Genomic DNA, 72,089 nt, shown 5'->3' with positions numbered 1-72,089 from the left:
ATTATTGCATGTATGTAGAGAATGCTCTTTATCATGTTTTTAGTTTCATAATGTATTTTGAATTCACATAACCATTAGGAGTATCTTGTGTGGTCATCAGTAACCGTAAGTAGATTTATGAACAGCTCAAATGCAAGTCAATGCCAAGGTGTATGTCTGATGCACAAACATCTGTCTTTAGCATCTGTAATCGATTCTAATTCAGCATGACCACAGGCTCGAAATCTCCCCCGCTAAAGACATGAAACTGTCATGAGGGCACCTGACTCCAAAATTATGTATAAACCCCACAAGCAGGTGGAATGCAGTAAATCGGACATTATAGCGGCTATAGGTGTGATTGATGAATTGGCTACATTCCCTGATGCAGGATGGTGCAGCTAGCAAATAATTGTTTGAGTAGGCATGGCTCAGCTTTTTTGCAAGTCGCAATGTTTGCCAACTGCTGTCAGTTATGACTTATCATCTGGTTTGTGGGAAAAGGAATTTTTATGTGTTTACATGTTTTATAGAGTGTTAAAATGACGGGCTCACAAAGCACAGCAGGTGTAAGCAGATGTTTTTACCACAGTTAAGTGGTGGTGTTTGTCATGGGTTAACCCCCATTTAGGGTGCACTTTTTTACTCATGTATACATTTTTACTCCTTAATAAATCAATTACAATTTTAAAATACATGTACAGTATTTAATCATGAAGACTCACATATGAAGACATACTGTATATCAGTAACCTTATAAAATATGTTTTATTCTGCTGTACATGGAGAGGGTGAATACTACTAATATTAGTAACTGCCCTGTTATTGAACACTTTAACAAATGGTTTAAATTATTCATGGCTGACTGTGTGTGTAGTGATTTTCTACAGTGGCATTGGTAACTGAAAACTGCTTTGTTATAATGAATTCATTCAGGCCCCTAGGTGTCAGTTTAATTCCAAGACAACTGGATCAAAAACTTACTAAGTGCACCTTTAAATTCATTGTAATGCATAGTATGTTGCAAATGGTATTAAATGGCATATTGCTTTTATAAAATAATGGAAACAGTAATGTGATGAAAGACACCAAAGTGGAATAAATAATTATGTTGGCTTGACAAATCCAACATACTGTAATCCCACAGACTTTGTTTATGGGTTTTCTAAAATCCTAAACCAAGATCAAAAAGATGAATTGTAGCTTTTCCAAGATCTTTCACGCTACATCCACCAAACTTAGAATGTACTGACTTGCGTTGCTATATAAGTATTCAGAATTATGGTTATCACACAGTGGGTGATCAAAAATCAGAAAAAAATCCATAGACTTTAATTGAAAGAATGTTTAAATGGACCATTCATCCATTCATCCATCCATCTACAGTATGATGATAAAAAAAATCATGTCCTTACTGAAAACATTTGTGGCTTATGCCCCAGTAGAAATGAGAATACTGTAGAGATTTGGGTTAGGCTCATTTAACTTTGACTAGGAATTAACCATCTAGCAACAACCACACCATATCAACAACCACTTAGCAACACCCTAGAAATCATCCAGAACAACCTACAGTAGCAACACACTTGCAGCTTTTGAAGTTGTACTGACATATATGTGTTCCATGTCTGTTTTATGTCTTGTGTCTGGATTCAGCCACTTTTGGTTTGGTTTATTTATTCTGTGGAGTCCAGACACTTGTGTATTGTCTCGTGTTATGTGAATGCACTTGGATTTGTATTTTCTAATTTCCTTGTGCATTTGTGTCTGTCTTGTCTTCATTGAGCACAAGGCATTTTCCCAGTGGGCCGCTGTGCTATTTGTGCTGGCCCGGTGCTGCACAAGTACCAGCCCGTCATACAGGCGATATAGGCAGCTGGGCTCCAACATGCCTGCGTAGACCTTATAACGAAGCAAAAATTGTATAAACTCTGCAAAACAAGCCAATTCAGTTGCTTTTATTTAGAAATAATGTAATGGATTGCTATTATTTTGAAATCAATTACACATCTGAGCGCATGTCTGTAAGAACACATCAAATTTGTACCTCATGTGGACCTTATTATTTGACATACAAATCACAATAATGGTGAGACCAAAAAACAACTGTGGCCGCCGGGGGCGTGGTCAAGTGTCCGTCCGGAGAGAGAGAGAGCGGTAAGGGCGCTTGCACTTGAGCTAAATTATGCCTGATACCTGTTTCAGATTACAGTGAACATGGGGAGAGCGGCATAAAAGAGCCACATAGCCAACAGACAAGGGAGAGAGAGAGTCTGGATCAGAAAGTTTCGTGAACCTGTTCAGTGTGTTGAGACTATTGAATATTGTGAAGCTGAAACCTTTGTGCAAAACTAAAATTCATTTTCCCACTGTGAAGCTGGCGTGCTGTGGTGCCTTGTGAAAGCTAAATAAAAGTACTCATTTGAGTTGAAGGAAGCTGTTGACTGGTGTCGTCCCTGGGAACAGGCAGATTTATCAAAGGTGATGGAAGGAAGTCGCTCTGTAGAGTCCTCCCAGTTGGCAGAGATCCTCCAGTCCCTCGCTGGTTTGCATCAGAACCACCATCAGACACTGCTTGAGATCCTCCCGGTTTTTTGAGATCCTACGAGCTCAAGCAGAGGACCGGCATGCGATCCGGAGCCTCCTCAGCCAGGAGGCCGTCCTGGCACCATACACCAGCCCCCCCTTTGCCCCTACCCGTGTTACAGAAGATGGGGGTGGCGGATGATCCAGAAGCATTCCTAGACTTGTTTTAGCGCACCACCAAGAATGGGCGGCTCGTCTCATCCCGCTGTTGTCCGTGGAAGCCCAGCTCGTGGATCAACAACTGCCGGCAACGAGCCTCCTGGCTTATGCAGGCTTGAAGAAGGCCATCCTCCAACGGGTTGGCCAACTCTTCCGGAGCCTGAAGTTGAGAAAACTGACCGCCCGTTCGCCTTCGCCCAACAGATCCGAGATGCTTGCTGGAGAGGCTGCTAGAGGGGAACCGCGACGTTGAGGGACTGGTCAATCAGGTGGTACTGGAACAGTTCATACAACGTCTGCCAAAAAGAACTGCAGAGTGGGTCCAGTGCCACCGCCCGGCGTTGCTGGAGGAAGCCGTCTGGCTTGTGGAGGACCATATGGTGGCGATCCTGAATGCAGAGGAGCCCTCCTACTCGCTCTATCTCCTCCCCCTGTGTTTTCCCCCTTCCCTCTACCCTCTCACTCTACTCTCTCTCCAGGGCCAGTTTCTGCCCCACACAGGCGAGGAGGATTTCTGAGACCAGTTCCCCAACCATGGGAGGCGACACACTTCTGGGATCAGTGCCCTCTGATGGAGCTGGGGCGGTGGTTCGGGTCTCCGATATCCCACAGGCTGACCCCGATCGGGCCGGAGCGTACTGGATACTGGTATGTGTCGAGGGGGGTACTCACCAAGCATTGGTGGATACAGGTTGTAATCAAACCACCATCCACCAATGCTTGGTTCAACCCGAGGCTTTGGGCACAGTTAAACTGATGAGGGTGAAGTGTGTGCACAGGGATATTCACAAGTATCCTGTGGTGACCCTTGTGATCAAATTCCTGGGGAAAAAACATAGAGTGGAGGCTGCGGTTAGTTCCCACCTCACCCAGCCGCTGATTTTGGGGACTGATTGGCCTGATTTTAGAAATGTATTAAAGGGGAATTGCGCAGATGGGTCCTGCACTAAAATAGGGAGATGTGAGGTGTGCGATGCTCTGGCAGGGGAGGCGGAGCCCGGGCCGTCCTTGACAGCTCCACGTCAGAATAACGAGGGAAGGGGAGAGGTTACAGCCCCTCCCCTTCTCAGGGAACTCCCCGAGGGGGATTTCCCTTTGGAGCAGTAGTGGGATGAGACCCTCAAGCAAGCCTGTGTTCCAGACGCCTCATTATAATCCCATGTCGGGTCACTTAGGAGAAAGGAATACACTATACTGTCTAATGGCCCGTTTTTATTGGTTTTATTTGCCAAAAATTTGATGTCATCAACATCTCAGCACGTAGTGTTGTGGAGGCACTCTTCGAAATAATCTCTAGGGTATGGATTCCAAAAGAAATTCTCACCGATCAGGGCACAACTTTTATGTCACATACACTACGCAAGCTTTATGAACTATTGGGCATTAAGTCAATTTGCACTAGCGTGTACCATCCGCAGACAGATGGCCTAGTGGAGCGAGTTAATAAAACCCTCAAAAATGTAATTCGTAAGTTCGTGCACAAGGGTACTAGAAATTGGGATAAATGGCTCGACCCCCTGTTATTCGCAGTATGAGAGGTCCAGCAACCCTCCACTGGCTTCTCCCCATTTGCTGCTGTATGGGCGGCGCCCACGCAGTGTGCTTGATGTCTTGCGCGAAGCCTGGGAGGAGGGGCCTTCAAATATTAAGAATGAAATTCAATACGTCCTTGATCTCAGAGCAAAACTCCACACATTGGGGAAACTAACAAAGGAGAAAAGGAGAAAGATTGTCAGCGCCGACTGTATGACAGGGGTACTCAGCTAAGGGAATTTGCACCGGGAGATAAAGTACTCATATTACGTCCCACATCGAGTTCCAAATTACTCACCAAGTGGCAAGAACCCTTTCAGGTCACACGACGAGTAGGGGATCTCGATTATGAGGTCAAACCTTTACAACAACATATTAAGTATAAGATGAGCTCTAAATAATCACTAAATGACAAATAACTGCAAGTTACAACAAACACAATAACAGCAGTATAAAATCTGCAAACAGTAAAGCTATGAGCAGTCATTTGCATAATTTATTCATAACGCAAAGCATTTCGGGGAGCTGAAGCGAGGCTTGCTGAACAATGCTCACCCGTACAAACATGCAGAAAATAAGCCATGAAAAATATTACTTTGTGGCTATTTGAGTCTTTGAGGCTTACTTTGTTTAAAGTATAGCAGAAACAGTGCTTGTCAAAGCTTTTCACTTTTCTCAAGAATAATTTGGGAAGGAATTAAAACACGGCAGATATAAAGATGCAACAAACTCAAATAGAGGGAAAATATGAGCAATTAATCAGATACATTTCTGAAAAGCTCTACACTTTAATATGTATATTTGTTTATTTTTTTTTTTACATATATTTATATATGGACATATTCTGGCTAAATTTGTTTTCACTGATATTTTAAAATAAACATTTACACATAGTTATGTAATTAACAATGTCCTGCTGTGTGATACTTTATTCATATAACACATTTTATGATCTTGTATAGCTATAAATACATATATAATATATCATTATTATACTTGTTGTTTCCACAACCTCATATTAACACAGACAATAGACAATATAAGACAATTGTTTATATGCACTTCTCGAAAATAGTTGAAAGGTGATTAAGAAAGGTATTTGAAAAAATACTGACTTGTCACATCAACTAAAATTCACACTATCCTTTGTACGTTCATGTACATTTGAACCTAAAATCTGTATGTTGGAGAAACAAAAACGGACATGTTATTTGTCTGATCTATTAAGTACTTATTATGTTAAAAAGTCCACTCATCACATTTACAGTTGTTTTATATGTTTAAAAAAAATATTACCATTTTTGCACTGGTGCGGCCCATTGTCATGACTAGCAGGCAAAATAAATGTCTTTTTTTTTATTGTTATGGTGTGGTGTGTTGCAGACTAGGTTTGGTGGGTCGCTATGGGCCAGAAAGTCCAGGGCCACTTTATAGTGCCAATCCTCCACAGTTGATAATCCCGCCCTCTCGTTTGCCTTGTAACCTGTTTGATTATTAGTTTATTAAGTTCACCTGAATTCCTTCTTTCCCTCCTTTTTTCTCTCCCTTTTATAATGTCCATTTGTGCTCTGTTTGGTGCTAGTTTGTTGTGAGATGCTGTTTGTGTTTATATCTCCTGTTAGGTCTCTGTCAGTCATGTTCTTGTCCAGTTGGATTTCTGTTGGTTCCCCGTTCTAGCCCAGCCCATCATTGTGTTGTCGCCCTGGACTGTGTTTGTTTTTCTTATTCGGGGTAGTTTTTGTTTGTTTTTGTTAAATAAATGCCCTAATCATTACTCTGCATTTGAATCCTGCCATTTTATTTTAATTATTTATTTTTCCTTCACCTGTACTTGTCTTTATGACTCAGTGATTGTGTATAAATTGTTTGATTTTACTGAACATTTATATAGAATAAATCAACAGTTTTTCACCATTTGTGGATTTTTCAGATGGTCCCTTGCCACACCCTTCACAGTATTAGCATGTTTTAGCACAATGTGTGGACTTTTCAGACATTCCCTTACCCACCGTAGGCAAATTTTCCAAATTATATTTGTTAAATTAACAATCTGGAATGATTTCACCATGATGCCTGACATCTGATGCCAGCTTAAATACAGACACATCATTTTATCTTTAAATGCAGGACAGTCCCATATTTTACGGGATGGGGTCAACCCTAAATACACCGAACACCTTGATAGCAATGATAAGACAGCCACTGATGCAACTTTTGCGTGGGCAAGAATGACTTACAGTACATGTAGCTTACTTCAAGAAATGTAAAAATCTAGTAACCAACAATATTCACAATTTGCAATTCTTCAACCAAGTACTAAAGCTCAATAACCCTAGGCTGTTTACGGTTGTCTGTCAACTATAATCCAAGTGATATGTGATCACAGGTGTGTGTGTATTTACATATATATATGTATATTTACAGGTGTGTAATTTTAAACCACCTTCAAACATGGCTCATCCAATCAAATTTAAATTATATCCCTTTAATATTGTCTAAAGTCATCAGTAAATGCCCAATCAAATGCATTGAATCTGAAACACTTCATTCTTTGTGATATTTTAGATATTTGGAATACAGTATGTGAAGATGTTTTGAGGCTCAGTTAATATCAACTGATATTTTTCTACTAGCCAGGATTACCCAGTCATGAAAACATAAAATGTGTTTGTCTAAGAGGAGAGTGTGAGAGGAATTTAATGGACATGTAAGATGGCGGCAGCGGTAGCTGTCGCAGGTGGCTGTGAACTACTATGCCAAACAAACAACAAATATGCGACAACTCAGGCGTCTGCTGGTCTGATATTTGTCAAATATGCTGCGATATTGACATTCTACTGGCTCCGTTTATGCTACATGGCTGCCCGCCAGAACAGATTTACATGGACAATAAACAAACAAAGGACTAGTCCTGGACTTCAAAAATCTTCATGCACGCCAGTGCAAACTCCAACAAAGTCTGGGTTCTTGTCCTCCAACTTGAGTCCTGTTGGTGTGATTTTTCTCCTCATGATGGACCTGCATACTGTTGGAACTCCTGCTACTGCTTGCGGTCGTCTCCCATGCTACCTGCCTGGCTGCCTGGGAGGGGAGGAGCCGGGTGGCCTGGGCCGGCTGGATGGATGGCTCACGGCGCTGCCGGTTGTACTGGACGGGGTTCTCCGGGAGCCGGGCTGCTGCCCAGCGGGAAGCCATGCCTGGAGGTCCAGCTACGCTGGAGTCAGGATGGACTGCGCTGTGTTGAGACCTGCCTCGGGGTGTGGCGGGGCACCCGGGATGGTCAGTCTTTGCCCCCCCGGGGCGGCTGCTCTGTACGGGTGTGCCCGACCACGTATCCGATCGTCAGCGGAGTTTCCTGTACTAACAGAGTTTTCTACACCACGAACCAGTCCCCCGGTTGTCAATCTACATTATCCTGTCCTGATGTCTGTGATCAAAAACTCTGGTCAACCAGTTTTTCATCAGCCGTTGTTCTTCTTCAGCCGAACTATTATCTTTCACCGGTGGGTAACTGATTTTAAACCAAATGTCTCTGATGAAAACGAAAGTAAGTGTAAATATATTTTAAGTACATCAAGACTTTTAATAACTATTCTTCTGTTCATCTGAAATGTTGAGCTCAATCCCGGGCCTGACTCAAATATTTTCTTGACAACTTTAGGTATATTGCATCTGTGGGGACTATATGCATATGCAAACTATAGCAGATTTTTTACTTCTGTACCGCAACCACAGAATATGTTTTTACCTATAACTCACGATGTTTTCCATACTCCAGTCCTTCAGCTCTGATTACCTTTACTCCCTCATCTTTTTCCATTTTACCTTCTGAAATTTCCTCTTCTAGTCTTTCAGTCAAAACAGTTAAATTACAAAGAAGAATACCTCATCCAAGAAAAAGTCCAACAAATTTAATACAACTCGGCAGTACTAGAGGCTTTAAAATTTGCCATCTAAACACCCGAAGCCTCGCTCCCAAACTAGACGAATTTAAAATCTTGCTTGCGCAGTCAAAAGCACATGTAATGGCAATTTCTGAATCATGGTTAACTCATGGTTATATTCCTGATTCTTTTCTTTCAATCGAGAATTATGAGTTGTATCATAAAGGCCGCATTAGTAAGGCCGGCAGCGGAGTGGCTTTCTATGTTAGTCAGAAATATGCACACTCAATATCAAAAGTTGAAACTGAAACTGAAACATTGAAACTGATCGTACATTTTACACCGCAACATGCAATTACTATAATCGTCACTTACAAGCCTCCTAATGTCAGTGAAAGTTTTTATTTATCTCAGCTTGCTGACATAATTCAATCTGTTACATCGAAGGAGCTCGTAATTTTGGGTGATATCAATCTAGACTGGAATGAAAGCTCGTCAAAATCATTAAAAGCTACTGCAATGAAACTTGGTTTGTATCAGTTAATTAAGGATCCAACAAGAATCAGCAAAACGCGCAGCTCTATTCTGGATCTTTTCTTCACAAATCAGCCTGGTGTACACAATGTCTGGTGTCATGGATGTAGCTATCTCAGATCATTCGCTCATCTATGCAGTTAGAACAATCTTAAAATCCAAAAAAACACACGCTCCCCACTCTGTACCAAAAATAACAATTTCAAAATTGCTACAGTTCAATGCTGATTTTGGTACTATTGATTGGAGTGATGAGCTGTCACCAGAAGATCCAGAACAAATTTTAATGCAATTTCATACTAAACTACATAAAATACAGAATAAATATATCACTGTCAACAAAATTCGACCAAGAAATATTAAATTACCGTGGATAAACTCTGAAATACTACAACTTCTAAAATTGAAAGCCTCTCTTTTTAATTTGTACAGGTTAAATCGAACATTTGAGAGTAAAAATAATTTTAAACAAATTAGAAATAAATGTAATATGGAACTGCGTAAGGCTAAGGGAATATATTTTCAACAGCAAATTATCCAATCCGCTAACAACCCAAAGACACTATGGCAGACCCTTAAGGTCATCACCGGTGATAATAAAAATGAGAAGAAAAATAATGTTAATATTCAAATTTCCATACGGGGTACTCTTATCTCTGATTCAGAAAAAATTGCAAGTGCTTTTAATGATTTTTTTCTTTCATCTGTTAAAGACTTGGCTAAGCATCTTGCTACTCCCTCCTTGTCCTCACCTGATCTCCCCCCAACATCTGATCAGTTCTCATTTACTGAGATTTCACAGAATGAGGTGATACAAACATTACATGTTAAAAAATTCTCATGCTCATGATGCTTATGGTTTAAGTACCTTACTTTTAAAGACCCATGCTGATAGCCTCATACCTCTCTTTCTGCATTTAACTAATCTCTGTATCAGGTTTTCTATTTTTCCTACTGACTGGAAAACAGCACAGATTACTCCGATTTTTAAATCTGATGATTGCACTCTACTTTCAAATTACAGACCTATCTCAATACTCCCAGCAATGTCTAAATTACTGGAAAAAGTCCTGCATAATCAACTAAGCTCTTATCTCGAAACAAATAACTGGCTCAGTGATTATCAACACGGTTTTCGTGCTAAGAGATCAACAATGCCGGCACTACTACTCTTCACTGAGCAAATACGTAACTCTCTTAACATAGGTCACATCACTGGAGCTATTTTTATTGATTTCCGTAAAGCTTTCGATACAGTGAACCACCAGATCTTACTAAATAAACTTCATTCATTTAAACTGTCTCCTTCCGTGATAGAAATGCTTTCTTCTTATTTGACAAACAGGTATCAGACGGTAAAAATTAATCATGTCATATCGCAACCCTTAGTTTGTGACATGGGCGTTCCGCAAGGCAGCATTCTTGGACCCTTACGTTTTCTTTTATACATTAATGATTTCCCTCGAGTGTGTAAACACTCAAAATGTTTACTGTACGCTGATGACACTGTGATTTTTCTCTCTGATTCAAATCCTAATGTCATAAATTCCAAACTACAAACTGATCTTCACCTGATACATGACTGGCTGAAAAAGAACCATCTGACCATCAATGTAAAGAAAACGGAATGCATGTATTTTCATTCATCCAGAAATAGTTTTTCTTTTACTGATTCTATTACTTTTGCAAACCAAGATCTTGTTGTCACTAAGACCTACAATTACCTGGGTGTACTACTTGATTTACATCTTACATACCGGGAACACATCTCGAAATTAACAAAAAAGCTGAATCAGAAACTCTATGTATATAACAAGATTAGACCACATCTTTCTTTCTCAGTTTCTGAAACGTATTTACATGCTATTGTGTTCTCAACATTGTCCTACTGTCTTCCAATCTGGTTTCTTACCACTAAGGACATTACGGAACCTATAGCACGACTGTATTACAGAGCACTTAAGATCCACAGTAATCTCCCAAAATGGTCTCATCATTGCAGTGCGCTCACACGGACAAATGCTTTGACTTACCAGAACTTTGTAAACAGCCATGCTCTTGCTTTTTATTTTCGTATTCAAAATAGCTCTTCACCTGCACTTACAGGTCTTCTCCCGACACAAACTTCGAGACCACTACGCCATACTCGGTCAGTCTCGCAGGCACTCATTCCAGTTCCACAGTACAAAAATAACTATGGTCAGAAATCGTTTTTCTATACTTACACTAAAATTTGGAATGACATTCCTTATCATATTCGAACATTATCGTCCTTCACATATTTCAAAAAGTCATATAAACAGTTTCTTCTTACTAGTCAAACTTGTACACATTGATTGCTCATGTACTGTTTTTAGTCTTGTTTTTCCGTATTTTATGTTTTGTTTATATCTATCTAGTCAATAACAATGTCTTGTATAAATGTGCTGCAATTCTGTTTATTGTTTTATGTTGCTGCAGAACAGGAACCTGCTGTAAACCAGTTTTTAAACTGAGACAGGCCCGTTTTACTGTAACTACACTGTTGCTGTTGAATTTTCCTGTATAATAAATGAAATGAATGAATGAAAAACTCCCGTTCCACCTCAGCACCTCTCTAATGTCACATACTGCACTCATTTTCTTTTGTTTGGCCAAAAGTATATTTAGATAGCAAAGGTAGCTATTTGCATGCAGTATCCTGCAGAGGTGGGGAAGACACACTCTGTCTCAGGCATGTCTATATGCTATATGGGGGAGACAGCGGGCTTCTCTAATTGGGCCGCTGTCATTCAGCTAAAAGCAGCACATGTGGGTGTAATCCTGCGCCTCTGCAAGAGAGCTTTCTGCTCTGGCTTAGAGAAATAGAGGGAGGAGTAGAGAGAGAGTGTGAGAGAGAGAGAGAGAGAGAGGGGTTGAATAAATCTTTAATGTAACTTTAAAATATAAGATACCATTTACAAATCAATTTAAAAAAGCAACAATATTTCTCAAGACCTGTAACAATATACACTATCAAATTTTTAAGAGGTAAGAACCAACTGATCATCATAAATAAAACATAAAACTCCATTAATACACCACATGTCTGTAAACATTGTAAATTATTCACAAGTTTGAAATATGAAAATTCAACTTTTATCCTTCCAGCCACCAAATTCTTTAACATTTGTTCAGCATTGCAAGCTGCGACCCCTTATTCTTCCTTGTTTTCCAGATGGCTAATTTTTCCAATCAAATAGTTTAGCAAGCACACTTTCTGTCTATCGGAGAATCTGTATTTGAGTCCCCCAATAAATACTTAATGAGAAAACTGCTCCTCAAAGCCCTGAAACCAAGTGTTTAGAAGTATAAAACGACCATCACATGTTAAAAACAAATGTTCTAAAATCTCTTCTTGATAACCAAACCTACACTACCCACCCACTGCTGGATTCAGGTGTGCCACATGTCTGTCTGTGGCTATTGCCCTGTGAATAATCCTTAATTTGTAGATCAGCTGTTCGCACCTCTATGAGAGGCTTATACTGGGTCCTCCACCTGTTCCGCACAAGGAAGTCTTCTTACAATAGCTCAGTTCAAATTGAGGCTTTCTGCCTGCTAAGTGAGTTCATATAAATTACTTTCACTGCAATGTAGAACAACGCCTTCTTTGACGTTGACTTAAAATCTTCCAGTTGAGAAGTCTTGAAGAATAAGATCCAACAAAGAGCAAACAAATTAATCTTCAATTTCTATGCCTCTGGCAGGAGTAATACTTCGTTTAGGGAATTCCTGCTCATCCCTCTTATCTTGTGCATGTCCTACTGCAACACAATTTAAGTAACTGCTCGGTAGAACAGCAAAATATCACTAGTAATTTAGTCTTTCTGACCGCAAACCATACACCTCTTTGAGGATTTCCAAAGATCTCCATCTACCCTCGTTTAAAAGATGCCCAAATTTAGTAACACTATGCCTCAAAAGAGAAGTATTGATGCTCACTGAGGACAGAAGTCTAGTCTGAATCAATGGATTGATGTTCCGCTCTCAAAACACTCCTCCAGTTCTGCAATGTTGACTTATAAAAAGGGGTGAGAGCAGACAGATTGACCTCTTCCAGTCTTAGTAAAACAAAGTTGCTTGTCTAGTTCAAGACTGCCTGCCCTCTGCAAAATCACACATGCAGGCTGTGTCCATACCAAATTATGATGATAAAGCGGTCTCTGCGCTGCATGCAGTCTAAAAGCACAGATACGACTCCGGACGTCCACCAGACCTTGGCCTCCTACATGCACTGGTAGATGTAGCCCTGCATTCCAGGTCAAATGCTACCCACTCCAGAAAAAAAATCCACAAATAGCTTTTGTATATTACAAATCAGTTCACTGGGTTGTTCCATGACAATGATTTCATGCTTTATGACCAGAACTCTCCATCTGTAGGACAAATGTGGTAACAGCCATTTCCATTTAGACAATCAGGCTGATAACTTCTCCAGCATTCCCTCCCAATTGTTCTTTTAAAACTGTTCAGTTCTCAAGAAAACACCTAGCACTTTTTTGCCCTCCTTTGCCCATTTCAACCATCTTGGATCTTTTGAAGGTCCAGTGTTTTCTCACTCCCCAATAATAAGTCCTTCACTTTTTTTCCAATTCACTTTGGCTGTGGAAGCTCTCTCATATAACTCTATGCTTGCATTAAGATTTGCAATGTCCTTCTGCCCAGAAATTAAAACAGTTATGTCATCAGCACAAGATGATAGATATACTTTCAAATGTTTCCCTTCATTTGGAATAAAAAATCATAATAAATAACAATACTATATAATTGTACAGAAATAGGACAACCCTGTCTAATGCTTCTTGGAATAGGTACCGAAACACTTAATCCCCCACCAACCATAATCATAACAGATACATCATGGTACAACAATCTAATATAAGAAATAAATTGGTGCCCAATTGCAAAACTCTTTAAGACATTCAAAATACATATTCATGGTCTACTCTATCAGATGCTTTTTTATTTATAGACAGCTAAATTAGATTCAGTTAGACAACTAAAATCAATCACATCCCTTAATAAAAATTAATTATACATGATTGATCGATCAAAAACACAATATGTATGATCCTTCTGGAGCTATTAAGCCTGTTTACCAAACATTTTGAAAATATCTTGTAGTCCACACAAAGTAAATAAATTGGTCTCCAGGTTTTTAAGAACTCAGACATTAGTCTATTGCTGGAGAACGTCTAGTCGACAACTGGAGGACTTCATCTGTTAACTCTTGGAAAGTAAATTCTTTGTCCAGGGCTTTTTGCTGCACAGACCACAAATTTGGTAAATCATTGGTAAAACGGTCTGCATATCAGAGGACCAGATGAGTTTGATCTCATAATGTTAAACTGCTCACCTGTTTTATTCTCCCTCTCTCTCCTCAACAGTTTCCTTTAACATTTAACTGTCTTGTCTAATGATAAAAAGGCAAATATCAATAAAACTAATATCATATACTATCTGCACATATGCATATCTCATTTAAACAGATGTGATAAACCAACCTCACACAACTTTAGCAGATCCAGCATTCCTGTGGAGTGCTCATAAATCTTCCTCTGAAGCACATATTCTATCTGCATCTCCTCAGCCATTCCCTGAAACGTTTCTAATGATAAAGGGCTAATATCAATAAAACTTATTTTATATAACATCTGCAAATATGCAGATATCTAATTTAAAAAGATGAAATTCACGAATCTTGAAACCTCACTAAAATCAATCGTTGTCTTCCTGTCGAGCGCTCGTCTAATATTTTCCTCTGAAGCACGTATTCCATCAGCATGAATACAAAATGTCAGGATCAGGATCAAAAGTTCCTCTGATTCACAAATCATGGTCAGTCTATGACAATCCAAACAGGCAATCCAGGCAATCCAGTGTGTACTGTTATTGTTTTTAGATTATTTTTTACAACGTTAAAGTTTAGTGAGAAATTTAGTAAATATAGTGCTAAATAAGAGTTTATAAATTATTTAACAATTGTATGTTTATGTTATTTACTATATTAAATTGTGAAATATATTGGCATTGTATCTGACTATCGGCCACCCTGCTCTCTGGATATTGGCATCGACCATATAAATTTAACAATTGTAACAATTTTCAATTAAAATGGCAATAATAATTAGGTCCTATTATCAAACGCTCCATAAAGACATTTTAACACAAAGTGAAATTTAACCATATTACTTTTCATGAGAAACTTACATTTTATCCTTACATAATTTCGTTAACATTTTCTTTAACCAAAACCATTTCTGTTTCGCCAAAGCCTCATAAATTGCTGTGAAAAAACATTACAGAATTTATGAACTTTTCCCACATCTGGGAAAAACTCACTTCAACTGTTTTACATAAAATTGTGTCAAGAAATCCTTAATCTCATGTAAGGTGTAAAAATCATCTATAGCCTGTGATCTAATTTCAGAAATATATGATCATCCATCCTTTCCTCATTATTACACCGCTTAGAACATCTTGATTGTGTTAATACCACATTTAACATTTCACCACTTTTATTTACATTTGTTTGATCCATATTCTCACCATCTTTCCTAATTTCTGTTACAACATTTTCAGCAGATTGCACATCTTCAAGAGTAGCGTCAGTAGTGTATTCTCCTCTGCAGTATTACCTGATTCAGCCCCATTCCCCTCCCTCTCGTCTACCTCATGTGAACGCGTCTCCTCTGTGCTTGGCTCATTGTTGACCTCAGACTCGGCACTAGAGTTCATCCTAACATTACCTCCACTTGTACCAGCCTTATCTGGACATGTAAGCTGCTTATGACAGATATATCCACACTCAAAACAGTTCATATTACCTGTACTTTCATAAATCATATGTCTTCCCTTCATGCAAAACTCTTGCTGAACACTTTGGTAGTTGGAGTAACCAACAGTAACCAACCAAAAGTGACAGGGGAACAGCCTCTGTGGCCATGGGCACTGGCAGTGACAGGAGAACAACCTCTGTGGTCGTGAGCACAGGCAGTGACAGGGGAACGGGAGCCTTTCTTCTCCTCCTCTTCCAGACGGCTAGAGACACTGCTGTGGGAACGGCCTCAGTGGCCGAGGACCATGGCACTGGGAAGGACGAGGCTTCAGGCACTGACTCTGGGACGGATTAGGCTTCAGGCACTGGCTCTGGGACGTACAAGGCTTCAGGCACTGGCTCTGGGATTGAGTGTAGTATGCCTAAAACCCCAGTAGTGTTCTGTTTGTGAAAGAATTTGTGTTTTGAATGAATCTTTAAAGTTAACAAAATGTTCTTGTTTACTTCAATTGTTCTGGGCTGTGTTTCCCAAAATCATTGTTAGTATCGTAGAAACCATTGGCACAAATGGTTTTTACTATCTACTTAGGCTTACAATGCTTTTGGGAAATGAACTGGTCATGAACGATTCAATGTTTTAAAAAAAATCAGTTGAATAATTGATCCTGTGATTCACTGAAAATACATAAAAGACAATCATTTGTCACTACCTGCTGTGTAAATATGTAACCTGCAGAAATGGAGACTGAACAAATAATTTTGCTGAACTTATTCAGAAAGAATCAACTCACAAAACCGCTTTATTGCAATTTTATAGTTAATATGGGGTGGGTTTTAAACAGTTAACTTTATTCAGATCGCCTTAAGAAGATGATGCCATTTTTTCATGCCCCTGTGAGCAATGCATTCAATTCTAAAATAACTAGTAATTTATTGCAGGTGGGTCATAGCAAGATTCAAAGCATTTGTGCATCAATAGCAACCAAATAAACAAACACATTAACCAAATCTGGTGCCACATGAACTGTCAAAAGGGAGGTGAAGTGTCAGAAATGTTGCTTATATTCCAAAAGAAAATGTTCAAATAGAAAATGGTTGATGGATAGATGATAATTAAGTTTAAAAATAATGCAGTCATCAATAAGATGGAAGAGCCATATTTATTTGTTGACACTGCAGCTAAGAACGTGTCTGTTGTTATCTTCTATGTCAGTTGAAGGTAATATTTCATGTGATAAATATAGCAAAATAAATAAATAAAAAGCCAATGCATTTTATGCATTTTGACGTAGGACTGTGCATTTTATGATCATGCAAGGGTCACTACCTGACCAGCAATAGGACAAATAATCTGTCACTTCTTTCCTTTGGCAAACAGTAATTACACACTTTTGCTGAGTGCAGTTTTGAGAGCAGATATTGCTGTTGGGGATCTAGAAAGCCATAAATTCTGTGCCTGGTGACATTTTCAATGAATACATATCGGTGCTTTCTGGAAACAAACATCAGTCCACCTTCACCTGTTGTCAAGTGGCCCACTTCTCACCCACATTCACTATTTACACCCTTGGAACAATGCTGTGACAGTTAATTCATGTGCCCTCAAGGAAACAAACAAGCATCCATCTCCCATCATACCTTAAAGAAAGTTATGTATATAGTGCCATCCAAAAGTCTATAGGATGACTATTAACAATAGAACTGTAACTATGACTATTATAAACTGCTTCATTATAATTTATATCATCAGCAGGTTGAACTGAGGGTATTTGGTCCTTATTTGATTGCCAATTGCATTTTCTAACTTTATCAGAATGGTCGAGGCAATTTTTATTTATTTATTTTTATTTTGTTTTGCTGGTGAACAAATCAGGAATGTTAATATGGATGCCTCTTGTAATATACCACTCGATTTACATGACTTTCTATTTAATATGCATTTTTATCATGTTTTGAACAGACTGTGCTCAAGCAGAGACCTTGAGCCTCCAATAAATGTATCCTTTTAAAAATAATTTAAGTTCATTTTATTTGTGTTAGCAATAGCATTGAACACATAAGCACAGACGCTCTTCTGTACTCAAGGTTTGTGTATGCTTATATGTCCAGACACTCATATTTATTTAATACATTCACATATTTGTGTTTTTAAAAGATAAAAACAAAAGTTGCACTAAATAAGGGCCAGTCTGTACAAATAACAACACATATTTGGCAGACTGATCTCATAGTGAAATAAGAAACATTAGCTAAAATAGGTCATTGCTGTGTATTATATATATATATATATATATATATATATATATATATATATATATATATATATATATATATAACAAATACAATTCTTTATACTTTACAATAAAGTGCCATTTGTTTACATTATTTAATAACATTAGTTAACATGAACTAACATTTTTACAAAATTAATTTATGTTATTATGTTAATTTTAGGGCTCTACGTTTGGGAGCAGATTTGATTATTAGCAATAATTATATTAGATAATTATCAATATTAAAATAATATTCAAAATACAAATATTACACTGATGAGAATCAATGTTAGCTTTTTAATTCTTTAAATCAACAATCATCAAAGACAACTATCAATTATCAAATTCAATAGAATATAAATTATTATCAAAGATAATCATTAATTATTCAAATTAATGGACCATTGATTAGAATTAACACTAGCTTATTTATCCTTCAAATTCAACAATCATCAAACATAATTGGCAATTATCAAAATCAATATAATATTAATAAGGATTAATATCGCTGGGTCACAACCCTGGAATCAGGGACTAATAGCCAGACAGTATAACAGTCTCAATATTAGATTGTTCTCTTAGGAAAATCGATGTCCGGACAGCATCAATATTCAAAAGGAAACAATGAAGGTTTGAATCCAAGCACTGGCATCCCCTGCCAGCCTTTGACACATGTGTATGCAAAACAAACCAAAACACTTCTCTTTGAAATATAACAAAGTTTATTGATGCAGTAATATCAATTAATAATCTATACAATGCAGTCAATAAACTTCCGACTTACAACTACAAACTAAAGAGTTACATGATTAGATATGCTAACCAAAATAAGCCTATAACACATGAAGAACATATGTGTGTGTGGGGGGGTTTGGTGTAAGGAGTGACGTGCACAAAATTGCGGGCGTGACTCGTCACGTGAGATTTCTGGCCAGAGAATATGGCTGTGAATGTGGGCGTAGAGAAGCCTGTTAATGCCCATTTACCGCATGTCTCCGCTTGTACGATAACTTGGGACAAAGCTGAGCTTTATCACAAAGTTATCTACTAGCAATATGTTTGTGAGGGGTCACGTGTATATGCAGTTAGTACGACAGGGAGAGACAATTAAGTGGCGGTGCCGAAGCCAGTTTCGCGATCTTGGGAGAGAAGACAGCTGTTAGTTTATTAGAGACATGGTGAATGGTTCGTAATCCATCCGTCCTTTGTTCTTTAATGGATAAACAAAGTGTGCCGGTCTCATCCGCAATGGAATAAATACACAAAAGTCCAACGTGGTTGAATTACAACACAGCAAATCTCATTTGTGGTAACAGTATGTTACAGTAGTACCTTGAGTATTATTTAGCAGCAATTAGTGGACTTGGCAGTCCGTAAACTGTACAAGCAATAACCTTGATACACAAGAATAACACACTAAAGTATTCTATCTCTGCCCAGACTTTCACCTCTTACTTGGATCGTGTGAAGACGCATGTAGAATGTGTGTTCATCCGTCCTCTAACTTCCTTTAACGTCCTTTGATGACGGGAGGCCATTTCCTCGCTCTGTTGGCAGGCGGTAAGGCTGCTGATTCTCGGCGGGCTGGCGGAGAAATCAGCGCTGTGGACTTGGTTGAAAAGGGAAGATAAATCTTCTTTCTTCACTTCTGCAGGCATACGGATGAAGATGCGGGTTGCTCAGCCGACTCCTTCGGATACGTTAAAGTGTTTATTGGAACTCATCCAGCGATGGCCACAGTTTCAAGTTGTTCGTTATTTCCTTGTGCAACGAGGCTATGCCTGAGAGCAGTGATGAGCTGCGTCTATCCACGGCACGGCAAAGTTGCTGGATGCCCAGAAGGGTCTCTGAGGTATTTCTACTCCTGATGACATCATGGTTGAGGGGCATTCTGTTGAGCGCCTCATACAATAGGAGATGAGAGTTCGATCCTTTGGAATTTCACACATAGTTGTAAAGTGAGCAAGTCTTCTTGGGATTTGTAATCTGTTTTGTACTCCCTTTGTTTGATTTTGGCGTGTTTTTATGAGTAAGATTTACTGTATGACTGTTTGTAAGCCTAAGTCAGGCTTTACGAATGTGTTAGGCCTGCCTTTGTCTTGTATCTGAATACATGAGGCCCAACACAATTACGACATTATATAATACATTTTCAAAATCTATAGTATTTGTTAACATAATTTATGAACTAACATTAACTAACAATGAACAGTTGTAATTTATTTGCCAACAGTAATAAACATAATAAATTCTGTAATAAATATATTATTCATTCTTAGTTAATGATACCTAATGCATTAACTAATGTTAACAAATGGCAATTTATTGTAACCTAATGCATTAACTAATGTTAACAAATGGCAATTTATTGTAAAGTGTTAACAATTTCTATTTATTGAATATTGATAGAGCAATGCAATTTGCATGAAGAGAAATAACAGAAGGTTGTTTTGATTAAAATTCATTAAAACAAAAAAGTTTTTACCCCACACTAAGTATGAGCAGCACAATAGAATAATTTGCTTTGCCACATTTTTGGCTATATTTATACTTATATTCATATTTATATGTTTTATTACAGTAGCCTATCTGACCTAGCCATTTGGTGCATTCACTCAAATACTGAACATTGATCAGTAAAATTTTCTGTTGAACTATATTTAGCCAACACAAGGATGGAAAGTTTTTATTATAATTTATTTTTTTTGTCTAACCTGCAATGGAGCCAGTTGGAACTTTTCCAAAACCTGAGCTCTTTACTGTAAGTCTTAGGTCAGGTTTTGCTCAAAGCAGATATTACACATTTATATGCATGTGGAATATAATGACAGTTAATCAAGCTTTCTTACTGGGTGTCAGAAAAGGTTACGTAGCTTTTGAAAAGAATAGACCAGACTACATTTATATTGGAGAACCTTGCACAAGTTGTGCCATGAGAAATTCAATTTTACAGTCACTCACAATAACACATATCATCAAGAATCCAGAGTTCAGTGTTTTGTTTTTGTTTTCTTTTGTTTCAGGAGAAAAAAAAAAATTAAGTTATTTTTCTCAGGAAAAAATATCAAGACTTTCTTCTGTTGCTAGAAATTTTTATCGTTAGTAATATTTGATTCCTGTTTCAAACCACTTAGAGCGTATGAGAACTGAATTGCAAGCACAAACCTGTTATGAAACTGTGACGTGTTTGCCTCAAAAAGTCATGCAGGTTTTTGTAAGCTTATTTCTTGCTTGACGTATATTCAGCACATTTCTGTGCAAGGCAGGTCACTGCATTACACTAATGTGTGCATTTATAAATTATGCTCTCTCTCCCTCTGTGCATAGATTGATATAAGTTATTCACCATTAAGTAGTAGCATTTTAGCTCAAGTGACTTCTAGTACAGTACAGGGTGAACACAGACACAAAAGGATGTACTATGTCATGGTACTATGGGACAGTGGCATTTTTGTCCCCTTTCTGTCTCATGTTTCGTGTATATTCTTTATATGAGTGCACGGATCTGGTTGTTGGTGACTGCCATGCGCAAGTTACTGCCGTGTGCTCTCTGATGATGTCACGTCATTGGTCCCTGTTTATTTTGTTCCATGCATGTTGATGTTTTTGCCCTCATGTGTTTCAAGTGCCGCTGACTCATGGAATCAGCATTTCCATGGGAACCCTGATTGTTTCCACGGAAACACTGATCATGACAACGTTCAGCTGTGAGCGGCACCTGGCCCTTGTTTGTTCATATTTATATTAAGCCCCTTGTGTGTCATGTCTGGGGCTGATACTTAAATGTAGTTTTATGTTTAATGTTGCTCAGGGTTGACTGAGTTTTTGAGCATTGTTGTTTGATGTTGTGTACTCACCTCAGTCTCTCTACCTAGTTGGTCCTGTCTCTTGTGTCTGTTGGTTACCCATGTGTCGGGTGTGGGGTTGCCTTCCAGTTTTGCTGCATGTCAGCTGGTCTTCCATGGAGGATACATCATCTCTGCCTGCGTGTCGGGAGTCCCATCTCTGCATTGTTCTGCATCTCACTGAGCATTAGCGGAGGATTCTACTAATCTGATTCACAACCCAGTGACTGCCGATATTTGCTGTTAAAAATAATTTTACCCGTTCCTCTGCTCTTGGGTCTGTTTGTCTCACTATCGGTCATTACAGAAAAATCCAACGAAGTATGGACCCAGCGGAGGAATCCACTCTTTGCTCCACCCTCTCTAAACAGGGAGCTTGCTGAGGCATCAGCAGGATGAAATCTCCATTTTGAACTAGGTTCTTGATATGATGACTTTGCAGATTGCCGAGCTCACCTGTACAGCATCACTGCCTACCTCCCGATGCTGGCCCCTCTCAGGAAGCATCTTCACAGGCTCCGGCAGTTACTCACTGTTGCTGTCAGCACCCACGCTCACTGAGGCCGTTCCCCTGCTTTAGCCAGTGACCACACCTGCCACGGTCAACGAGCCAGCGCCCACGCCTGCCATAGTCAATGAGCCAGTTCCTGAAGCCTCGTCTGTCCCAGAGCAAGCGCCTGAAGCCTTGTCCGTCCTAGAGCCAGTGCTGGAGATCTCAACCTCCCCAGAACCAGCGCCTGAAGACTCGGCCATCCCAGTGCCAGCGTCCTCAGTCACAAAGGTCGTTTTCAGTCGCTGCCAGCACTGCTGGACACAGAGGCCATTGCCCAGTTGCTGCCAATGCCCACAAGCACGGGGACTGTTGATCTGTCCCTATCGGTATCCACGATCATGGGGGCCATTTCCCTGCCACTGCCCATGGCCACGAGGGTCATTTCCCTGCCGCTGATAATGTCCACAGCCACAGAGGCTATTCCCTGCTGCTGCCAGTGCCCATGAAGACTGATCCCCTGCCACCGCCAGCGCCTATGGAAACTGTTCCCCTGCTGCTGCCAGGGTCCATGGTCATGAGGGCCATTCCCTTGCTGCAGCCAGTGCCCACACCTGCCACGGCCAACGAGCCAGTGGCCATGCCTGCCTTGGTCAATGAGCCAATTCTTGAAGCCTCGTCAATCCCAGATCCAGTGGCAGAAGCCTCATTCGTCCCAGAGCCAGTGTATGAAGCCTCGGCAGTCGCAGTGCCCCAAGTCACGAAGGCCATAAACCTGCATTCTCCCGGCAAAGGAGGCCATTCCCTAGTCGCTGTCAGTGCCCATGAGCATGGAGGCTGTTGACCTGTCCCTATCGGTATCCACAGCCACGAAGGTTGTTTGCCCTTCCCTGCCTGTGCTCACGGCCACGGAGGTCATTTCCCTGCCAGTGCCCCTGACTACTGAGGTCGTTCTCCTGTCTGTGCTTATGGTCACGGAGGTCGTTCCCTTGTCAATATCTGTGCTCACAACCACGGAGGTCATTCCCGTCACAGCCTGTCCTCACAGCCACGGAGGCTGTTCCCCAGTCCTTGTCAGTCTTCACAGCCACGGAGGCTGTTCCCCTGTTACTGCCTGTGCTTACAGCCAAGGAAGTTGTTCCCTAGTTACTGCCTGTCATCACTGTCACAGAGGATGTTCCCCAGTCATTGTCAGTCTTCACAGCCATGGAGGTGGTTCCCCTGTCACTGCAGTGCTCACAGCTGAGGAAGCTGTTCCCCAGTCACTGCCTGTGCTCACAGCCATGGAGGCTGTTCCCCTGTCACTGCCAGTGCTCCCAGCTGAGGAAGCTGTTCCCCAGTCACTGCCCATTCTCACAGCCACGGAGGCTGCTCCCCTGTCACTGCCTGTCCTCACAGCCAGGGAGGCTGTTCTCCAGTCCATGTCGGTCTTCACAGCCATGGAGGCTGTTCCCCTGTCACTTCCAGTGCTCACAGCTATGGAAGCTGTTTCCCTGTCACTACCTGTGCTCACGGCCATGGAGGCCATTCCCCAGCCTCTGTTGGTTCACCTGTCATGGCCAGCATCCACGGAGGCCATTGCCCAACCACGACCAGCATCCACGCCTGAGCCCTCCACGGCTCTGCCCCTGAACCACGCCCTCCTGAACCCTGTCCAGCGGCTGCTGCCCACTTCACTGACCCTCTGCACTGAGGCCACCTCTCAGTCCTCCAGACCCAGTCTATGCCCTGAGGCCTCCAGACCACGCCCCTTAACTTAAATCTCTCCCTGGTTAACAGAACAGAAAGGGAGGGTGTGTGTGTGTGTGTGTGTGGGGGTCACGTTCCTGTCACCTTGTCTAATGTATCTTGTACATTCATGAGTGCATGGGTCCGGTTGTTGGAAAGTGTTAGCTAACTGTTGGCTAAAGAAGAATTAAGCAATAAGCCATGAGGTTATGCAGTACAGTGATTTAAAGATTTTAAGGTGAAATGTGTCATTTCTGTACCAGTAGCATCACAAAATAAATTTTTTTAAATAATTATTGTTTTCAAAAGATTTTCCCTGTACACTTCCCTCATCTTCCATTGGTCAGGCAAACAGATATTCCAGCTGCCAAACTCAAGCTATTAGTTGAGCCAATGTCACTGTTTCGGCCTGGTCAAATATAAATTTAGAGCTGAAACTATCTGTTATATAATCTGTTTTCCTGTTAGAAGAAATAAATAATTATAATTTTTTTATAAAACATATTCAGCTATTATTATATATGTTGCATGGACATAGGACCATGAAACTTCAATTCATTATTAGCACAAAAGAGTGAAGATTGCTAGAACTCAAAAACCATATCATCTACTGCCAAAATACAAGTTTAAATGCACTTTTGTTTAATGGCACATGCTAAGTAGCATAACTATGCCAAACCCTCTCTCAAAAATGATGAAGTATGATCATTCATGACTAAACAGGGACATACTGTAAAATACACTTGATATTTGACATCCAGGCAAAGTGGTATGAAATCACAGTAATCATAGGAAATAATGGGGCTCTTCTTTGAAGGTTCTGTAGTAGCATTTCAAACTCGAGAAGTGCCATTGCATAAATGGTTACAGATGGTTGGCTTAATGTTATGAGAGCACATTAAAAACACAGTGCACAATGGTACAGTCAAGCTCAGAAATGTCAAAGGCTCAGACAAGTAAATTATTTCTAGATTATTTGTTACACTAGCATAAGCGCTTTTGTGACTGCATTTTTTATTCAAATGAATTGATTAAAAACTACACTTCATTTTTGTGAATGCCTCAGTTTATATAAACATTTATGCAGTGTGTGTGTGTATGTGTGTGTGTAGGTCATGTGCAGGTGTGCAGCCTTTCAAGTAATTAAGTTAGTGTGATCTGCATTCACTTAAAACACATTAAGATGTTAGATGTGCTCTATGAATCTGTTATGTGTAAATATTTTAACATCATTCCACTCTGTCAGCATTACGGGCATCTAGTGTGATCAGTTCCCATCAATACGCAAAAGCATTTTCCACATTTATCAAATGAAAATGTTCATATGTTATAATGGCTAGCAGCGAAATACAATGTGGAAAAAAATAACCCCGCACATGTATTCTACAATATTATGCAACAAATGCTTAAGGTAAATCTTATAAAGGCAAGTTAAAACCTCAAATCTGTGTTCAGAATGGCATACTGCTACTACTATTACTGCAATACACTGTATATATACAGTGTGTGCTGTGCAGAGTATTTGCATTTTCTGTTGCGCTCAACTTGGCCTTCCATTTTATAGTTTGACGAATTAAGCAGAAACAATATCAAACTGCATTTTATTTGATCTGACGGTCAATAGTTAAGACATTTTGTCACAAAATTGGATTAAAAATGAAAAATAACCATATTATCATTTTGATAATTTGCTTTATCATATCATCAAATGATAATAATGAAGAATATAGGCTTATTATTGATAATATATATTGTTGCATACTGTAAATGCTGTCATACAGTATTGTTTTCCACAAATAGTACACTTTTTTCTGGACATACTGTGCAATATGCATTATGTGCCAAATACAGCCTTTGTCCAATATTGGCAGCTACAACACAATGTCAAAGCAGAGGGTTAATACAAATCTTCAACAGAGTGTAGTTAAAAACTACAGCAGGTGTTTATTTCATAGTCTCAACACAGATATTAACAGATAAATTCCATAAATTAATGGGATTAATACCCCCTCCAGATATCCTCTCTCTATTTAAAGTACTTAAATCTCACTTTCTCAAACTTTAGAACAGCTGAATATCAACAGCTTAATGCTGCTGACTCTGTGAGAAAACCCAGACAAATGTGGTTAAGTTGTTTTGATATGTGTACCCATTTAAAGCAGCCTTAATGAGCGCCCAAAGGGAGGTTCATTTGTGCTCTTGGTAAAGGCATATGATTGGGCGTAAAGTAATTACACCAACACAATTAATAGCACAGCAGACAATATGACACAGCTGTTATTGGAGATTAATCTGAGGAAGCAAACCTGGGTAAACAGGAATACACAGCAATGCAGACAGCATGGCTCAGTGAAAACATCTCTACAGATTTTAATTCAAATTTAGATCAGCCACACCCTGATCCCACTTTGCAATCAGGCACTGGTCTTGCTTATGTCAATGGAAATCTTTTTCCAGATAATATGGTATCATATTCTATTTACATTGATGTATTTGGCAGACTCTTTTATCCAAAGCAATTTACAGTGCACTTATTACAGGGTCAATCCCCCCTTGAACGATGGTGTTGGCTGTGGGGATCGAATCGGCAACCTTCAGCTTACCAGTTCTGTGCTTTAACCTATTACGCCACAACATCCTTAACAAATACACAGTGGTGTCAAAGTATTTGGATACTAAATCCACACATAAAAATTTATGAATTTCATTACATGAAAAATATCAAACCAAGTACTAAATTGTACCTTTTCTCAGAACTAACTTTACATTCTACAACGTTTTTTGAAATTATTTTTAACCAACTGGTCACAATGATTGTTTTAGTGGATGCATTTGAAGGCAGACTGGCCATCGGGAGAAAATTAACTGTTCCCAGTTGGCCGGCCGCAAAACGGGGCAGCGATATACAAAAGTGGGCTGCGATATGATGAAGGGGTCCGCAATATGCCGAAGGGTGCCGCAAACTGCAGAAGGCGACAGTGAAAACACAGGGTTTTTTTTCTCGTTTTAAACAAAAATCTTAATTAAAATGTATGACGACTTGTATTACAAAATGCTTTTGTTCTACATTTTTGTAAGTCTCTTTGGATAAAAGCGCCTGCTAAAAGTCTAAATGTAAACTAAGTTTACAATGAAGACTGAATATCTTACAATATTTAATGCATATTTTTATGCTATTTTTAATTTATTGCATCAGGTAAATTTATTTTTCAAAGGATGTTTGGACTGCAAAAAAAAAACAAAAAAACAACATTACTAAGTAAATCATTGTAAAAGATAGTTCATAAATATTCAAATATATATAGAAATATATAAATCATTATATTTAATGACACTCCAAACTATTTTAAAGTACCTTAAAGGAAGAGTTCACCCAAAAATGTAAATTCTCTGCTCATTTACTCACCCTTATGCCATCCTAGATATGTACAACTTTCTTTCTACTGCTGAACAAAAACAAAGATTTTTAGAAGAACTTCTCAGCTCTGTAGGTCCTCACAATGCAAGTGAATGGGTACAAACATTTTGAAGCTCCAAAAGCACAAAGGCAGCATTAAAGTAATACATTTTACTCCAATGGTTAAATCCAAGCCTACAGATGGAATATAATGCATGTGTGAGAAACAGATCAGTATTTAAGTCCTTTATTACTATCAATCTCCAAAAGGACTTATATTGATCTGTTTCTCACCCACACCTATCATATCACTTCTGAAGATATAGATTTAACCACTGGAGTCTTTGGATTACTTTTATGCTGCCTTGATGTGTTTTATGAGGCTTCAAAATGTTGGTATACATTCACCTGCATTGTGAGAACCTACAGAGCTGAAATATTTTTCTAAAAATCTTAGTTTGTGTTATGCAAGAAAAAGAAAAATTCAACCACATCTAGGATGACATGAATTCTGTGTTTGGGTGTTTGCCAAAATTGTGAACACCCTCACCACTAACTACACCACGGCAACTAAAAGCAATCATTTAATATGTCATTCACATACACTTATGTTAAAATGCATATACACATGTTCTTTGTCTTTTTTATTTTAATATTCCCTAAGACATGCTTTGAGCACAAGCACAGATCTGTGGTTGGATACTGAAGCATATGACAGAATTGATGACCATCTGAGTTAAAGGATAAAGTGTCTTTTAGTCTGCTAGTGGTTGCCTGCAGTGGGAGACAGTTAAACACAGTTTCCTGCCGCTGCGCCGAATGAGCCCTTTAAACGGCACTCTGATGTTGGGCCTGGCCTCATCCATCTCTGTCACACATGCCATTTTGCGACCCAAGCCTGTCCTGTTTTATCCTGCTGCCTCCATTCCCCTCCCCGGCTGACACATCATAATCTCAGACATACCCGCTGTTCCCGCTTCATTTCACATCTCACACACACACACACACACACACACACACACACACACACACACACACACACACGTTGTATTGGGTAAACAACAAGAGCACCACAAAACTACTTGTAACAGTACACCATTACTCAGTTCGGAAAAAGACACAAGACAAAGTCAAATTACGGCAGTTGCCATAATATACCTCTTTAAGCATTGTTAGACTTTTGACTATCAGCATGAAGTCTGGTGTACTTTGTACTTTATCTTGGCCAAGAACCATCTTCTTAAGACAGGAATCATCCCCATAATGAAAGCTGATATAGCCATATGTGAACATATTTATGAAATTATAGCTCATTTATGTGGACATTATATATATATACAGGAAAATAAGTATTTGAACACCCTGCTATTTTGCAAGTTCTCCCACTTAGAAATCATGGAGGGGTCTGAAATTGTCATCGTAGGTGCATGTCCACTGTGAGAGACATAATCTAAAAAAAAAATCCAGAAATCACAATGTATAATTTTTTAACTATTTATTTGTATGATACAGCTGCAAATAAGTATTTGAACACCTGAGAAAATGAATGTTAATATATGGTACAGTAGCCTTTGTTTGCAATTACAGAGGTCAAACGTTTCCTGTAATTTTTCACCAGGTTTGCACACACTGCAGGAGGGATTTTGGCCCACTCCTCCACACAGATCTTCTCTAGATCAGTCAGGTTTCTGGGATGTCGCTGAGAAACACGGAGTTTGAGCTCACTCCAAAGATTCTCTATTGGGTTTAGGTCTGGAGACTGGCTAGGCCACGCCAGAACCTTGATATGCTTCTTACAGAGCCACTCCTTGGTTATGCTGGCTGTGCGCTTCGGGTCATTGTCATGTTGGAAGACCCAGCCTCGACCCTTCTTCAATGCTCTAACTGAGGGAAGGAGGTTGTTCCCCAAAATCACGCAATACATGGCCCCGGTCATCCTCTCCTTAATACAGTGCAGTCAGCCCTGTCCCATGTGCAGAAAAACACCCCCAAAGCATGATGCTACCACCCCCCTGCTTCACAGTAGGGATGGTGTTCTTGGGATGGTACTCATCATTCTTCTTCCTCCAAACACGGTTAGTGGAATTATGACCAAAAAGTTATATTTTGGTCTCATCTGACCACATGACTTTCTCCCATGACTCCTCTGGATCATCCAAATGGTCATTGGCAAACTTAAGACGGGCCTTGACATGTGCTGGTTTAAGCAGGGGTACCTTCCGTGCCATGCATGATTTCAAACCATGACGTCTTAGTGTATTACCAACAGTAACCTTGGAAACATTGACCAGCTCCTCCCATGTAGTTCTGGGCTGATTTCTCACCTTTCTTAGGATCATTGAGACCCCACAAGGTGAGATCTTGCATGGAGCCCCAGTCCGAGGGAGATTGACAGTCATGTTTAGCTTCTTCCATTTTCTAATGATTACTCCAACAGTGGACCTTTTTTCACCAAGCTGCTTGGCGATTTCCCTGTAGCCCTTTCCAGCCTTGTGGAGGTGTACAATTTTGTCTCTAGTGTCTTTGGACAGCTCTTTGGTCTTGGCCATGTTAGTAGTTGGATTCTTACTGATTGTATGGGGTGGACAGGTGTCTTTATGCAGCTAACGACCTCAAACAAGTGCAATAATTTAGGATAATAAATGGAGTGGAGGTGGACATTTTAAAGGCAGACTAACAGGTCTTTGAGGGTCAGAATTCTAGCTGATAGACAGGTGTTCAAATACTTATTTGCAGCTGTATCATACAAATAAATAGTTAAAAAATCATATATTGTGATTTCTGGATTTTGTTTTTTGATTATGTCTCTCAAAGTGGACATGCACCTACGATGACAATTTCAGACCCTCCATGATTTCCAAGTGGGAGAACTTGCAAAATAGCAGGGTGTTCAAATACTTATTTTCCTCACTATATATATATATATATATATATATATATATATATATATATATATATATATATATATATATATATACACACACACACACACACACACACACACACTCACCTAAAGGATTATTAGGAACACCATACTAATACTGTGTTTGACCCCCTTTCGCCTTCAGAACTGCCTTAATTCTACGTGGCATTGATTCAACAAGGTGGCCCATATTGATAGGATAGCATCTTGCAGCTGATGTAGTTTTGTGGGATGCACATCCAGGGCACGAAGCTCCCATTCCACCACATCCCAAAGATGCTCTATTGGGTTGAGATCTGGTGACTGTGGGGGCCATTTTATTACAGTGAACTCATTGTCATGTTCAAGAAACCAATTTGAAATGATTCGAGCTTTGTGACATGGTGCATTATCCTGCTGGAAGTAGCCATCAGAGGATGGGTACATGGTGGCCATAAAGGGATGGACATGGTCAGAAACAATGCTCAGGTAGGCCGTGGCATTTAAACGATGCCCAATTGGCACTAAGGGGCCTAAAGTGTGCCAAGAAAACATCCCCTACACCATTACACCACCACCACCAGCCTGCACAGTGGTAACAAGGCATGATGGATCCATGTTCTCATTCTGTTTACGCCAAATTCTGACTCTACCATCTGAATGTCTCAACAGAAATCGAGACTCATCAGACCAGGCAACATTTTTCCAGTCTTCAACTGTCCAATTTTGGTGAGCTCTTGCAAATTGTAGCCTCTTTTTCCTATTTGTAGTGGAGATGAGTGGTACCCGGTGGGGTCTTCTGCTGTTGTAGCCCATCCGCCTCAAGGTTGAGCGTGTTGTGGCTTCACAAATGCTTTGCTGCATACCTCGGTTGTAACGAGTGGATATTTCAGGCAAAGTTGCTCTTCTATCAGCTTGAATCAGTCGGCCCATTCTCCTCTGACCTCTAGCATCAACAAGGCATTTTCGCCCACAGGACTGCCGCATACTGGATGTTTTTCCCTTTTCACACCATTCTTTGTAAACCCTAGAAATGGTTGTGCGTGAAAATCCCAGTAACTGAGCAGATTGTGAAATACTCAGACCGGCCCGTCTGGCACCAACAACCATGCCAAGCTCAAAATTGCTTAAATCACCTTTCTTTCCCATTCTGACATTCAGTTTGGAGTTCAGGAGATTGTCTTGACCAGGACCACACCCCTAAATGCATTGAAGCAACTGCCATGTGATTGGTTGATTAGATAATTGCATTAATGAGAAATTGAACAGGTGTTCCTAATAATCCTTTAGGTGAGTGTATATATACACAGATATTTCCAAGTCTATTATGCATACACATGAAATGAAGGAATTAGGGCTTTCGATTTAACACATATTCAGTGTGATATATATATATATATATATATATAAATAATCAACATTAAACAAATTAATATGACACAATTAATTATGCCCCTGGACCATAAAAAGTAGGAGTGTAATGATTCGCTCTGACAATGAATCGATTATGATTCTCTGCTTAACGATGCATCGTGAAATCTGAAATATTAACATGACATTTATCATAATCGAGAGAAGAAGGCAACAACAACTAACATAAGTCAAAAGGTTACAAGCAGAAAGACAAACCCTGCAGTATCTATCTATCTATAGATTGAAATTATGTTTTCAAGAACATAGTGTTTAAAGCACACAACTTCTGATATTAGACTTACATTAATGGAATCTATCTATCCATCCATCTTATCTTTTGTAGGTTCATGGGGTGAACTCTGCTGCATAAACTTTCTTTATTTCAAAATGCGCTTTCTTTCCTTATCTATTGCTTGCTTATCTCTGTGTCTGTTGGGAGAAGGTTTGCGAAATATGACACGGACACATTGGGTATTAACATATATTGTTAATCGATTCTTAAATTTCGTAATCAATGCATCAAAATGTCTTTGGTACAGTATATCAGTAGATTAACAAATTTATTTGAAATGCCATGTATCAGATTTATATACATTCTGTATATGTACAAGACAAATCCAGTGATTAACCTAGTTTTTCCATGGAAACACTCTGGAACCATAAAAGAGCAACCTCTGAGCAATACCACTTCCCTATAGGTTTATAATTTCACTTATTAGCAAGTTATGCCACTTTTATTTATAGGACATTGGACAAACACTTTTGCTACCTGCCACACCATGTCTCCAACATAATATTGACTTGTTAAACAGGAAAGTAGCTACACTACAAGGTTCATTAGCTTACTGAAACTAATCCTACAATCTGTGAACAGTCAACTGTGTCCAAATAAACCCTTGGAGTAGCAAATGGCATTAATAGAAAGGTAAATACTATAACATTAACATTATGAGTAGTAATTAACATGTGGAAGATGGTATTGAAGAGCTGTATTTTTTCTCAGTTTCAATCTTGGGTCTGACATAAGCTCTATTAAACTGGATTAATCCACATGCCCAGGTGTGGAGGTGTGAAACAGATTGTGTGTTTCTAGTAGAGGCCAAATAGCCCTTGAATACAGACAGCAGTCAGCTAATTATTCACTTGGGCCATGGAGCTCTCAATGCCACATCGCTCACAGAGCTAAAACCATTGGGTCTAATCTGAATCAGATGCACTGTCTTCAAATGAAGCCATAATGTTGAGAATGGATGGGTTAGGGTTAGTTACAGTCGTAGTTAAAAATGGCATTCACATGGACTGTTGATGGATTGTCTGATGCATATTGCACACAATTGTAAGACAGGGCCAAAAAATCTAATTCTGATCTGATTGGCTGGTTTAATGCAATTTTCTGTGACACAGAGAACACAGGTTTCTATCAGCCTGCCAGGAAATAATTTTGTTTACCATGCTGATATCAGTTCTCAAATACACTGTATGTAAATATCAACTTTGTCTTAGATGCTTTTCCTAAAATTTTATAGGAGAAATAAATTAGGCATAAATGAAACAATTTTTGACATACAGTAGGATGAGAATAGCTATATGGACATACAGTACATGGATAGCATAGCTCAGATAATTTGGTCTTGGAGGAATATGATGATAAATGTTTGAGTTCATATAGAAATGTTTAACTTTTGATGGCAGACTTTGGTATCTCTAAAAGTCTAAGCACAGTTTGAGACCTCTTGTTTTGAAATCTGTTGTGAAACTTTGGAGGAGACACATGATTACTGTGATCATAACATGAGAAACATGATAAACTGGAGACTAGGACTCTACCATTTGTCATCCATTTAATCCCATTTCTAGAATAAATAACAGAGACATTGGGAAGATCTGCCATTGATTTTTATCAATTTTAAATAAACAACTATAAAACATATGATCTGCCTATGCATATGATCTATGCAAGTGATATGCCTATATTAGTCATTTCATCATCTATAATATCTATAATGTGATAGTTTCACTCTGGCCATAAACACACATAACTGTCATTTCCTTATCAAGCATACTGATGTTGATGGAGCGTCACTGATATTACTGTAATCTTACACTAAATTAAAGGATAATTCACATGCATATTATCTGTGCAGATGTACTAATGGGTAAGGGCGGGTGTAATTGTGCCTTTGGAAATATGTGATCCCTAATGTCACAAAATGCCACTGCACACTCAGATGGACAATTCTGGGCTCTTCTCTCAGTGGTGTGCTAAACACCAGCACACATTAACCACAAACACACAGATGGACACACAACACAAACCTGGACAGTGGCAGCTCTCACTCAGGACCTGTAAATGACTTATGGGAGACCAACAGGCTTCTGTCATATAATAACCATCATTTCAGGACAAGAGTGTGAGGTGGGAGTTTGGGTTGTAATTACTATCCTTTAGAAAAGAGCAAGGAGGTGGGAACTATCTACTCTAAATAATACTAGACGTGTGTTTGCTAGAGCAAGCATCACTAATGTTATTGTTTAGACATATTCTTCCTTTTTCCCAAAACTTCAGCACATAACTCCCAACCACATAGTATATCTTTACCATTGCCTAAAAAATGCCCTAGCAACCACATCAAACACCCTATCAACTGCCTAGTGACACCCTATTAACTTAATTGTACTCCATAAACCCTGCAGAATTATATAGCACTTGTCTAGCAACATCCTAGCAACCACCCAGAACACCCTAGGAAATGCCTCACAACACCTTATCAACCACCTATAGCAACGGCCTGGCAACATCTCAGAAAACCCTTCAACTGTCTAGCACTGCCCTAGCACCACACAGAACACCCTAGCAACTGCCTATTAATGGCCTTGCAGCAACCTAGAACACCACAGCTACTCCAACACCCTTTCAAGGACCCAGAACATCCTACCAACCACGTAGCAATGCCATAGAAACCACACAGAACAATACTGCACCCACCCTAACAAAGCCCTTGCAATGACCCAGAACATCCTTGCATCTGAATAACAATGCTCTATAAACCCCACAGAACAATAAAGCACCCCTATAATAACACCATAGCAATCCCCCAAAACACCATATCAACTGCCTAGCACCTCCCTTAGCACCACACGGAACACAAAAGCAACTGCCTAGCATCACCCTTGCAGCAACTTAAAACATTCTAGCAACCACATGCCAACTGCATAGTAACATGATTGCATCCTCCAAGAACACCCTAGCAATGCCCAAGCAACCACCCAAAGCACGCTAGCAACTGCATAGCAATGCCCTGGCAACAAATTACTTTACCAAGAATATTGTTCTGCATGAGCAAGCAAGTACACAATTTAATAAACAGCATTAGAAGTACATCCTACTTATTCACAAGACACTCAGGTTCTCTTTGAGGATGCTTTCAAATGCAGCAAACATCCTTGGAGTGTTGCATGACAGCAGGCTGGAGCTTTGTATGATAAGTAATGAAGACTCAAAACATAACATTCATTGTGTATTTATTGTCAGCCACAGAATGTCTATGCCACATGCATGTATATTTCATATGCACTCTTGCACATTATTTCAAAACATTGGTGAAATACTCAAATGTCTGTTGTGCACTGCTGTGGCACTTTGACCAAGCAGGTCAAAGCCCTATATCAGATTTCAGATTTGTTCACTTTTTCATCTATTGATCCGATTGGCTTATCATCAGGTGCACAGATAAAGGTAAACAGCTGTGTATCTTGTGAAGATAGATCTCAACAGCGAAAAGACAACTGATAACAGTGCTGGGGATGTTTAAGCTGTAAAATAAAGATGGTCACCTCCATTCTAACTTCTTATAAATTATGTTTCAAATGACTTCAATGTCACAACTATTTGTAAGAATACATATGAAATATGAGATATTCAGCTGTATGAATATGTTAAATACTTCTTGACATTATTGTTCATCTCACTTATGGTGCTGGAAAGATACTTTATGAATTAGTCAGGATAATGCATTATAAAAAAATATATAATAATTTCAGGGATCCAAACTCCTCACCTTTATGAGAAATTCTCCGTTTTGAAACCATAATTGGTCACTTTTGTGATTGTGAAGAGCAATGATTAATGTGGAAAAGTGAGTGATATTTATACGTGTTAAGGGTCTTTCACATGACTCACGTCAGTCCTGCAGAATACATTGAAGTCTATGAAGGGACGCCACTTTTCACCAAAAATGTCTTTGAGAGTACTAAGCAACAAGATATATATAAAAACTGTCCAAATTTGTGAAGAGACATTGAATGTCTCATAATTTATTTTAATTAAATATTACGTTATCATTAACCAATATCAGAGACCCCAGTTATTGAACTAATTTAAATTCACCAAGAAAACGTTTAGACCCAAACATAAATTAGTCCTTTTAGTACTATTCATTTGTCTGTACGAGGCAAAGACGCTAAATCTAATGGCAATTGCCTCAGCATCAGTCTTCCTTGATGTGTTTCATTACGCTCAGGAGAGCACCCATAGTCGGACCAGGAGGAAGATTTGAGATGTTGATTGAGTTCTGTTCAGTTAATTTTGAGCGCGCTGAAAAATGGCAGATGTTAAGGATTAAAGGCTGGAAACAGATGTATAAGCGATGCTAAATAAGCTAGCAGGCTACAAACACAGACTTGATCTAGGCACCATCATCAACAGGTAAAATACACACAGATGAAACAATAGAAAAGTGAAAAAACCTGAAACGCGGTAAAATGACAAAGGACAAAAAGACGAATGTATGAGAATAAGAATAAACAATGCTAAGCAGGCTACAAACACTCGTGCACCGTGTAAAACATAATTGTAGGTTAGTTCACAAGGATGTGAGGAATTGGGTAAAATGGCTCTAACCCCTATTGATCACAGTATGAGAGGTCCAGCAAGCCTCCATGTGGTTTTCCCCGTTTGAATTACTGTACGGCCGCAAACCTTGCAGTGTCTAAGAAATCTTGGGGGAAAATTGGGAGGAGGGACCTACAGAGAGCAAAAATTAAATCCAGTACTTTCTTGGCCTGAGATCAAAACTCCACACATTGGGACGATTAACACAGGAGACAAAAAACGCCAATCCCTGCAGTACAAGAGGGGTGCTCGGCTCCGCAAGTTGACACCTGGAGATAAAGAACTCGTATTATTACCCACATCGAGCTCTAAATTACTCGCAAAGTGGTAAGGACCCTGTAAAGGGATCAATGGAAAGGAGGAGGCGAGAACCGGCTTTTCAATATAAATAATAGTTTAATGATAAACTTAAAAGACAACATAAACACACACACACACACATGACGGACATGTCCGTAAACGATCTCTCTCTCCCGCACGATCCTCTGCAGTCGACCTTTATCCCTCACGGAGGCTTAATTAGCCTAATACGGGACCGTGTGTGTAGGATCACGACCCGGCCCCTCCCTCCGCCCTGCCAAAGACCCTTTGAGGTAACACGCCGAGTCAGGGATGTTGACTATGAGGTAATATGAATGGATAGACATGATATACCACTTTAATCTCCTGAAACCTTGAAGGGAGGAGGTCCCTGTGTCATTGGTGATGGTAGCTCCGGAGAGAGAGGAGCTGGGGCCGGAGGTGACTGATCTCACCCAATAACAGTTAAGGGACCCCGCATAAGGCCAAATAATGTAACTTGGGGGGGTCGCCTGGTGTTTCATCAAAACTAGAACACTAGAAACATAAAACTTTTAAAAACAATATTTGCAGTGACACAATCCGACTTGTCCATTGTCTATCACAGTTTTCATTAATAATCTAAACTATATATATATATATATATATATATATATATATATATATATATATATATATATATATATAATGACGTAAAATTGTAAGCACTCCCGAGTTTTCTAAAGGAACTTGCAGACAGTGGCTGAGTGACACTGGCAGAGTGGATCCTCATCATTCTACTTTCATTTATGATTGTTGGTACTCCTAAATTACAAACATTAAATCATCTTTTATCTAAAAATTGAACTGTCACCAGAGGTTTATTTATAAGAATGCAGTTAATATGCACATAATTTTGCCAATTTCAGACTGTGTAAGTGGAGCCCCAATGGCTCCAACTCAATTACAGCCTGTACAGCTGAAAACAACATGCTTCACAACTCGCTTTTGGTGCCCCTCTGTGGACATTTCACCCAACAACAATTATCGTTTTGGACACTGGGAGCAGTATTTCTAATTTTGATAAGCACACACCGATTTCAGCTAAACAAAATTCAACCTACCTAAACTGTTTCTAATTTTATTGTGAGATCAAACTGATAATTCAGGTAGATTTTAACCGAAAGTTTAACTGTGCTCGCAAGGGTATTTTCACATTATTTTCATGGCATGTTGTTCAATTCAATTTTATTTGTATAGCACAATTAAAAAAAACAACAACAGTTGACCAATATGATGTACAGTGTGTTCACAAGAACTTTTTAAATACAATAAAACTCACAACAAAACATAATAATATATACCAACAAGACATAAAATAACAAACAACAGAGAACATTACAAGTTGTAGGCTAGAGATTAAAGATGTGCTTTTAACTTGGATTTAAAAATATGTAGTTTTTGAGCAGTTCTGACAGAAGTCTTCAGGAGAAGCGATCTATCTACAGGAGTCTGCAGTTTTATGTAAGTGTGTTTATTTCATTGTTTTTAACATTGTTAGAGTGGTATTCATTGCTAGATCAGGTGCTGTTTGTTTACTGTCTTGAATGCGTGTCGCTTAAACGTGTGTTTGTGTGTGTCCGCTATATTTGTTTTGAATTGTCCCATAGTATTCGCTGCTAGATTTGTTTTGACTTGTCCCATAGTATTCGCTGCTAGATTTAGGGTTTGTTATCCAGTGTGTGTAAAACTATTATCGTTCTATGTCTGCAACCAGTGATTCACTTGTTTTAGAGTATTATTTATTGCTAAAGTGCAGCATCATTTATTTGCGGTTTATGGAAGTCGCGTTTGTTCCCGCACTTGGCACCTTGCTTGATCCTTAGTTTCGGTTTCGGTTGACCACGTGGCTAGCTTTGTTGTGCTAAGTAGCATTAAGGCATGGCTGCTTTTTCCACTGAACGGCTCGTTAAAAGTGTGTATTTATTGGACTGAATGCTGACGCGGAAGCGGAAGTGGTAGCCCTCGTGTAAGCCCTCCTTGTGTGAAGACCTACTTGGGTAAAGACCAGCGAGTCTACCTGTGCGAGTCCACCAAGCAAGGACACCGACAAGGCACCACTCACCATAGCACTTAAGTATTTTTGGTTTTATCTCTTTTATTATTAGTTCAAGTTAGTTCAAGAATAACACATGCCTTCAAGCACATCCCATTTATCGTTATACCGCTCACAAGATACAGATGCAAGACCAAATGCAACCAACACAACCTACGGCCACTTTGCACTTCAGCACCTGCTCCGCTCTCGTTCTCAGTGGGAGTCTGGAACTGCCAGTCTGCTGAGAACAAAGCAGAACAAATTCATTGCAGCATTTGCCACACAGTCCACCCTCAGTATCCTGGCACTGACGGAGACATGGATACGTCCTGAGGATACAGCAACTCCTGCTGCTCTCTCCAACAACTTCTGCTTCTCTCACACAACTTGTCACACCGGTAGGGGTGGGGGAACAGGTTTGCTCATTCATAATAACTGGACTTTTTCACCACAGGCTTCACTATGCAACAATACATCTTTTGAATTCCATGCCGTTACTACAATACATCCCACAAAATTACATGTTGTTGTCATCAATCGCCCTCCAGGTCAGCTGACAAGCTTTCTTGAGGAGTTGGATGTCCTGCTGTCCTACTTGCCAGAGGATGGCAGGCCACTTGTGGTTCTTGGTCAATTTCAACATACACCAAGACAAGCCCCGGGACACTGAACTGAATACTCTTCTGGCCTCATTTGATTTGGAAAGACTACACACCACAGCAAATCACAGATCGGGCAACCAGCTGGACCTCATTTTTACATATAACTGTACCACCTCAAATATTTGTGTTACACCTTTACATGTCTCTGATCACTACTTTGTTCAATTCAACATGATTCTCCCATCTATAGTAAAACAGACTCCGCCTTTGGTTTCCTTTCGCCGTACCCTCCTTTTCCTCTCACCCTCTCACCTTTCCACTGATGTCTCTACCTCTCTTCCCACAATAAATGTATTTTCCATGTTTGTTGTAAACACTGCCACAGACACACTTTACTTTAACATCCTGTCTAGATAACATTTGTCCTCTCTGATCTAGACCAGCACGTACTACCCAACCCAGCCCCTGGCTGTCTGACTTTCTTTGTGAACATCGGACTGATCTCAGAGCAGCTGAGAGGAGATGGCGGAAATCTAGAGATCCAGCAGATCTAGGCAAATATCAACGTGTACTTGCAACTTTTTCAGATAACGTTAAAGCTGCAAAAACCTCCTATTACCAGACCAAGTTCAACAGCATCACAGACACTCGTAGCTTATTTAGAACATTCAACACACTTCTCTGTACTCCCCCTCCACCACCTGACACATCACTGACAGCAGATATCTTCGCCACATTTTTTACAAATAAGGTTACAACCATCAGCAATACATTCACTACACCACACCCTGTCAAACACCTGGGTACCTCAGGGATCAGTGCTTGGGCCACTTCTCTTCTCCATGTACACAACATCACTGGGACCCATCATCATTCAGTCACATGGTTTCTATTACCACTGCTACGCTGATGACACGCAACTCTTGTCTTTTCAGCCCAACAACACCACAGTGACTGCTCGAATCGCTGCCTGTCTGGCAGACATCTCGGCCTGGATGAAGGAACACCACCTGCAACACAACCCAGCCAAGACCGAACTCCTTGTCTTTCCAGCCAACCCTGCTGTTGAACACAAAATCACCGTGCAGCTGAGTTCAACTACAGTATCGCCTTCCAAAACGGTCAGAAATCTAGGGGTAACCATCGATGACAAGTTAAATTTCACAGACCACATCTCAAAAACTGCAAGATCATGCAGACTCTACAATATCAGGAAAATAAGACCTTTCCTCTCTGAACATGATATTGTGATTCTATTGTGTTTGTTGTGGTTATGTTTATTGTGGTTCCCATGAGTGTAAAACAAATTCCCCATGGGGCAATAAAGGTTTTCATCATCAACTGCTTGTTCATTCACTTGTCATAACTAGACTGGACTACTGTAACTCTCACATCGCAGGCCTTCCTGAACGTGCAGCTAAACCTCTGCAAATGATCCAGAATGCAGCAGCACGTCTGGTCTTTAATGAACCAAAGAAAGCGCATGTTACACCACTCTTTGTCTCTCTCAACTGGTTGCCAGTTGATGCACGTATTCAATTCAAGGCTCTGATGCTGGCATACAAAACAGTCACTGGGTCTGCTAAAGCATACCTAAAATCATTTATGCAGATCTGCACTCCCGCCAGAAGCCTGCGGTCGGCTAAGGAACGTTGCCTTGTTGTACCAACACGAAGAGGCACCAAAACACTTTCCTGGACTCTCAATTTCATCATACCACGTTGGTAAAATGACTTTCCCAACTCCATCCGTGAAGCTGACTCACTCTCTCTCTTCCAAAAACGGTTAAAAACACATATTTCCAAGAGCACTTAACCAGTCACTAAAAAAAAACTTTAAGTGTTGCACTTAAATCTGTTTTGAATGCTATTGTGATTCTAGTGAGACTTTGTATTATGGCACTGTGGCAGCAGGGGCGTGGTCAAGCTCCTGTCCGGGAGAGAAAGGGGTGAGGTCGCTTGCTCCATCTCTCCTTGAAGTCGAGTCTCACAGGCACTTTTCGTACAAATATCTCCTTAAAATGATTCGTTTATGTTTTCCTCTTTTGTAAGTCGCTTTGGATAAAAGCATCTGCCAAATGAATAAATGTAAATGTAAGTCGGTAAGCTGTTCCAAAGTTTAGGTACGGCTATGGCGAATGCTGGATCACCCATAGATTTTAGCTTCGACTTAGGAACAGTTAATAAACTCTGGTTGGCGGACCTAAGAGCTCTTTCTGGATGGTATTCACACAAAAGATCGGAGAGGTATGCAGGTGCTCGGCCATTAAAGGATTTGAATACAAGCAAGAGCACTTTAAAACCAATTCTAGAATGGATAGGAAGCCATTGTAAAGCCAATACAGGAGTAATGTGCTCACATTTATGGACACCCGTTAAAAGTCTCAAAACTGCATTTTGAACCATCTATAATCTAGACATGGAAGAATTGTTTATTCCCAAATATAGGGAATTACAATAGTCCAGTCTAGAGGTGATAAAAGCATGTATCGCTGTTTCGAAGTGCTTAATGGATAAAAATGACTTCACTATAGCAAGTACTCTCAGATGATAAAAAATAGATTTTGCAAATGAGTTAATTTGCTTGTCAAATTTAAGAGCACTATCAAAAAAGACCCCCACATTTTTTTAACCGAAGATGATAAGACACCAAATTTTAAATGAGAAGTTTTGGGGGCTTCTCAAGAGCCAAACACAATGATTTTAGCTTTACTTTCATTTAAATTTAAGAAACTTATAGACATACAGGCATTAACATCAGACATCAGGGAAGCTAACATTATGTATCATCTATATAGCAGTGATAATTCAAGCCATATATATATATATATATATATATATATATATATATATATATATATATATATATATATATATATTTTTTTTTTTTTTTTTTTTAATTAAGCCTAAGGGAAGCATATAAAGAGAAAACAGTATGGGGCCAAAATAGAGCCTTGGGGGACCCCACAATTACTGAAATATATCAAAGACCTTGTTATCAACCAAAAAGCTCTGCAATAGTTGAAGAACCACTTTTTCCATAACTGTGGACAAAAATGAAATATAGGTGATGGCCCTAACATTAGATAATATTGTAGAATCCAGATTCTGATTTTTTTTAAAGGGATTAACAGTAGCATGTTTCAAACAGTCAGATACAATTCCTTATTCCAGGTACCTATTGAAAAAAAAAATCGAAGCGTGGGCCTAACCACATCAAAAACTTGTTTAAGGAAACGTAGGGGATGACATCGCATAGAGAACCCATAGGCTTAATTTGTTAACAATCTCCTGTTAAAACGGATCGGAAACTGAATTGAAATGGCTAAAAATACCAATACAGTTTGAACACACAGCAGGACCATAGAATGTTGGACTAAAATTTTGTCTAATTTTCCTTATCTCATCAACAAAGAATTGACAGAAGCTTTCACACATATCTGTTGACTCAGAAGGATAATTAAATAGTGGGATTCACAGCAGCATTTATAGTATTGAAAAAAGTTCTAGATCTGTGACCATTTTTATCAATAAGATCAGATAAGTACATAGACTTAGCCAATCTGACTGTTTTCTGATACTGGGATAGGGAGTCTTTTAACATTTCATACGAGATCTGGAGCTTGTCTTTTCTTCCATCTTCTTTTAGCCCTTCTGCAAGCCTGTCTAAGTGTGCGAGTGGTATCATTTAACCAAGACATAGACTAAGGTTTTTGGATTTTAGGCCTTAGAGGAGCTACCGAGTCCAATATGTTAGTGCAGACATCATTAATACAACCCAGGAGCTCATCTGCACTTTGATAATTTGGGGAGGAGAGCAAGGATTGAGAAGTCTCCTTGAACATTGAAGAGAAAGTAACACTGGTGGAAGAGGTCTCCGAGTTTGTAGGATTTGACAGCAGGAGATGTATGTGTGATCTGAGAAGCTGTAATCATCCAACTCAATGTCCAGCACAGAGAAACCATGAGCCAACATGAGATTGAGTGTATGACCCTGTGTATGAGTATTGTCTTTCATGAGTTGTACAAAATCAAAGGAGTCAATAAGCTTAATGAAATGTTTTGCCAGAGGGTTGGATGGGCAACACACAGGCACATTAAAATCCACAAGAATTAAAAAACGTATCAAACTTAGGCAAAATGCCACTAACAAAGTCAGAAAATTCAGTGAGAAAGTCTTTGTGAGGTGTTGGGGGTCGATATACCAACGCAATCACCAATGGATTGACAGAGCCCAGAACCAGGAGTTGTAACTCAAAACTGTTAAATGCATCTGTCGCCAAAAGCCGACATGAGGGGCCAGCTCTCCACCCCATCTCGCAGCTTGTGGGGAATTGAAAAATTTGCAGTTAGCAGATAATAGTTCCGAAAAAGGGCTCAAATCCCCAGTAGTAAGCCACATTTCAGTGACAAATAGGAAGTCAAAGGCACGTGAAGTGAAAAAGTAATTGAGAATAAAAGTTTTATTTACCATTGATCTCGCATTGATCAAAGCCATCCTTACCCGCACTGGGACATCATTCGACTGTGCGGTCCGGCAAAGCGCAAACCGAAATGGCAGCCACATAAACGCTGAGAGTAGCGGGGCATAGGCCTGCTGACAGTTTTTCCTGCAGAAAGTCCAGAACTGAAACAATCTGGCAGTTAACTGTACCTGCACCATGTGAACTGACCATCTTTCAAAGACACCCCATTTATTGGCATAGATTATTCTAGTTGACCTTAGAATGGTCTCAAAAACCTCAGTTGAAAGCCCTGTGTCCCTCAGTTGGTACCCTTCAGGGGCCCTTGCCCTTGAAATCAGACCCTTGCTGACGAACTCTGGCCAAGTCTCCCGGGAGCAGAGAAACCGGGGGAAAACGCATACAGACACATCCCGGGCCATGTATGCGCCATCGCGTCCAGACCCAGGGGGCTGGGTGACTCAGGGAGAAGTAGAGGAGACATTGCGCTGTTCATAGAGGCGAAGAGGTTCTCTTCTGCCCTGTAAAATCTCACCCAGATTTGTTGCACTACCTCAGGGTGGAGTTTACACTCCCCCGTCTGCATTTTCTGTCTGGACAGTTAATCTGCTCCCACATACAGGCATCCAGGGATATAAACTGCCCTGAGTAACAGGACACTGAACGTGGACCTCCTTGATGGTTTATGTAAGAGACTGCCACTGTATTGCCCACCCGCACCAAGACATGGCAGCCTCTGGAGGAAGTATTTCAGGGCCAGAAATACAGCCATAAACTCGAGACAGTTACTGTGACAACTGAGCTGACGACCCTCCCGTCACCTTGAGCTGGATGACCACTTAAGACCGCTACCCAGACCGTCAGGGAAGCGTCTGTCGTTAGCAGCCTGCGACGACGAGACGCACCTAGAGTGGGACACAAGGTAAGAAACCGGGGTCTGAACCACATAGAAAGTGAACGAAGCGTGCTGCACGTTTATCCCTTATTTTCCCTGAAATCCCCTGGCTTTTAGCCACAGCTGAAACGGTCTCATATGGAGAAGGCCCAAAGGGATCACCATGGACGCCATGAGACCTAGTATTTGTTGATACTGGTGAACAGTGCAACCTTGACCTAGCCTGAGTTTGCTCAGGGTGTTCTAAATGGACGTGATACAAGCGGGAGACAACTGTGCCTGCATCGTGATCGAATTCCACATAACCCCCAGATAGGTGATTCCCCGGGTGGGAGAGAGAACTCTCTTTGACGTTGAGTCTCAGACCCGGAGAAACCAGATGAGCTAAGACAATATCCCTGTGCTGAACTGCCAGTTCTTGCAACTGCGCTAAGATCAGCCAGTCATCTATTTAATTCAGAATGCGGATGCCCCGGAGTCGCGAAGGAGCCAGCGCTGCATCCATGCATTTCATGAATGTGCGGGTTAATAGGGCTAGGCCGAATGGAAGAACCCGATACTGGAATGCTTCGCCCCCGAAAGCGAACCTCAGGAACTTCCTGTGCTGTGGCGGAATTTATATATGAAGATATGCATCCATGAGATCGATGGTGACCAGCCAAACGTGATGTTGGGCTTGTGACACGATCGTCTTGATAGCACCCTGACTGGCGAGCGAATTTAATTCTGTAGCCCTTTTCTACTGTTCTTAGGACCCACATAGAAGTATCTGGCAGAAGTTTCCATGCTGCCATGTACTCTGATATGGTATTAATTTAAGACTTCCTGTTGAGAGTGTGTTGAGTGTTCCACGTCCTGGATTAAGGCAGGAAGCAACGGTACACCCAACTCTTTGTTGGATGCCTCTGTCGCTCAAAACACCAAAGGCACCAGGAGTGAAGAGATTTTGTGAGGGTATCGGGAGGGCCGAAGTGGATGGTACACGCGCCCCGTCCCAAGGGGAACTACCCCCACAAGGCTGGGTACAAAACCATCAGGGTTTCTTTCTTTTAGAAATCACGACCCTGAGGTCCTGCTTGGGGGGCTGCTGAGGGCGACGAGCCTGTGCCCAGTCCTTACGAGGGGGAGCACGACTCACCACGCTCTGTTTCTGAGCCTCCCTCCAAGCAGAGTCGGGGTGGGACTGGGTGGCCGACGGCCCCTCCTCCTGAGTGTGGCAAGAAAAAAACTGCCCATAGGCTTCCTCGTTGCTTTTTGCCTCCTGGAATCTGGAGATAACCGTATTCATGGCATCTCCAAAGAGACCAGAATGCGAAACCGGGGCATCAAGTAAGAAATCTCTGTCCTTATCCCTGATGCCCGAAAGTTTAAGCCATAAATGCCTCTCCGTGCTAACTAAATCAGACATAGACCGGCCAATAGCACGGGCTGTCTGCTTGGTCGCACAGAGAGATAAATCTGTGGCCCGACGAAGTCCAGAGAAGGCTTCTTCGTCAAGCGTTGCACCCGCACTCAGGTCTTTCAGTAGGTCAGCCTGGTAAGCCTGTTATACAGCCATTGCTTTCGTTCTCTGACATTTTTCCACCTTTTTTATATATATATATATATATATAGAAAGAGGGAAAGGAGAAAAGGTTCACTGCGCACTGCCTAACAAATTCTAAATCCTAGCTAAGGAAAGGTGTGTGAGACACACACACAGAGAATGCTCTGAAGAAAAGGATCTGACGACACGCTGGTGGCGCATCCATTTATAGCCCGGTCACAGGTGCATCGAATGATTACACCAACCAAGGCTATAAATTCCAGTCAATGTTCATTGACGTGTTACACACATATTTCAGCTGGTCACAAACATGAAGGATTGTTCCAAAAGCGCTTTTCTCAGCGCAGCATCCTAGTGAAGCTTTTTGTAAAGGGAACAGCTTGTTCCTGGTTTGTACGAAATTAGGTGGTTGCACACAAAAAAAATACAAAAATGTAACTGAAGTCCATCAAAGCTGCAATTGGACATGGCTGACTTTGCATGTTCTCTTTGCTGTAAAGACCAAGGACTGCTACAATACATTTGAACTTGTCATTGTGCAGGGTATCACCCTATGTCCCCCAAAACGAACTGGTTGTGTCTAAATTCTCATGGTGTCAGACAATGCACTACATTTTAATTTGAACTTACTTCTTGAAAGTTTATGCACTATGATATCCTTCGCCTACTGTTTCATGAATACTGGGTATTCGGACATCCTATGCATCTGACATGCTTGTTTTTGCATACTGTCTTCACAGGGATTCAGGGAAGTTTGCATATTCAGATGCAGCTTTTATTGCATGGATATTGTTCCAAGTCCAATCTGAAAAAGCAAAGGCTTTCATCCAGCATCTGAGTCATTCAGTTCTCTTTCGGAACAGTGGGAAACACAAGAAATGTATGCATAAAATAAATTAATAAATACATTTCCTAAAAACATTATTAATTTTATACTGTCAACAATACATTTCTGTTGCTCAGATATTTTTATGTTTCCTTGTAAAATTAATTAATAATTAATCCAGAGAAAAACTCATTTACAAGATGTCAATATCAACAACCCAACATCAAGATGATTGAAATAAAGATGAACATATTATAAATAAAATTTACAAGATATTTAAAATAATTTAAACTGTCAATGATGCATTGATGGCAATTTCTCATAATTTCAGATATGTGGTACAGTGTTTTTGATAGGAGCCTTTGAAAAACGATGGCATACAGTACAAGTGCAAGTACAGATTAGACTGAACTGTTAATATTGTCAACATTTGGGAGCTAAAACTCTGCAAATCATCTGAACTCTAGTGCATCATGTGAGCCTCTCCAGACTGTTATCTGTGCATTCATACTGTGCTTGTTTTAGAGTTCATGGACACATGGAGCTGACGGTCTCATGCTGGACCAGCAGACTCTCCATGTTTGGAAGCATAATCCTGAACAGATTGTGGAAAAGGCTCAGAGACAAATGAACTGTGTGTGGACACTGGCAGGAAAGGTTCTGTTGGTTTTTTGCTATAACATTTTGGAATAAACTGGACTTGGGTTCTTCAATTCATCATGTCATTGCCAGCTAAACAACTTTACAGAAAAATGTGAATCAAAACAAAACATAACCATGAACTTGACTAAACTTGACTTGAACAAAACATAAACATGAACTTAACTTGACTATGACCGTGGCATGAACAATTTCACAAACAAACATCAATGCTAGTCACCAGACAATAGGCTTGTTCGACTTCATGCAGCTCTGTGCATACCGATCGGCGGCTGACTTGAAGCAGTGCATGCCGGTTAGAAATTTTGTCCGACTTGATACAGCGCCGACGCCATGTGACTGTGACGTATGCCATCAAAGTACCGCGAGAGCGATTCGAGAGTAGCCGGAGGACTCAGCCAGCACAGCTTCTCAAGAGCAGCTGCACAGGTACTGATGACGACACAACTGATCCACGATGACGTGCGTTTCAAGTTTATTGCGACTTTTAAAACAGTTCAATACCTTTTTATGCCATCTTTATCTTAAAAATCATATTTATTAGATATCGTTTTACTGTATTTACTTTATTGTTAATAAAGGGTTTGTGTATGTTTATTTTGCATGACTTTCTTTTTCATACAGACCTTTTACAGTATTCAGCTGCATAACCTATTCAAAATGAGCATTTTTAATAACTCAAATGTTAATCTTAAAAACAGACAATCTAATGTGGTCATAAATGTATGCTCCTGTACAAATGATGCATAATACATTGTTCTTCCATTTGTTCATATGGTTTCTTCATATTCTCTAGTTTATTTTGCTGTGGTCATACTTCACCTGCATGTGGTTAACAAACTGCTAACAGCTTGCTATATCTTCAACTTAACAACAGTACAACATTCTGTTCACTTTCAAAGAGTTGGTCTAAATCACAATATAAATCCAACAGAATTGTGCTTTTCTGTATATGAAAATGAATGGTGTTTTGTCTCAAATATTAAAAAGAGCTCATCTGGAGGGTACTGTAAATCCTGTTGCTGAAACCTTTTTTTTATAGGTTACTTTTATGATTTTGTATTAGCAGAAACACCCATGTCAAACTGCTAAAGTATATATCCAATATGTTATCTTGTTTTGGAAGACCTCCTTCCAAAACACCACTTATACACACACACACATCTCAAAAGTGTGTTAATACCATGGTCCATGGTTAATACATAAAGTTACTTAATCACTAAATCATAAAAACAATGGAAATCACTGCTAATTAATGTTGAGCCAAAACTGAAAGTTGAATTAAAAGGGTAATTGCATTTGTTGCTAACTATTAGTAATAATGAATGGAACTGGTGTTGGCTATGGTCCCATGGTTCCTTAGGATATATAAAGAACCTGCACTACCCTATGTAACACAACAAAATGGACAACGTAACCATTAATGTGTTAGACAGCAAAGGTAATGTTGTCATGCTAACAGTTTCCAATGACATCGCTGAAAGGATGAAGAACGGTAAGGAAACCGCATAACTGTGAAATAATTACAAGGCACCAATGATTTGTGCATGTGTTTTATTTATCATTTATTCCCCCAGATCAAATGTTCCTTTCTTCTGTCATGGAGCAAGCATCAGCTATTGATTACAAAAGCCACCAATTACATCAGTAATACATTGCAAAGACTTTACACTTTCGATACAGTATTTTTATTCAACATATAATTTGCAGATTCTAGGTATAGTAACTTTAAAACTAAATTGATAATGTGTAATTTGTTTAAATAGATACTTCTTACATTTAACTCACCTTCGTTGCTCATTGTGCCCAATGTCATGCAAAAATAATGGAATTTCTATCGCTTCCAGCTCGTCTGCGATAAAGCAAGCAAACACCACGTGATCTGCCATGACTGACGTAATTGCAGCAAACTACGGGAGCCACAACGTGTCCGGCTTCATATCTCCGTTTGCAGATCCTCCCCGCCTGCACGCGGCAACTCTCGCAGATCGGTTACATCCAGCAGCAGCCGATGTCGAACACACCTAATGGCAAACATGAGGGCTTAAATACACAGACACAGGGGAATATAAACCAGTGATCAAACAGAACACTACAAGACTAATAACCTAAAACCAATTGCAAGCTAGAACTAATAACAAAGTAATCAAACAATGAAAACAAGACACATGATCATGGAGGGAAAACAGGACATCACATGACTAGGGAAACACATGACATAAACTTTTCAAAATAAGAGACATGAAAAACAGGAACCAACAGAATAAACATGACAATAACAGACCTGGATATTTTTATGTCTGCTCACTATTTCACCACTTGTTAATCAACTTGTTGATTTCACAAGTTCATTTTAATGGTCCTGCTTTGTGACATACACATTTTTTAAGTGTTTTATGTAGTCTATCAGTTAATGTGTGGTTATACAACTGCGTGCACAATAATGACCAGACTGTTTCAATTAGATTTAGATGGATATAAAGTATAAATCACACAGCAGGACATTTCAAGGTATTGAGCTATTTTTACACATTGTTTTCAACTGTTAGACTAAGTTGAGTAGACTAAATAAAACAGTTTGACTAAACAAGTAAAGCTTTAACTTATTTTATGCTAATTATGCAAAAGAATCTCTTTTTTTGTAATGTTGAGGCACCACATGGCAAGACTGAAATGCAATAATTTTATTTTTGTTTATTAGCATAATCAATGTTCTCTGCTGTCCAGATAAATTATGAAAATATAACAGGGAGAGAGGCTTGACTTTTAAGGGACTATTTATTTACAAAAAAAAAATAATTGAGGAGAGAAAAAAAAAATCTTAATCAATATAGCCATATAGCAAATTTTGTCTGCCCAAATAAAAAAATAATTAAAACATCAGCTTCCCTCCTACTTCTGCTATATTTTGGCCTGTAAATGAAATAAACCAGTGTAACAATTTCCCACAGAGTCTGACATCACTCTTCTAATATATATAACAGAAGCCTTTCACACTTTAAAAACAAATGAAAAATGGTTTCCTGTTTTCCACAGAATGAACAGCCCTCCCCTACCTGTGGATCAAGGTTTGCTCTGTATCTATTTTTAGCTATAATTCCATGTACAATTCTCCACTGAAGGTCTCCAGACTGTAGTATCTCGACCAATCAGACACAAAGTTATTCATTAATAATTTTTTATTCATTAAAAGCCAATGGATGTCTCCCACTGATCATTATCAAGCCTTTACACTGTCTTTACAATGTCCAGCAACTAGTGGACATCAGTGACATTCGAAGCGGGGGAGGTTAACTGCATGCCAGAGCACTCCTTTCCCACATAGGAAATGGACATAAAGCCCAGAACACAGACTTTTCTTAATTCATTTATAGACAAACTATTAATTCACATGTATATCCCCAGGACATTGTTTATAGGATCATTACTGTCTTGCATTGTACTGACAGAACTACCAGATAATGTACAATTAGTGTAACCATGTATCCTATCAAATAAATCCTTGTGACATCCTGCACAATGGTATTTATATTTATATATAAAATTCAGACAGCATGCATTGTATGTTTGCTATATTAATAAGAGCATAAAGGGGCTTAAACTAACCCCGATCATGCAATTGAGTCAGCTTCAAAACAAAGGATCATTCCCCTTGAAATTGCTCCTTTCTCATTGGTCAAGCCAGACACGAGAGGAGGGACCTCCAGCAGAAGTTAAAAGACTTATTTTTCTTGCCATGGTCCAGTCTCCGCTAAAACACTCAGCTCTGGAAAAACACAGTTATCCACCTCTTCATCAAAATTATCTAAATCCAGTCTGTAGTCCTGTGGCAGAAAATCTAATATCAGAGTCAACAGATTCTGTGCCAATCTGATTTATCTTAATCAAAGTTTTAAAGCCAAATTTTCAACAGTTATCCATCTTTTTCCATTAAATATAATTTTTTTATAATATTTGTTGTCCACATGTCCTTTCTGAGAGTATCCGATTTAAAAAACGTTTAGTGCAGAATTAAAAAGTAACAGTTCTTCTTTGAGCCATAATCTCGGTGCTATTTGCATCCTGTGAAAAACTAAAAAGTGTCCAGGATTTTAAAATGCATCTATAAAAATGGCTCAAACCAGACAAGTGCAGTTATGTTAGCACACATCTTCCCCTTAGAGCAGTCACTGTGCCATCTGAATTCTGAAGGCCTTTATCCTTAATCTGATGTCAATAAACCCCTGGCCTCCTTCCTGTATAGGTAGATACAGCACAGCTGCTTTCAACCAATGCGGCACCAATCAGCCAAAAAATCCACTATTCGCTGCTGAATTCCTCTCACCAAATCATCAGGAGGCTCAAGTATTGCCATTTTAGGCAATAAATGAAGATGCAAAGAAATGTTTGCAGACCAGGACCCTTCCCCTGTAGGATTGCTGGTGTAGCAACCATTTACAGTGAGACAACAGAGCACACACTTTCTCCACAAGGCCCTCCCAGTTTTTTTTTCCTATACTCTTCTTTCCCTATAAACACCCTTCCTCACTGCAAGCCACCAGGAATTGCTGGACCTTTTAAAATCTCTTCCACAAAGCATCACATTTACACCAGTTATCAACTGCTGAAGAGGCTTTTCTATAGCACTCTATAGCCTCCTTTAACAACTGAATGTCACTTTGCTCCCGGATTATAATCATGACATCATCGGTGTATGCAGAGAATTTAATATGAAAATTGAGGGAGTTGACCTGTAGACCAATTAGCACTCTCCTCAATCTACACAACAAGGGTTTGATTACTATACTGCACAGCTGACCTGAGAGAGGACAGCCCTGCCTGATTCCTCGATTTACTTTTATAGGGATACTTAACCCACCGGCCAATTTTAATATTTTAAAATTGAACTTTACCTCGTATACATAAGTTTAATATTGGTGTGACAGCTCTATCAACCACCAGCATCTAAAGCGGTGGTAATGGGTTTTGTTTTTACAAATAACCACAAACACATTTTCTTTAGATAGGTTTATTCTTTTCATAATTTAAGCTCAAATGTCCAATCTGAGGGCACGCATTTTGGTTAATAATAGTATAAATTTGATCAGAATTGTTTAGGGCATTATACCTGTCTTTTGTTTCTCCACATGTTCCTGCTGCTGAGTGAGTAATCTGCCAAAAGGAGAGCTGCAGTTTGAAACTGCCTTTTATACTCCACCACAGGAAGTGGAAGGAACCAACTCCTGGCAGTGGGCAGGGGGACTCTGAACTACAAAATACTTAACAACACAGCAGCATGTGGATCATTTGTTTGGGTAGATAAATATTGCATTTTGGTAATTATGTTTGTTTAGTAATTTCTTATGTTTGGTTGTTGAGTTTATTTTGGGTCTTGGTAACTGTAGTAAGTCAAGTTTTCTCCCCTTTGTGTTTGTGTAGGCTAGCCTTTGTGTATATATACCCCTCCTTTTGTGTCCTGTGGCAGGTCAGGTTTTCTTTATGTTAATGTATATTGTAGTCTTGTTATGTTGACCTCGGTTGTGTTAAAAGACCCACTTTAAGTATTTTTGTTTGAATTTACATAGTTTGCTAAATAAAGCCTAAACTTTCTTAACAACAACCACCGTGTGTCCTTTACTGCTTGGTCCCTGACACTTGGAAATAAAATTGTTCCCCAAAACCAAAAGCTTTCAGAGTATCAAACAGAAACACATGATCAACCAGGTTGAAAGCCTTTTCTTGATATAAAGATAACAAGCCCATATTAACCTTATTGCAACCAGTGTACAAATTGGAATAAAAACCCACAGCAAGTCTGAGAATCTCCAGTGGATCTGATGTGACATGTCCATTATTGTCCTTCAAAGAGTACATCTGTTTCTTTTTGTCCGCTTTTCGCTCCAAATTAATATGTAAGAGCATCCATGTATTTTACAGTTAAAAAGTGGTTTCTTAATAGAGCTCCTTTAAAGCTTTCATTTAAAATTTATCTTAGCTGATTTTTCTTCTCAGTCCACAGTTATTTATATTAGCTGCATATTAACTGTCATAATTATTTTCAATGTCAACAATCAATGTTTCCAGCCACTCTATAGACTTTTTTAAACGTAAAGAGGAATGAGATGCATATTGTTTTACAAAAATTTCATATATGAACTTTCCCAACTTCCCACCACTGTATAGTAGTTTAAAAAGACTCTTTTCTGTTTTCCAGGTCTCCCAAAATGATTTAAAAGCTTCACAAAATAGTTTATCTTCTAAAAGTTTAGTATTAAAATGCCAATAGCAACTCTTGACTGAACTTATAGCCAAAGTAAAACCAACCGTTTTAAGTTTATTGTCAGAAATAGCATTAGGAGTAATAGTTGTTACTCTATTCTCTATTTCTCATGTTATAAGATGTATAAAACGATCCAAACGTGCAGCAGAAATCCTTTCATTGCAAACTTTCACCAATGTATATTGCTTTGTAGAGGGGTTATGTTCCTTCCACACATCTAAGAGATTTCAATTTTTTATCACACCAGCTAATCAGGTTGCTGACAGTGCGTAAGGCTCCTCTCCATTTCTATCAAGAGTAAAATCAAGAGTACAATTCCAGTCTCCTCCTACAACAATAAAAACATTATACTTCTTCCTTCACTGTGTTTTCTAACATAGTAAAACATTTTATTATTTCTGCTCTAACGTTGGGAGCATAGATATTCACAAAGAAGAATTTACAGCCTTTACAGGTAAAGACCTTCCTGGCTTCACTTCATTTAGCTTTAACAGTGTGTATGTGTGTGTGTGTGTGTGTGGGGGGGGGGTTATCTTCACCAGAACTTAAATTAGTCCCATGACTCAAAACATACTCTCCTTTCCACCATAAACCCCAATCAACTTCATTACTGTAAGTATTGTGGGTCTCTTGCAGAAAAGTATCACTCAAATCCTTCTTAGCGCATCATTGCGCATATCCCATTCGTCCTCCCATTCCTCATCCCATTGATATTAAGGGATCCCTCCAGCAAGATCCCCATAAGAAAAAGAGGGAGAAAGAAAAAGCACTAAAGAATGGACACTACATTGTAAGCCATCATACAAATTTAGTTTTCCCCTAGTTAGTCTTTCTCTTCCTGTTTTTTTACTAATTGCGGTTATATGTTTTATGAGACGGAACCTCTTTTGTTTTGTGAGTTCTTCATTGCCACTCAATATTCTATTATGTAAATAGTCACCTACTTCAACCCCTGCCTCTCCTTTAGTCTTGTCAAGAAAAGAGTTAATCTCTTCAACAGTGTATAGATCTTTATCAGCATCTACTGGCCCATCTGCCCACTGCTCACTGTCTCTCATACCATTATCAGTAAACTCTGACAAAACTTCCAACTCATCAGTGAGGTTCTCCTCTGAGCCTCCTGCCTGAGCTCCATCATTCATCTCCTCTGAGCCTCCTATTTTTTCTCCACCATTCATCTGTCATATCCTCAGCAGCAGACTGAAGCTCACTCTTATCAATAACATCAGTAACATTCACACATCCAGCTTTAACACTGTTATCACTCACCTCCTCCTGTCCTTTCACCTCCTCTAAGACTTTAACTCGTTTCTCACTTCTCTGCTCTGCTCCATCACTTCTGTGATGTTCAACAGCAACTCCAGTATCAGCTCGAGATGTGGACTGCAGTTGATCTTCTCTATGTGGACACGCAAACCTTTTATGGCCCAAATCTCCACACTCAAAACATTTTAAAATATCAGTGCTCGCATAAACCATGTACAAGTTTTTTCCATTATTCACACGGAAGGAAACTTCTGGAGTCCGCGTGGGTGAAGTGAGGAACATATAGACCTGGCGTCTGAAAGAAAGCACATGTTTTATGTCATGTTTTTACACCAGAGGGGAATCAGTTTCACAGGGCTTGCTATCTTCCCGAATCTCTGCAGTTCTTTCACGATCGCAACATTCAATATAAACGGCGGAACATTAGAGATTTTTGTTGCTGGAGCGGATAACGGCGTAACTTGAACAAAAATTTATTTGACCATATCCCCAACTCACTGTCAACAATCAACAATTCAGACTGTAAAAACACCACAATTGCTTTGTTCATCTGTGATGGTGACACTATAATTTCAAAACTGACCTGATCTCTAACTAAGAAAATCTAAGATCAGATCTTCCACTGTCACTCCAGGCTCCGGCACACACCTGCAGCCATGCCAGAGTGACAGAGCTGACCCGATATAAAACTCCATACCGGTGTCTGAGACTCAAAAACACGCAGTTAATAAACCACAACTTTTCACTTTTCTTTCCTCTGCTAAGATTTAAAACTATTTAACCAGGAGAAATATAAAGAAAAAAAAAATGAAAAAAAAAACGATAATAATCACATTTGCTGCCAACAACACCCTCAGCTCATTCACACACTCCTAGCATGCACCAGAAAGAGAGAGAAAGAGTGACTGTGACAGGGCGGAGCCGGGTCACAATTTTACACACTTAAAGGCCGACTGCGGATGGTGTTGCAACACAAACAAAAACACAGGACGGTCAGCTGACCGTAAACTTTCTCTCTCTCTGTTGCACCACTATCCGCAGTCGGCCTTTATCCCACTCGGAGGCTTGATTATCCTTATAAGGAACCGGGTGTGTAAAATAAGGAACCAGGTGTGTAAAATCATGACCCGGCCCCACCCTCCTCCCTATCACAGAGACTTATCTAATAACATAGAACATAGTGTTTTGTTTACTACATCATTAATACATACTATATCTTGAACAAATAAAGTGAGCTGTCAAAGTCGGTGAATACAGCAGATATGATAAATAGGAAACAGTAGAAAGCACTCAGTCTATCACAAAAACATAACATCCATTAGAAAGCTTCCTGGATGATAAATGTTTTGCATTTTCTTATAAACAACATGGCATATGAGACGTGTACTGCAGATTTGGCTCATGAGATTTGAACCATTGTTTGTTGTATCTTTATAATGACAGCACTTACATACTTCCTACGTGCCTTTATGCCAGTTTGCACTGAAAGAACTAACTACAATATGACAATTATAAAATAGCAGTAGAATAATCACTTTCTTAGTTTATTCTGATTTCACATTATTTATATTTATTTGACCATAAAACACACTATTTTACTTGGTGATAGACAGACATACATTTTCTGCAGAATTAGAATCTTGGAACATCATACAGAAAGTTTATGTTTAGAAAACAAATCACTAGTTGTTACTGTCCTGTCACATTGTCAGGTTGGGTTTCTGTCTGACTGGACCATGGCATTATGGTCCCCTTTGTCTCATATTTCAAGTACGTTCTTTGTGTGAGCCCATCTGTCCGGTTGTTAGTGACTGCCGTGCGTGAGTTACTGCTGTTACTGTCACCTTGTCAGGTTGGGAGGACCGTGGCATCATCGTTCCCTGTTAGTTTTGTTCCATGTGTAGCGGGTACGGCCGGTCAAGGATAGATAGGGCGGCGGCACCAGCCGAGGGGGGTAAGCTCGCTGCCGATGCCGCCCTGAAAGCCACCCTGTATTTAACAGGGAAATAATAACCCAAATCGAAAAGGGCACACAGGTTCGTTGTTTCAAGACAAGAGGGCGAGAGATGTGGATACCGCGGTACAAAATATTTTGTTTATCTATACAGATTAAGCATAATAGACACTGAATGCTCATTTCATCCTTCTAAAAGTGTATTAAAGCACCACATTCAACTGCATAGTTTGTAGTAGGCTTCACACACCCATAAACGTATACACTGACGCAAAAGGCTGAGGCTTACCAGCAGCAGGAAGGCTAGCCAGGGGCAGTAATTCCCCGATAAAGACACGTCAACCCCAAGTGTACACTCTCTCACACGCACATACACACACAAACACAGGTGAGTCAGTTGTAGACACACAGCACTCCACAGGTGAAAAAGGGGCACTACCACCATTTAGCGCGGGGAACAGCTAGCCCCCTGCACTAGGCCTTCAGCTCCTGAAAACACAGAAGAGGAAATTAACTAAATACACCTAAAAGACAAACTGATTTTCAACATACAACACATATGTCAGTGAAGGGCAGAGATAATGACAAATCACCATAACATAAACAGAAACACAAACAATAACAAATTAAAATGGTTTCAATGAATACAAAACACCATTTCCAAACTCTGATGATCTCTGTGGCTCAGGATACACACAGAGGACGAATCTCGCTTCTCTGTGAGAGAGGAAAAAGCACTTCTGAAGCCAGAGACAGAGTTTATAATGTAAACATACAAAAACAAAATGTATAACAAAACAGAAAACAAAAATGTATAACAAAACAGAAAAACAAAAATGTATAACAAAACAGAAAACAAAAAGGTATAACAGAACAGAAAACAAAAACAGCAGCATAGTTCAGCCCTGCAGCTTCCATCCAGACAGACACCTTCTGGTAAGCAGATTAGATCTATAGAAGAACAAACAATTAAACGTGAAACCCACACGAGTCACTCACCATCGTATTTAAGGCGCTCACGTACCAAAAGTGTTGAAGCTACAGCCATAATTACAGCCGCACACACACAAGGCTGTATGGAACAGCTGACTGAAGGAAGGCAGCAATTGGCCAGCGGAGCTCGATACGAGCCTCGCGCAAACAAATGCTGAATCACATACAATGAAACTAACATTAACACAAGGTACCAGAGCCAGGCAGTTAGCCTAATGTTGAACATAAAAACAATCAATGACGACAACACATACCTATTGAGTGGAAACGCCCAATACCGGAGAAAAGGGGGAGGCCATTAGACCATGACCCGCATCTAGGCGGCACATAGCCGCCCTAATATACCCCACGAATGCACGCTGATAGGCTATAAACGAAACCACCAAATACTGAGGGGCGGGATATAATAAAACACAGACAGATGCGCTGTTCTTATGCACGCCGCATAATACAAAATCGCATTAAAAAGTTAATATTATGCATAATCGGGAAAATCACGGTTACACACAAATTACAACATTAGGAAGGGGGAAACTGCTACAAGACATTAGTCTGTCTCACTACATATGCATGTTGATGTTTTTGCCTTTATGTGTTTCAGGTGCCGCTGACATGCAGAATCAGCGTTTCCATGGAAACCTTGATTGTTTCCATGGGGATGCTGATCATGCCAACTTTCAGCAGTGAGCGGCACCTGCCCCTTGTTTGTTCCTGCCTATATTAATCCCCTCATGTGTCATTTCCTTAGCTAGATTGTTAAATGTAGTTAAATGTTGAATGTTTAATGTTTAATGTTTAATGTTTAATGTTGCTCAGTGTTGACTGAGTTTTTGAGTATTGTCGAGTACTAACCTCACTCTCTCTGCCTAGTTGGTTCCAGAGGCATATCACCAATGTTTTAGGAGTTGGAGAAAAGGTGAGTTTCTGTGCTCATAAAAGCGGGTACAGGGACGCTCGTTTTTGTGGTGGTGTGGGTGTTTGAGTTTGAGTTTGTTTAAGCAGCGCTTCTCCTAAGTCCGTTAACTTAATTAGTGGAAAAGTAGATCCAAATTCTGTCATTACTGTTTTAACACCGGACATTGAAAAAAATGTTGTCCTCTGTTGGCAGGAAAATCAAAGTCACATAGTAAAAATAAACCAAGTATAAATGCAGTTGCTCTTACTTTAATGGCAGTAACCATGTCTGTCTCAATAAACCCGCCAGTGTTCTCTGCTTGTTTTGGGAATGACAAACATAAGGGTTGATACCGAATCTGAAGTTATTCAAAATTATGCTCCTTTTATCATAGAGGGTTTTGTGTCCTTGACTGGTTGTACTAATAATGTGCCAATGAAGACTCTAAGAGACACTGGGACATCTGAATCTTTCATTTTAGAATCTGTTCTACCTGTCACAGTGGCATCAAGTTCAGAGAAAAAACTTTTTAATACGAGGAATTGGACTTCAAACCTTGTCAGTTTCCTTTGCACTGAGTTGTTTTGAAGTCAAATTTAGTTAATGGGGAAGTGACCTTGAGGTCATTTTGGGGAATTATTTGGCAGGGGGCGAGTTTGGCGAGATGTGCCTACTCCATCTGTAGTTAAGTCAGCTCCATTGAGTTCACAAGCTGATGAACTTGTGCAGGAATTCCCAGATGTTTTTGCATCCTGTGAGGTGATGAACCACACTTCATCATTTGAAAATAAAGAGTTGTCAAAGTTTGCAGTACCTGGCTTATCTGGTCTCTCTCTGCTATTTCTCGTAGTGATTTGATGGCAGCACAGCGGGATGACCCTGGAGGAAGGGGTCTCACCAAATAAAAATTATGTTGGTGATTCAGGTAGTTGTGCCCAGTCTATTTAAGGATATGGTGTTGCAAACTGCTCATGGTGAGGTCGCTGGTCATCTAGGAGTTGGGAAAACATATGACCGAGTTTTGCGTTAATTCTTTTGGCCTCACCTAAATAAAGACATAGCTGCATATATAAAAACCTGCCATACCTCCCAGTTGACAGGTAAACCCAATCAGTCTTTGAAGCCTGTACCACTGTGTCCAATTCCAGTCTTAAATCAGCCAATTGAACACATAATAATTGACTGCATTGGGCCATTGCCTCCATCCAAGTCTGGTAATGCAAATTTGCTTACAGTAATGTGCCAAGCAACTCGTTACCCCACAGCTTACACACTTTCGATGATTTCGCTTTATGATTGTTCATAGTGATCGAGGGACCAATTTTATGTTGCGTATGTTTGCAGAGATTTTGCAACTGTTTGAAGTGAAGTATAAACAATCAAGCACGTATCATGGTCTTAGTCAAGGAGTCAAACCCTATAGCGTTGTTACGTGACTATTGTGTTTAATTAAATCGTGATTGGGAAGAGGGGTTACCTTGGTTAATGCTCGTGGCCTGGTAGGTAACACAGGAGAGTTTGAGTTTTAGTCCAAACAAATTTGAATTCGGTCAAGCAGTGTGTGGTTCACTTGCAGTTTCTTAGGAGGAGTTGAAGGGCGGTGAGCTGCCTCAAAATTTGTCCTATAATGTGAATTTGTTTCGTAGACGTTAGGTTTTGGTGGGACAGTGTGTGCAAGAAAATCTAGCCAAAGCGCAGAAAAAAATTAAGTTCTACGACCGCCACTCTGAATGTCATATTTTTAGTCCGGGTGTTCATTTTTAATCAGGTGTTAGCGTTGTTGCCTTCACCTGGCTCTCCTTTTTCGTGCGAGATTTACAGGTCCATATATTTTTACACTGAGCAAAATTATGTAATTAATGTCATCGCCAACAAAGACTTGCCCGCTGCCTCGTGAACATATCCAAGGATATATAAAGCTCCCACTCACAAATGACAGGTGTATCAGCCATGCCCCTCACAGCCTTAACTGTACCTGAAACAACCACACGCACACAAACAACTGTTTAAATAAACATTCTGGAAAATACAATCATCATACTGGAATTGATTGGGTATAGATTTGGTTTGGAAATATTCCTGTTTTCATACGAAAGTTTACCAAAATGGTCAGTTGTTTCCTGTTTATCTTTCTTTAGATATGGCAACTGCAAGCAGTTCAACTGACAGTGACCTGTTTTCTTCCTGGCAATACATTGAAAAATAATTAAAAAGGCAACTAAATCCAAAAAAATTAGGCTCCAACAACATCAAAAAGCAATACCAAAGAGAATGTGTTGTGCTGAAGCCTCTGTTATGCCTACGGTCAAGACCATACTGGTGGTGGTAGTGGTGGGGGTATGAATAAATAAATGAAAATATTTGGTTAGCTCCACTGATGCAATAACAGGCTTCACACAATGATGAAGGTGAAGCAATGGATGGCTTGCTCCCACGAGACATCACAATGTGTTTTTACTGCAGCTCTCTGACAACTGCAGCAACATATCCAACTCTCGTGTCATGATTTTCCCAACCTTTTATTCACGCTGTATCAGTTTTATTGCTGAGAGGGGACCTGTGAAAATCTGTACTCTCAGTAGTCACGCATAAGACACAGGTTCACTTTTAGTGCATGCAACCCTCCTTCAGTTTGATCATATATCAGGTCATCTAAACATATCTGCAATTTATTTATTTGATAAGAGTAGATAAGTTAGACTAATGTTTTTCAATGATTGGAGTTTTGCTTCAGGAGCCATCACTGTACCAAATAGTATAAAAATCACGTTTTCAAGCACACAACTTCTGATCTTAGACTTACATAAATGGAATCTATCTATCTAATATGTCTGTCTGTCTGTCCTATATCTATCTTTTATTATATTGTTAACATATGCGATTATATATTTGCAATTTATTATTTGCCTTTTTTTCTGCCTGATGTTCATCACCCTGTCAGAACAGACCAGCAACATATTTTGTTTCACGACCCACCAGTTGAGAACTATTCCAGAATGAGAAATGAGCCGTGGAATTACTTGGAGTGAACAGTTTGTAGTCTACTGTCACTTACTTTTTAACTTTTGCAGAATTCGATTTGAACGTCTGACCTCGTATGTTCATTGAATAACAATGAATGACATCAGCATGTGCTGATGGCAAAGTTTTTCCTTTATCGCTCAATCTAGTCTGATATATCAGTCCTCTGCATGATGAAGAAGAAGCGTTTGTCTGTGCCACAGCAAGCTAAATTAATGATCCTCGCAGGAAGGAATGCTAATAGCCGTCTCGCTGCTGTGGGGGGAAAGTGGTGTTCGTGTTGTCCATCAACATTTTGGAGAATAAAAGAGAAATAGAGTGAGTGAAAGAGACATACATTGAGAGAACAAAGTGGCTTCTCTGGCATCTTTAGATTATAGCTAAATAAATGGGGTATTAGGAGTTACAAGTTTGACTCTGATGCTTCAAGGACTGACTAATGGCAGATCTGAGCTCTGTTATGACAGAATTTTAAAACTGAGAACAGAAATAGGATATCTGAGGCTACTTTTAAAGGATGTCTGAAGGATCTCCTGAGGTGTGGTGTGGTGTCTGAGCTTCATGTTTAGTGTGCAATTTCTCCAATTCATTTTCTTTGAATGGCATGTCTCCTCCTCATAATATTTCTGGATGGGACCTTGAGGATTTGTTTAGTTCTATTTGGTTGATATCACTAAAACACACCAATCCTGCCTTGGCACTTAATTCTGGCCTGTCTTTCAAAGTGGAGTCAATAAAAATGAATTACATATATTTACTAATGCACTTTAAAATGCTGTTTCAGTAAGTGAGTTTCAGTAAGCTTGCAAATGTGTTTTAAGTTCCATCGCATACGCCTCTTGATATCCACATAAGAGTTGTCCAAAATCCATTAATCAATGGTGCGGACCTTCAGCTGGGAGGTAAAACGTTACCAGAGACATTAGGGTTTAGAAAGACGGAAAGAATCCAAAGAATATAATTACATTAAAAATCAATTGTGAAAGACAAATGCATGATTTATGGCTTGAATGCAAGACTTTATTAAGTTTGGCAACTTTTTAGTTTGAAATATTATTATTTTTTTACAAATATTGTTTGTCATGGTAAAAAACAAAATATGCCCTTAAACAAAAGCTGTTCTTGCAGAATAATGTTTTTTTTTTTACTCCACTTATATTGTTAGTATAAGTGTTTAGCACCAAAACCTCTGAATGTACCAAAATGGTACATTTTGTGCTGCTGTGACCTTAAGACACCTAAGTAAAACAATTGTCACATGTGAAATGATAAATACCGCTTTCAAGGATCCAATATTTTCCAAACTAGCTGTTTTTCTTTTTTTTTTTTTTTTTTTTTTAGGGATTTTAAAGAGCTTAGTTTCAATAAAGTGTATGCTTTTGACTGTTGAAGAAGTTTTGAAAGTTCTGCAAGTATTCATACTACATATGAAACTTGTTTATCTCAAAACATCAAGAACATTTTTGATGATTTCTCATGATATAAACCCTTATTGTTTATCAACCATGTGGCTTTAAGTGTGATCAACACTAAAGAATAGTTACCAAAATGTACTATGGTATTGCCATTGATTTTGATAGAGAATTGAAATTTCGAAGAGCCTTGAATATAGTCATTCAATGCAATGGCAAATATGAGTTTTAATATCTGACACCATCACTAAATCATGGTACTGCCACAGTATTGCTTTTAAGGGCACTTAAAAAGAAGATATTCTATCTTAATCAAACTGGAAATCCTGTTTCAGCCATGGTTGAATCCATATTTTTGGGAACTTCATTGTTTGCTATATTGAAACCGGATAGTGCCCAGTGACTTAGGAGCAAGGAAATACTAATACAATTATTAGGATAAAATTATTAGGATATGGATATTCTCACAGGGAACTTCAACTATAACAACACTTCTTCTATTAGTTGCAGAGCGTAGGAAGCCAGGAACTCTCATCGCATTACGGTCAGAGTTACAGTAATTGTACGACGTACAGCTTTCCCATGAAATGGCAGGAGATACGGAGAGAAGAGGGATAAGAGGATGAGAGCTAAATTATAATTCAGTATAATTTTATCTGGTTGTGTGGAGTTGTTTTGTGCATGTTTGCTCCCTGAAAGTGTAGGGTTGCATTTTTCTTACCCCGGCAAATTTTCCCTGACCTCTCATGGGAGATAAGGCAAACATGGGTTGTTTGGGATAATACATATGTCTATTAAAATGTAAAGCTATGTTTGGGTTCTTTTTTGTGTACGGTCAATACAAAATATATGTGGATACATTCTTAACAAATGTGACTATTAGCAAACTCACATGTCATCCAGTGCTATGCAAAATCCTGGATGTGCATTAATCTTTGCATTGCAATTTATTTTGTTTGTGTTTTTTTATTTACTTCTAAAATTGGAAACTTATTGGGTAAAGTAGAAAAAGGGATTTAGAGCCCATTGAATCTTTGTTATATTATAAACAACTGGAATGCCTTAACACAATTTCATTGCACTCAAGTAAATTAGCCTGTCATAATATAATTTATGTATGCTGTTATTGCAAACCATGAGTATACAGATAATAAGCTATATTTGTTTATTGAGCTAAACCTAAACCCAAGATAAGGTCTTTTCTTACAAGAAGTGGCTTATTCAAATGTTGAATATTCAGCTGTTTTGTTTTTTACTTCCAACTTCTTCTCAATTTCCACATTTACGAATTCAGTTTTGCCTTATTGTCTTTCTGACACAAGCCAAACACCCACAGCCTGAGTTAAGTTATCATTCCGGTGGTAAATTGTTGCTCAGCAGCATAAAAAACTGAGGACAAAATAAAAATTTTGGGTGAACTATTACTTTAAGACTCATACTTTTTAAGTTTTTAGAAGAATATGTCAGCCATGTTGGTCCAAGGTGAAAAGATACCAAAAAAGCCCCAAAAGCACAAAGGCAGCATAAAAGTAATCCATACGACTCCAATGGTTAAATCAAATACTTCAGAAGCGATATGATTGGTGAGGGTGAGAAACAGGTCAATATTTAGGTCTTTTTTAACTTTCACATTCTTTTTAGGTTTTTAGTGAATCACATTATTTGTGCATATCACCACCTACTGAGCAGTGTGGATAATTTATTTTAAAAAAGGACTAAAATATTGATCTATTTCTCACCATCACCTATCATATTGCTAATATATATATATAAATATATATAATAAAAAAATATATTTTTTAATATGGATATTTCTATCTTCAGCTTTAGTGTGTCAATAGGAAATATAAATGTTAGACTCACAAACATTACTTCTGCAACATATGTCATGGCACCCCACTGAACATTGAGTCAGTATGAGAATACATAAAGAGACAGAAGTTTGAGGAACTCGACATGGAGGCTGAGGTACAATCCATATGCAGGAAACACAGCAGATAAATCCAAAACTCTAGGCAGAGACGTAGTTGATTAAGCAAGTAAACCGTCCAACCAGGCAAACAGAGCAAAACAGTAATCCAGAAATTGGTAATCCTAAAAGACATACACAATGGTCATAACAAGAAGGCAATGATAATAAACAATGGATTTTGCCGGGGAACAATCCAACCTCCCCCCCTTGCATTCCTGGAGAGGAAGACGGCGGCAGCCATCTGCACCCCCGGTCTGTGGACCACCTTGAATTTAAAGGGCTGGAGATCCAGATACCACCGCGTGATCCGCACGTTGGTATCCTTCATGCGGTGAAGCCATTGGAGTGGAGCGTGATCCGAGCAGAGGGTGAAGGCCCAACCCAGTAAGTAGTACCGGAGAGTGAGGACCACCCACTTGATGGCCAGACACTCCATTTCCATGGTGCTGTACTTGGTTTCCCTCAAGGAGAGCTTACGGCTGATGTACAGCACCAGGAGCTCCTCCCCCTCCACTACCTGCGAGAGACGCTTCTGTCTGAAGCGTCTGTCTGTAATAGAAAAGGAAGAGAGAATTTTGGTGTATGCAAAAGCAGCCCCCACAAAGTGCGGCTTTAACCTGCTGGCACTGCTCCATCCACTGGACCGGGTCTGGAGCTCCCTTTATAGTGAGATCAGTCAGCAGGCTGGTGACATCCAAATAATTAGGTACAAACCTCCTGTAATAGCCAGCCAGCCAGCCCCAGGAACGGTCTCACCCCCTTTTTGGTCTTGGGTCTCGGGTGGTAACCACCGCAGACTTGCCAAATTTGGGGACATCCGTGACCCAAGTGGAACCCCAGATACCGTACCTCCACCTGCAAAATCGTGCACTACTTGGGGTTTTCTGTGAGCCCCGCCTGCCGCAGCAATCTCAGGACCACCCTCAGATGCTGCATAATCTGCTGCCAATCATTGCTATAAATGATGATATCATCTAAATATGCAGCGGCGTAAGCTGTATGCAGTCTGAGGATACGGTCCATGAGCCGCTGAAACGTAGCCGGTGCCCCAAACAAACTGAACAGAAGTGTCACAAATTGGTGCAATCCAAGAGGCATGGAGAAGGCTGTTTTTCATGGGAAATTGGTGTCAAGGGGATTTGCCAATAACCCTTTGTCAAATCCAATGTCGAATAAAATCGAGCAGTACCGAAACCGATCAAGCAGCTCATCAACACGGGCATCGGGTACACATCAAATTTAGACACCGTGTTGACTTTCCTATAATCCACACAGAACCGTACAGACCAGTCACACTAGAACAACCGGGCTGGACCAATCGCTGTGGGATTCCTTTATTACCCCCATTTCGAGCATTGAATCCAATTTTCCCGAACCATTTTTTTTGTGCTCGGGCAAGTGATAGGGATGGCTACGTACCACCATATATTTGACATGCAGCCCCTCTATCGGTTCGACTTAACCTCAAAATCGAATTCCCCCACTCATCGTGTGACCCAATTGGCAAGTAATTTGGAGCTCGAGGTGGGGAGTAATATGATAATCTTATCTCACGGTGTAAATTCCCTTAGCTGAGTACCCCTGTCATACAGTCGGCGCTGTCGTTCTTGAGCTTGGAGCAAATTCTCCTGTGTTTGTTGACCCAAGGTGTGGAGTTTTGTCTAAGATCAAGAACGTACTGAATTTCATTCTTGCTATCTGAAGGTCCTCCTCCCAAGCTTCGTGGATGACGTCAAGCATACCGCGCTGGCGCCGCCCATACAGCATTTTGAATGGGGAAAAGCTGGTAGAGGCTTGTGGGACCTCTTGTACTGCAAATAACAGGGGGTTGAGCCATTTGTCCCAATCCCTAGCATCATCATGCATGAATTTACGAATCATGTTCTTAAGGGTTTTATTAATTCGCTCCACCAGGCCATCTGTCTGCGGATGGTAAATGCTGGTGCAAATCGATTTAAAACCCAATAATGAATAGAGCTCACGTAGTGTCCGTGACATGAAAGAATCTTTCGGAATCCTCACCTGAGAGATTATTTTGAAGAGTGCCTCCAAAACACTATGTGCTGAGATTTTGCGTAGAGGCACTGCTTCCGGATATCGCGTCATAATCCACAAGGACCAATACAAAGCGATGTCTGCGTGCTGTCCACTCTAATGGCCTAACAAGGTCCATGCCAATTCTCAAAGGGGACCTCGATCAGTAGAAGGGGCGCAATGGCGCTTTTGGGGTGGCCATTATGAAATCAACAGGAAATCACCATAGAAGAAATTGAAAAGTGTCAGTTTTTGGGAGAGGGCTCCCTCTGGCGGGCAGCTGAAGGGATAGCTTCCTCATTTGTTACAAGACGCAACTGAGACAGCCTAAATAGATAGAAGAACTGTGGCAAATTCTCCATGAAGTTTGGAACATCCCATCTGCCAACAACCAAGAAAAACTGTGTCCAGGTGAACCTAGGAGAATTGGTGCTGTTTTAAAGGCAAAGCTGGTCACACCAAATATTGATTTAGATTTTTTATGTTTACTGGACGTTTTGTGACATTAAGTGATACATGAAAACTATGTTATTAATTTTGAAGGCATCCTCATTATGCATAATTTTGTGTGCCTAAAATCACAAGTGCCTAAAACGTCTGCACAGTACTGTGTATATGTATTACTGTAAGAGAAACATATTTTAAGATTTATGCATTTAAATTTCATAACAAAATTCCATCAAATTGAAAAGAGCAATCTTTAAATAACTAAAAAATGTAATTAAATAATAACATTTTTTAGCTTTATTAATTTTATTTGTTTAAAATTTACACAAGTTCAATTTGATGGAATTTTGTTAAGAAATTGAAATGTGCAAGTTTTAAAAAACTTTTGTTTGTTTGTTTGCTTCCTTGTTTGAAGAGAAGCATACAGTTTGATTGTTTTCACACCAATTTGTTTGTCTACACTTTGCCTCCACTCCCTCCATATTGGCTTTTCACTGGAGGTTGTTGAGTAGATGGGTCTTTGTAGTGGCTGTGTCAATATACTTTACCTCTAATCAGCACCTTCCTTCCCTTTAATTGTTTGAAGATGTTTTCAGAGTGAATATTGCAGTTTGCTAAATTGAGCCCATACAACCTGAGCTGATCCACTTAGTTTTTCCCCAATTGATTTTCTGTCCATTTCATTTAGATCATTCAGTCACAGGTTTGCACATAGTTTGCAATTCTGGAGATGGGAAAGGAATATTTACCACCACCTTTTTGATTTGGGAGCAAGGGGTAGTTCCCACCAAAATAAAAATTCTGTCATCATTTACACACCATGTTATTCCAAACCTGTATGACTAACTTTCTTCTATGGAGCATTCAATAGGAGATGTTAGGTACATTGAAAATAAATGGCGACTAGTACTAGTGAATGGTTGTCATTTTGCCTAGCATCTCGTTCAGTGTTCCATGAAAGATACTTGCAACAATTTTTGGGCTGCCACCAGGGTGAGTAAATAATGACATATGGCAGATTTTAGTATGTAGAAAAATGTTTGGTCTATAGATTTTGGTCTGGAGTTTAAACAAGTAAAACGTCCATATTAGCGATGAATCACTATTCAGCAATAGTTTATTTACACAGCTTTTGTATTTGTACTATTCCTTGTTCAAAGGGTAGAGATTTTCTCCTGAACTACTGTGTTGGAAAATGAAAAGTTAACAAATCTCAGAATGGCACGGTTCTCTGGCTAGGAACCAAATAAACCAAATAACAATAAGCAACATTGTGAGTCAGAGCTTCAATAAATTCCAAAGAATACAACGGGAGAGCAACTGAATTACAGTTTCAAACTTCCCTAAACTCTTCTGAAAACAGCCTTTTCAAGAAACATGGTAACATTTTCCATCTGGAATTTCTCAGATAGGCCCAACATCATACAACAAGCTTTTGACAAGAGGCAAGATGTCCAGTCAAAGGTCCTTTATCTGTGAAAATATTCCAGCATTATCAAAAATATACATCAAAAATACAATGGTGATGAATAATATTGCACGTAAATCTCATGAATTCCTGTATCTGTATTGCTACATACTTTATCCAGATCACACTCACTGTTGAGGATTGTGAGAACAGAACACATACAAGTGTGTGTTTGTGTGTGTGTGTGCTTGTGCTAGGGTGTAATAACCACATCTATGAGATACAGTAGAGAATGCCTTTCCATTTGAGGAATTGATCCATCTGTGAATATTCCTAATATTGGAATCTGAATAATATCATATCACAGTTTTTTTTTATTTGCCTATGCCCTAAATTATTATTATTATTTAAGTTTATTTAGATAGGGACAGATACAAATAACATAGATAAACTTTGACAGTAATCTGATGCATATATCATAATGTTTTTAGCTATAGCTAATTTGCAACACTTGTCCCTAGAAGGGCTTTTTGGTTAAATGTAATACAAAGATAAAAATGTAGTACAATGGAAAATAATAAAATAGGATTAAAAAATAGTATACAGAAAGGGCAAATTCAAAAAGTCTAAATATGAGAGCAACACTGTTCCTGAATTAACCACAATTTGTTTTTGTTTTTTGAAGATGTCTAATGTCGGGACACATTTCAGATGGTCTGGCAGAGAATTCCATAATTTTGCCCCTTTCACTGAAACAGCAGCCTGAGCAAATTATGTTCTACAGAAAGGGATGTTACAGTTGACTTTAAAAAGTGCATTTCCTTCACAAATGTGCATGCTCTTTTGTGAAGGAAATGTATCTATTCTTTAGTGTGTAGCAAAAAAAAGGGTGTAAGTTTTGAGGCATACTATCACGTCATTAAATTGCATCTTGAAACCAATGACTCTTAGTCGCATTGATACATACATCCTACATAAATACATAAACCATTAAACCCATCAGTACACCCATCTTGTGGAATCCTACTTCACTTATTGTCATCTGAATGATATTAATGTGTTGAGTTCTTGAAATATTTGTTCAATAAACTTTATTGTCTTCTATTTGACATCTTGCACTTGTACTCAGTTCACATTCATGACAACAATGACTGAGCCAGCTGAGAGCACAGCAGGCATCTACCAAGCCATTAACCAACTGGCAGCTACAGTAGGAGAACAACAAACACAGATGGCTAATATGAGTGAAGCCATTTCTCAGATTGCTCACGCACTTCAAGATTTAAATATCCAAGTTAATTCTGGTTCATCTGTCACACCTCGGTCAATTAAACCTCTGCCTGATCAACTCCATTCCACTTCTCAAGCCCCACCTCCAGGAGTACCCTCTGCACTTCAACTTCCAGCTCCTGTACGCTGCAACGTAAATCATAAGGCCTACTGAGGCTTTATCTTCCAGTGTTCGCTAGTATTTGGACTGCAGGCACATCTCTTCCCGTCAGAATGAGCTAAAGTGGAGTATATCATCTCTCTGTTGTCCGACGAGCTCTGCACTGGGCAAGAGCTGTCTGGTTGCAACAACAGCAATAGATATATGAGCCTATTTAAGCAGGTCTTAGATCATCCCAGCACTAAACAAGAGGCCACCAAACGTCTGCTCATGCTGCAACAGTGACAACAGTCAGTGGGAGATTATTCTATTGACTTCCGTACTCTAGTGGAGGAAAGCAATGGCAGGATGAAGCCCTCATGTCTACCTTCTATAATGGACTGTGTGAACAGGACAAGGATGATTTGGTGAACAGAGACTGGGGTTCCTTCCTCAAAGAACTAATTTATTTAGCAAGTCAGCTGGACATGCAACGACGAACTAGGAGACGGGAATGGATCTCTGATTTCTTATAGTCTTTTCACTCAGGATACTGTCAAGACTCCCTTTGTTCCCCAGGCACCATACCTAACCAGTAAGAATTAAGTTGTTCCTATGCAACTGGGTCATTCAACTGGGCGTTCTCATTGCCTTCATCTTCAAGTACAAGAAAGTGCTCACCCGAGAAAAGAGGAGCTCTGGTGAGCAGAACACATAACTCCTCTTCGTGTGCTTCCCGAATGGCCCTTCCGGATTGTTTGTCCTGGCCCTCTGATGGGACAGAAGTATTGAGTATTCAGGCTTTTGTGGACTTTGGTGCTGCAGTTAATTTAATTCTACTCTTGCTAAACAGCTTTCGGTTTATCTGGAAAAGCATGAGTCACCCAGGAGTGTGCAAGCCATGGTATCATCTGTTATCAAACCAAGCCTATTAGAATATTGGTAACAGAAAACCATTCTGAGAAGATTAAGTTCTTTTTAATTGAAACTCCCAGAGGTCCTCTGATTTTAGGCTATCCGTGAGTGACGCTCCATGAACTCCAGTTCAACTGCCAACAGTGGGTAGTTACTGAGTGGGAACCCATGTGAGACTATGAACAACATCTTGGGGAGGTTGAGAAGGGGAGTACTGCCCAGATACGAATCCTCTCTGAGAACCCTGTTTTGCCACTCAATATCTCACAGATTCCCAAACATTAGAGGGATTTAGCTGAAGTCTTCAGTAAAAGAAGAGCATTTGTGCCTCCTCCTCATTGATCTTATGATTGCAAGATTGAT

Source organism: Xyrauchen texanus, chromosome 23 (genome assembly GCF_025860055.1).
Source record: "Xyrauchen texanus isolate HMW12.3.18 chromosome 23, RBS_HiC_50CHRs, whole genome shotgun sequence".
In the NCBI taxonomy this organism is placed as follows: domain Eukaryota; kingdom Metazoa; phylum Chordata; class Actinopteri; order Cypriniformes; family Catostomidae; genus Xyrauchen; species Xyrauchen texanus.
This window is presented reverse-complemented; position numbering follows the sequence as displayed.